This window comes from Humulus lupulus, chromosome 9 (genome assembly GCF_963169125.1).
Source record: "Humulus lupulus chromosome 9, drHumLupu1.1, whole genome shotgun sequence".
Classification (NCBI taxonomy): Eukaryota; Viridiplantae; Streptophyta; class Magnoliopsida; order Rosales; family Cannabaceae; genus Humulus; species Humulus lupulus.
In genome coordinates, this window is record NC_084801.1 from 15,504,515 (window position 1) to 15,576,603 (window position 72,089).

General features: G+C 40.0%; 1 protein-coding gene across 1 annotated transcript; it reads left to right on the plus strand.

Moving 5' to 3' along the window:
- The first annotated feature begins 34,757 nt into the window (after positions 1-34,757).
- Positions 34,758-36,289, plus strand: LOC133799461 (uncharacterized). The gene is made up of 4 exons (XM_062237476.1): positions 34,758-35,058; positions 35,215-35,529; positions 35,646-35,880; positions 36,031-36,289. Exons 1-4 carry the CDS (start codon positions 34,758-34,760, stop codon positions 36,287-36,289), a joined length of 1,110 nt encoding a protein of 369 aa, XP_062093460.1.
- Positions 36,290-72,089: the final 35,800 nt, after the last annotated feature.

The window sequence follows — 72,089 nt, forward strand, 5'->3', positions numbered from 1 at the left end:
ATGGAGATCTCATTCCTCACTATTGGAATGGAGAACACCTGCGCAAGTTCTATCAATAAACAATTCTTCTTAAAGAATTGACTTGTATTAATTTTAGTTTTTACAAGTTGTGAAAAAGGGTTGGTCATTTTATGTGACTAATCGCTTATAAGTGTAAAATCTTATTGATCACTCGTACAGACATGTTTTGTCCATTTATTACGAGAAATATAAGGGACTGTGTGCAGCTAGTCGTTCTTTCTAATTATTGTTTTTATTACAAGTATTTGCTCATTACGTGTGTTGTTTTGTTGTATTATCGTTTTAATTCCTTTGCTCCGAGCAGTAATGTTTGAACAGGCTTTGGTCAAAGCAAGTGACTAAGGACCTAAAGCTCCTCCATCACTTGGGGGGCATATAAGGCCTTTAGTAAGCAAAGCATATCGAAAGGTATGTAAACACATGAGCAAAATAAGTGAAAGCATGCTAAGGTATGTAGAGTATTTTTCAAAATTTTGTATTTTGTTAAATGAAAGCAAAGTACTATGTGGTTCGGTCATGTGAACAGATGTTATGATAAAATACAAATATTATAATATCTAGAGGAATTCCTTTACACCACGAGCAGTCGCTGCTCGAATGTAATTGTTTGTTAAAAGGAAAAAGTAACTGCCCGCATAGCAATAAAAATTATATTGTCCTTACATCATGACTTGTAGGTCGTGTATTTAAAAGATAAAAGAATAAAATAAAAATAACAGACTATGAGGCAGGAAGATCTTGAGGGGTGTCCTGGTGGACAATAGTTGTAGTTTCATTGTCCGCCCGTTCAACGCCAGTGGCCAAGGATATTTCAGGCGAGGCAGGTATCTTTGCTTACTCTTCTTCCACCAGGCGAGCAACGCATCGAGCTATCTCAGCATGCCTCATGCGCATGGGAAGATAGCTGAAGTTGGCCTCCTTGTTATGTTTCCAGAAGTCATAGAAACACTTAACCGTGGTGTTCTTGTACATCTCCAGATTATTGGCGTTGGCCTTTTCAAGTTCCTCGATCTGACCTTCTAGCGTTGCAACCTCTTGTCTGCTCGTAATCAGGTCCTCCTCAAGCTAATTAGTCCCGCGGTAGTTGATGCGGTTAGACTCCTTATACTGGTCTCTTCACTCAATGGCCTTGTCTAGAGCAGTCTGGGTAACGACCCACATTTGCTAATAAGGCTTAGGGCCTTGATTAGCGTGCCTGGAGGGAAATAAGTGAATTATTGTTATAATATGAGAATTTATGTGAATATGTAATTAGTGATGCATGTTTAGGTGAATTGAATATGTATGTGGGCCCCGTCTGGCTATTAGGGGCATGATTGTAATTTTAGCCCGTTGAGGGCATAAATGTGATAATTGTGATATACCTGCGATATATCAGTGTTGCATGATCTGAGATAGTCCTAGGGAGCGGTTAGCTAGGAAGTCACAATGGGGTTGAAAATCCGACTCGGGGCGAGTCGAGGGGTATTTTGGGTATTAGACATCTTATGGGGTTATCGGGATATGGAAGTAAATATTTGGAGATATATTCGAGGTTAGAATACCTAGGAGGGAGTATTGGAGAAATTTACCATTTTTTCCCCGGGGACGTTTTCGGCACCCCGAGCCTTCAGGTAACCTCATAGACTTAAGTTAAATAAAACAAAATATAGGAAACCCCGAAATTTCTCTAAACCGACCCTATCTCATCCTTCACCTCTCTTTTGAAGATTTTCTCTCCATTGGAAGCTTGGGAGAACTCTTGGTGAAATCAACCAAAGACTAAGAAGTGGAGCTGGGATTTTGGGAGCTAGTGGCTTGGAGATTAGGGAATTAATCAAGGGATCTAACTCAGTTCAAGGTAAGCTTTAATCTTAGTAAATTATACTGAATAGCTGTTGGTAATTTCAGAGTTTGCTTGTGAGTAAGTGGTGAATTGCTCTTGAGTGTTTGGTTGAGCTTTGAGGCTAGTTTCTATTAGGTTTTGATTCTAAGGCTGTGTTAGAACTTCTGTGATGAATGTTTGATTTGTTAGGCTGAATTTTATGGATAATTGGCTTGGTTTTAGGAGAGAAAATGGAGGAATTTTCTAGGTTCGAAGGGTTGGTTCACGACCCTGTTCTTGCTGAGTCGCAGCCCTTTAGAACAATGGTGTGGCCTGATAGAAGGGGCGCGCCGCAGCTCCCTATAGTAGGGTCACAACACGTGTTGGTAGAAAAGAGGCTGAGCCTCTGGTTGAGCTTAGGGTCGTGACATGGGATCTTAGGGCCACAACGTTAAGTGCATTTTTGGGTTTTTAAGAGGATTTAGACTCGGGAATTCAATAGTTAAGGCTTGGGATGGATTCTATCACCCGGATTGATAGAATTCAATGTTCCAGAGATTAGAATTATAACCCAAAGCTATTTAATGGATTAGAACTTGATGGGTGGAAATGTGTTGTGACTAGGGTTTCGGTAAGGCTCAAACTAGGGAACTATGCTTGGGACACAGGTAAGAAAACTACTGTTCCCATAGAGCTTATGTTGCAGGGCTCGACCCTATATGATTAAGTTGCAGGGCTCGATCCTATATAACTGTGTTGTAGGGCGTGGCCCTTTGATTGCATTTATATGTGTTTAAATATCTGTTTAGTTATATTATGTGTGTATATAAATGGTGGAATGGCGGTGGCCGGGAACGGTGAAGGCCGAGAACAGCAAGGGGCCAGGAGCAGCGTTTAGCACGCGGAGTGCGAGTTGCCAGGGCGAGACCCCAAGGGATACCTCGAATATCCTTACAGTATAGACCGTGTACCCAGGGCCTGGTAAAGCGCCTGGGACGGCATGGCCGTATGTGTATAGCCTGATGAAGGCTTGATTTTATGTTAAGTGTTTGATGTGCATATATTATCTGCTTGTGAGGGTTTTCTTCATGGGCTTCGGCTCACGGGTGCTCTATGGTGCAGGTAAAGGCAAGGGGAAAGTCGATCAGCCTTGAGTATGGTGAGCATGATGAGCGGCACGTACATGTCTGGTCTGCCTGGCTGCCACGGTCAGGGGTGCTTTTGGGGGATGATTGCACTAAACTTAAATTTTGTGGTTTAGTCGACTTTGGTTATATTTTGAGTTGTACATATTTGTAAACAATGTTTTTGGGATCCCAAATGTTAAACGTTTTATAATTTTTCAATGAAAGGTTTATTCTCAAGTTTATGAGTCTGATTACGATTTAATTACACTTTTGTCCTAAAAACCTCGATTAGCGAGTTAATTGCACATTTTAAACTCACTCAGTAACGCCTCTAAGGCAGTAGGGCATTACAACTTGGTATCAGAGCGAGCCAAGGTTTATGGTTTCTAGAGAATGATTGAACATGTATGCTCGCTGTTAGTTGCAAGCTCGACTTAGGGATAGTTGGTAATAATTCAATTGTATGTCTGATTATGTGCCTAAATTCCCTGTTTGCCTACTTTTTCCATATAGAGCATGATGAATGATTTAATGTATGCATGATGTCAGGGCATGGCCCATTGTGTGCTATATGCTATCTGTGTGTTATGTGGATTGTTGCTTATGGATGACTGATGTGATTGGGAGATGGTTTTGGATGTTGTTGTCATGCCTGAGGAGCGGCATCATTGATTGTAGGCATATTTGTTGAGATGCCTCGTAAATCATCTAGACTCTGTGGCAGTCGGGCCGAGGATGATAACCAGGGTCAGGACCCTCCACCTGCCCCACAGAATTGGCAACAGATGTTTGCCGAAATGGAAGCAAGACTACAACAGACAGAGGAAGAGCTTCACTAGTTGAGGTAGCAGGCCCCTCCACAGGTCACTGGGTTTCCAATTCAGCAGGTTATGGCGCCAGCGCCAGTCCAACCTGTTGTGGAGAACAAGTGGGAACCTCTGTATGAGAGGTTCAGAAAGCAGCATCCTCCCACCTTTGAGGGTGGACCAGACCCACTGCGGGCAGAGCAGTGGATGAATATGATTTCCTCTATTCTTGATTTTATGAGGGTTGAGGGGAGCGAGAGGGTAATTTATGCAAGCTACATGTTCAGAGAGGATGTCCGCATCTGGTGGGATGTAGTAGTTCAGAGGAGAAATGTGGCAGTTATGACCTGGGAAAAGTTCAGGAACATTTTCAACGGGAAGTATTATAGTGTTGTAGTCCAAGCTGCGAAGGTTGAAGAGTTTATCAACCTAACTCAGAACCGGTTGACCATGACAGAGTATGCTCTTAAATTTGACCGACTGGCGAAGTTTGCCCTAGATTTAGTGCCGACAGATGCGGCAAGAAGAGACAGGTTTGTACGGGGATTGAATGCGATGATCACCCGTGATGTGAAGATCACCTTGGATCCAGAGACTACTACCTACCCTCAGGTTGTAGATAAGGCCCTTACAGCTGAGGGGGCCGAGGACCAGATTTGGAGAGAGAGCGCTGTCAGGCGCAATGCCAGGAGGATAGTGCCTCCTTTTATTGGATCCAGTCGGGGTAGCGCCTCCAGTGATCAGAAGAGGAAGGCCCCAGATTCTGTTGTTCCTCCCAGTTCAGATAGGAGGGCACAGGGTGGTTTTAGTGGCCGTCAGGGTGGAAGTGACAACTGGAGGAGTTTCCTAGTGTGTCCTCGGTGCAGACGACAACATCAGGGTGAGTGCAGGATTAGGGCTTGCTTTGTTTGTGGGAGTGCCAATCATCTGAAGAAGGACTACCCACAAGCTAGGAAGGAGGAGCCAAAGTAGGGCGACAGTCTTGCTCCTGCCAGGGTGTTTACTTTAACTCAGACTGAGGTGGAGGCTAGCCCCTCGGTTGTGACAGGTCAGATCTCTAGTGTTGGTTCTTCTTATACTGCATTGTTTGATTCGAGAGCTACTAATTCGTTTGTCTGCTAGAGTGATAGATCAGCTGTGTAGACCTAGTGTTCTGTATGCTAGGGGTTTTCAGACTGTGTTGCTGACTGGGGAACTGGTAGTCTCTAGGAGGTGGATTAGAGCTTTACTAGTAGAGGTAGATGGTAGGGAATTGTTTGCTGTTCTGATTGAGCTTGTGATGGATGACTTCGATATGATCCTAGGGATGGATTGGCTATCAAAATATGGGGCGACAATCGACTGCAAGCGCAAGATGGTGACTTTTGAACCAGAAGGGGAGGTGCCCTTTGTATTTGTGGGAACAGCTAGTGGACCGCGAGTACCTATGATTTCAGTATTGAAGGCTAGGGACCTGATGTAGGGAGGTTGCATAGGATTTCTAGCGAGTGTTGTGGATACCTCTAAGATTGTGTCGATTGGGCCGGGGGAGACCAGATTGGTGTGCGAGTTTCCAATAGATCTGCCAAGGCTGCCGCCACAGCGGGAGATAGATTTTATTATAGAATTGGTACCAGGAGCAGAGCCAGTATCTAGGATACCTTACAGAATGGCTCCGGTGGAGTTGAAGATTCAGTTCCAGGAGTTACTGGATTTGGGGTTCATAAGACCGAGTTTCTCGCTATGGGGTGCTCCAGTGTTGTTTGTCAAGAAGAAGGATGGATCACTTAGGATGTGTATTGACTACAGGGAGCTAAACAAGTTGACCATTAAGAATAAGTACCCACTGCCTAGGATTGATGATTTGTTTGACCTACTGCAGGGAAACACAGTGTTTTCTAAGATAGATCTCTGGTTAGGCTATCATCAATTAAGGATCAAAGAGGAAGACATACCAAAGACTGCTTTTCGCACGAGGTATGGACATTATGAATTCCTTGTTATGTCCTTTGGATTAACCAATGCCCCAACAACTTTTATGGACATGATGAATAGGGTCTTCAATGATTATTTAGACGACATTCTGGTGTACTCTCAGTCGGAGACAGAGCATGAGCAGTATCTACGTTTGGCATTGTAGCGGTTAAGAGAGCATAAGTTATATGCTAAGTTTAGCAAGTGCGAGTTCTGGTTACCACAAGTTACATTTCTGGGCCATATCTTCAGTAAGGAGGGGATTCTGGTCGACCCAAATAAGATTGAGGCAGTGAGGGACTGGCCTAGACCGAGCAGTGTTGCTAAAACGAGGAGTTTTCTGGGATTGGCAGGGGATTATCAGCGGTTTGTTGAGGGGTTCTCCAGGATAGCTACGCCATTAACAGAATTAACAAAAAAGAAGACAAAGTATGTTTGGATACACAGATGTGAGAACAGTTTTAAAGAGTTGAAGCGGCGACTGATCACCGCGCCAGTGTTGAGTCTGCCAACGGACAATGAGAAGTTCGTGGTTTATTGTGATGCTTCTAGACAGGGTTTGGGGTGTGTGTTGATGCAAGCTGAGAAGGTGATAGCCTACGCATCGAGACAGTTATAGGAGTATGAGCAGAGATATCCCATGCATGATCTAGAATTAGCAGTGGTGGTGTTCGCACTTAAGATTTGGAGACATTATCTATATGGTGAGAAGTGCGAGATATACATCGACCATAAGAGTTTAACGTACTTCTTTACTCATAAGGATTTGAATATGCACCAGAGACGGTGGTTGGAGTTGGTTAAGGATTACGATTGTGATATCCTATACCATCCTAGGAAGGCTAATGTAGTTGCTGATGCATTGAGCCAGAAGGGTCCCTAGGTTAGCTGTTCAGTTCGAGATAGATATCTGATACGCTAGCGGAGGAGATGACTAGAGCGAGTATAGAGTTGGTGGTTGGTCGGCTAGCCAACATCACTCTTCAGTCCACGCACCTTGAGAGGACTAAGGAGGCACGGAATAATGATTCCCTGTTGAGGGGTTACAGGGAGAACGTCTTAGTCGGAGTGGCTAAGGACTTTTCTATCTCAGAGATGGGGTTACTGAATTATAAGGGTCGGATCTATGTTCCGATGAATTTAGACATCCAGTGAGAGATTTTAGATGAACTGCCTACCACTTCCTATTCCTTACATCCGGGTACGACGAATATGTATTAGGATTTGAGAGCTTTGTATTGGTGGTCGGGCATGAAGAGGGATATGGTGGATTATGTGGCCAAGTGCCTAACTTGTCAGCAAGTCAAGGCTGAACATCAGAGGCCAGTAGGGTTGCTGCAGACTCTAGGGATTCCAGAGTGGAAGTGGGAAGATATCGCCATGGACTTCGTGGTTGGTTTGCCGAAGACCGTGGGACAGCATGATTCCATGTGGGTGATTATGGATAGGTACACCAAGTCCGCCCACTTTTTACCAGTCAGGAAAACTTATACTGTGGAGCAGTATGCTGAGCTATATGTGAAGGAGATTGTTCGACTGCATGGGGCTCCGAGGTCGATAGTATCCAGCAGGGACCCTACATTCACTTCCATGTTCTGGGAAAGCCTGCAGAAGGCTATGGGCACACAGTTACGGTTTAGTACCGCTTATCATCCTCAGAAAGATGGTTAGATTGAGAGGACGATTCAGATATTGGAGGACATGCTACGAGCCTGTGTGCTAGAGTTTGGGGGATCTTGGAGTAAGTATCTTCCTTTGATTGAGTTCTCGTACAACAACAGTTATCAGGCGACTATCAGAGTGGCTCCGTATGAGATGCTTTATGGGAGAAAGTGCAGATCACCTGTCCATTGGGAAGAGACTGGTGAGAGGAGGCACTTAGGTCCTGAGATGGTTCAGAGGACCAATAAGGCGGTTGAGAAAATTAGAGCTCGAATGCTCGCCTCCCAGAGTTGCCAGAAGAGTTATTCAGATCTGAAACGCAGGAGCGTAGAAATTCGGGTTGGTGACATGTGTTCCTTAGGGTTTCACCTTTGAGGGGACTGAAACGATTTGGTATTCGGGGCAAGTTGAGCCCTAGATTTGTGGGCCCCTTTGAGATTCTAGAGCGGGTTGGAGAGGTAGCTTACAGGTTTGCGATGCCTCCAGCCTTATCAGGGGTTCATGACGTGTTTCATGTGTCCATGCTCCGGAAGTATGTGTCTAATTCGATGCATGTCTTGAGTTATGAAAATTTGGAGTTGGATCAGGATTTTTCTTATGAGAAGAAACCAATTCAGATTCTCGAACGAAAGGACAAAGTCTTGCAGAGCAAGACCATCGCCTTGGTAAAAGTGCTGTGGAAGAATAGCAAAGTTTAGGAGGCGACATGGGAATTAGAATCAGAGATGCGGGAGCGGTATCCCGAGTTATTCAAGTAATTTCGAGGATAAAATTTCTATAAGGCTTAGGGCCTTGATTAGCGTGCCTAGAGGGCAATAAGTGAATTATTGTTATAATATGAGAATTTATGTGAATATGAAATTAGTGAAGCATGTTTAGGTGAATTAAATATGCATGTGGGCCCTATCTGGCTATTAGGGGCATGATTGCAATTTTAGCCCATTGAGGGCATAAATGTGATAATTGTGATATACTTGGGATATATCTGTGTTGCACGATCTGAGACAGTCCTAGGGAGCAGTTAGCTAGGAAATCACAACGGGGTCAAAAATTCGACTCGGGGCGAGTCAAGGGGTATTTTGGGTATTAGTCATCTTATGGGGTTATCGGGTTACGGAAGTAAATATTTGGAGATATATTCGAGGTTAGAATGCGTAGGAGGGAGTATTGGAGAAATTTACCATTTTTTCCCTCGGGACGTTTTTGGCACCTCGAGCCTTGAGGTAACCTCTTAGACTTAAGTTAAATAAAACAAAATATAGGAAACCCCCAGATTTCTCTAAACCGACCCTATCTCTTCCTTCACCTCTCTTTTGAAGATTTTCTCTCCATTGGAAGCTTGGGAGAACTCTTGGTCAAATCAACCAAAGACTAAGAAGTGGAGCTGGGATTTTGGGAGCTAGTGGCTTGGAGCTTAGGGAATTAATCAAGGGATCTAACTCAGTTCAAGGTAAGCTTTAATCTTAGTAAATTGTACTGAATAGTTGTTGGTATTTTCAGAGTTTGCTTGTGAGTAAGTGGTGAATTACTCTTGAGTATTTGGTTGAGCTTTGAGGCTAGTTTCTATTAGGTTTTGATGCTAAGGCTGTGTTAGAACTTCTGTGATGAATGTTTGGATTGTTGGGCTGACTTTTATGGATAACTGGCTTGGTTTTAGGAGAGAAAATGGAGGAATTTTCTAGGTTTGAAGGGTTAGCTCGTGGCTCTGTTCTTGCTGAGCCACGACCCTTTAGAACAATGGTGCGGCCTAATAGAAGGGGCACGCCACGGCGCCCTATAGTAGGGTTGCAGCGCATGTTGGCAGAAAAGAGGCTAAGCCTCTGGTTGAGCTTAGGGTCGTGGCATGGGATCTTAGGGCCGCGGCGCTCAGTGCATTCTTGGGTTTTTAAGAGGTTTTAGACTCGAGAATTCAATAGTTAAGGCTCAGGATGGATTCTATAACCCAGATTGATAGAATTCAATGTTTCGGATATTAGAATTATAACCCAAAGCTATTTAATGGATTAGAACTTGATGGGTGGAAATTGTTAATGCGTTCTGACTAGGGTTTCGGCGAGGCTCGGACTAGGGAACTGTGCTCAGGACATCAGTGCTTGGAAAGCTTGGGACACAGGTAAGAAAACTTTTGTTCCCATAGAGCTTGAGTTGCAGGGCTCGGCCCTATATGATTAAGTTGCAGGGCTCGGTCCTATATAACCTTGTTGTAGGGCGTGGCCCTTTGATTGCATTTATATGTGTTTAAATATCTGTTTAGTTACATTATGTGTGTATATAAATGGTGGAGCGGCGATGGTTGGGAACGGCAAAGGTCGGGAACGGTGAAGGCTGAGAATATCAAGGGGCTAGGAGTAGCATTTAGCACGCGGAGTACGAGTTGACAGGGCGAGACCTCGAGGGATACCTGGGATATCCTTACGATATAGACCGTGTACCCAGGGCCTGGTAAAGCGCCTGGGACGGCATGGCCGTATGTGTATAGCCTGATGAAGTCTTGATTTTATGTTAAGTGTTTGATGTGCATATATTATCTTCTTGTGAGGGTTTTCTTGCTAGGCTTCTCCTCACAGGTGCTCTATGGTGCAGGTAAAGGAAAGGGGAAAGTTGATCATCCTTGAGTATGGTGAGCGTGACGAGCGGCGCGTACATGTCTGGTCTGCCTGGCTGCCACGGCCAGGGGTGCTTTTGGGGGATGATTGTACTAAACTTAAATTTTGTCATTTAGTCGACTCTGGTTATATTTTGAGTTGTACATATTTCTAAACAATGTTTTTGGGATCCCAAATGTTAAACATTTTACAACTTTTCAATGAAAGGTTTATTCTCAAGTTTATGACTCTGATTACGATTTAATTACACTTGTATCCTAAAAACCTCGATTAGCAAGATAATTGCCCATTTTAAACTCACTCAGTAACGCCTCTAAGGCAGTAGGGCATTACAGTCTGCTTCTCCCTTAACTCTGTAGCCAGCTTGTTTTTCTCCCCGAGCAATGCTGCATTTATCTTTTGAACCACCTCAAGCCGCTTGGCATGTTTTGCTTTGACAACCTTGAGCTCTTCAGCGTGTCATTGCTCGGATGCCTTAGACTGCTTGTTGATAACTCCCTAGCGGAGCCGGCCAGCAGTAACGGTCAGCATTGCCTGCAATCAGCACGAAAATTAAAATTGATTGTAATATATAAAAGGATTTAGTCTCCACAGAAAAAAACAGCTTACACTTGCGAGCTCGTTTAGTGCGCGGGTTAAGATCTGGTCGACGTCCATCGTCTTTGTCCCAGCCATCGCTTCTCAACATTGCTCGTGCCTCAGAATTTTTTCCATCCTGTCTTTGGTCGATCTTAGGGTGCGGCTCGATATGTCACCCCCTGTGGAAGCAAGGGTAGCCTGCTGAGTCTGGTCAGCTGGAGTCGGTAGGGATGGGGTCGACCCGACCGGAGCAGGCAGAGTTTGTTGCTCAAGGGGAGAAGGAGGCGGTGTTACATTTATTGAAGATCCGTCTGCCGGAGGGTCTGCAATACGGGTTTTCTTGGCTGGAGGCGCTTTACTGCTTTCCCCGTGATGCTGGCTGCTCGCTTTCTTTGTGCTCGCAGAAGCTTCGAGTGCACTGTACATATCGAACACGTTTTCAAATTCCATGTCTGCAAGAAACAAGTACATGAACAATGAGATAGTACAAACAACTGAGTGTGCTATGTCAGGAAATGAAACAAAGAAAATTCTAAGTAAAATACCTGAGCTATCATTACTTGTCGCTACATTATATACTCTACTAGTGTTACACTCACTCTCTGGCATGAAGAAGTCTGAATCTAAATTGGGAGTGTACTTAAAGTTGTCGTCCCCGTTAAACAATTAATAGGGAATTGGCAAACTATCTAAGAGTGATAGATCAGTACCGTTCTCATCTGAAGATTCGTCGAGAGGCTCAAGGGGTTCGGTGGATTTCTTTTTTCCCTTTCCCAGTGGGGCGAGGGGAGCAGAAACTCACGGGTGCTGGAGGGTTCCCTGATTGTCACTCCAGTTGTCCTCCTCCTTTGAGGTTGTGACACGTCTAGGTGCTGCTCAGGAATCTCCTCGGTGGTGGCACTTCTCGCTGTTGACTCCCTCACATCCTGGTGAGGTGCCAAAAGCCCGACCAGCCTCAACTTAGCCTTTGTGACCAGATGCTTCATGCTCTTCTCTACATCATTCAAGCTGGCCAAGAGTGCTGATCGGATTTCCATGTCTGGAGTGGGAGCCAGTCGTAGCCATGGACCTGAAATACACTAAATCTCTAGGGGAATGCAGGAAGAATTAAAGGAAAATAAACGACCAGGAGAGCTAAGAAATTACCTCCTTGAGTGAAGGCGAGGTTGTTGGCGACCATGTCGGTGGTTAGAAAGTACTCTAGATGGTACTTCCCCACATTGGAAATGAAGGTTGTATTGCTCAGGAAAGTGTGGGTCATTTCCTGGTGACAAAAATGGAAGAACCCTGTGTTCTATTTATTAGGGTTGGATTTTAGGTTGAACAGATAGCTGACCTCGTGTGGTGTGGGGACAGGCCATTTCGTATGGCTATAAAGGATATAGAGTGTACAAAGCATTCTATACCTGTTAGGGGTTATTTGGAAAGGAGCGACCCCGAATTAGTTGGCCACTCCTTGGAAGAAAGGACGGACAGGCAAGATCGCACCCGCCTCAATATGATACCTCGACCAGGCGCTGAAAGCGCCTCCAGGAAAATTCGCCCGTTGGTCTATGGTGGGTTGGACTAGGGTCACCCCAGGAAGTCCGTATTTTTTAATGTAATTTTCAATCATCTTAACCGTTACTCGGCTAGGAGGGGCAACGTACCATTCAACATCTGGTTGAATGGCGTTTCGGAGTTGGGATTGAATTCGGATTCCAGGGTCGGGGGTACTTCTTTCTCGACCACTGGTCGAGGGAATTTAAGCCTGAGGAGCAGGCTGATTTGAAGGATTGGAAGGTTTATTTTTCTAGGATTTAGACTTAACTCGACCTATATTTTGACGTGGGGACAATGAAATGTTTGGGGTATCTCAAGAAAAAGGAATTTCTATTATCAACAGCGATGGTTGCTCCTCGTCCTCAAGCAACTGGGCTAGCAAGTCGTCGTCGATAGGCCTCTCACCTCCCCATGGATCTTGCATGAAAAGTTGCGAACAGAAAAAGGGGGAGATGAGTACTTAAAGCCTAAAATCCTGTGTTGAGAATTGGAATAATGTTGCTCGCATATAGAAGTTAAGCTTTTATACGGCCAGCAGCATTTTAGCAAAAACACTAAGTTTTATACGAGCAGTTTGAGAAACATATTAAAAAGAGGAAGTAAAACGTTTTCGAAAAAAAAATTTCGACTCCGAAAGGGTGGGAAAAACCCAGTTTTTCAACTACCTTAAAAATGAAATTTTTACTTCGATTTTACACCCTAAATCTACAATCTCGACTACCAAACTGACTCCTAACTCCTATGAAATGTTATTTCACTACCCTATCAAACACCGATCAAAATGCCCATTTACCTCAAGACGATCTCGATCAAGAACATTCAAGAACTCAGATACGAAACAAATAAAAAATGATTTTGCATGGCAACTCAAACGAATAAAAGGTTCATAAAGCTTACTTGGATGAAAGGTGGAGAATGAACACAAACATTTTGAGCGTCTGAGCGAGAGTTCCTTAGATCAATAGCAACAGCTTTTGGGATTTTCTTGGTTTTGATAATTAAAGTTCTTCAAAGTTTTTTGAAGAAAAGAAGGTGAGTGAAAAGTAAAAATGTGATCTTGAGGTATTATTTATAGTGATTGTGACACCATAAAAGAGGTAATCATGGAATTACTTTTTTCAAAGTATGGGGAAGTGTAATAGCCGTCAGACAAGTTTTTCTGAAATTGAAAAGACTTGATTAGACATGATTAGTTACCTTTTTTGAGAAGGCACGGGCAGCTCTGACAGATTTGGTTGGGTATGCGAAGGGTCAGTTTCTTTATGTTGGTCGCAGTAAAGTAAACTTGGGGGGAAAATGTTTACCCAAAAATGGCTACTGATGACGTGGCAAGGATTTCTCACACGTGGTTAACATGTGGCAGAGTCGAAATAAGGCAGGTTGTGCGACTATCGACTAGCTACACATTGCTTCGTCAGACCTCACGATTAGATACAACCAGGCTGGTCGTATGATTAGGTTTATTTCCTTAAAAGAATGTAATCTTGTAATAATTACATTGATTATTTCCTCTTTATGACCTTAATACATAGATATTAAGGAAAGTTAAGGCCCTTTGGCCCAGGTAACCCCCCTTGAGCCTATAAATATGCATGAGATAGCTCAAGGAGAGGACTTTTGGCTTTTTTTATCTTTTTTCCTGAATACTGAGAGAAAGAGCATATAGTGTGATCATCCTTCAAATAGTTGTATTTCCCCTAAGGCTTGTGAAACTCAAGAACCCTAGTTCTTTGATCACGGCATTGGGATTCAATATTAATAATAACACTAAGTGGATGTAGGTCATTACCATTCATTGGGGCTGAACCACTATAAATTGTTTGTGTCTATTCTTTACCATTAGATTCTATTTTTTATTATCATCTCATTTCTTGTCGCATTTTTGACTCTGTCTCGTTGGCCAAATCGAGGGTCAACAGTTTTCTTGTTGAGCCTTGGCTCACGGGTGCTACGTGGTGTAGGTAAAGGCAAGGGAAAGTTGGGCCAACCATGAGTTGGAGAGCTTTGGGGGTGGAGTGTACATTGGCAGATGCTCGACCACCACAGCCGAGGGATTTACAGGGACTAAAGCCAAAATTTGTATTTTTCCATTTAGGCTGGCTTCAGTTATATTTACTTTTGAGGGTTGTAACCGCCTTGCCTTGTAAACATTATTTTTGGGATCCTGTGTATCAAACTATTATTTTAATGAAACTCAACCATTATATGATCAAAATCTTTTAACCCTAATTTTTCAGTTGACTCTAGAAACACGTTTATCTTCAAATGACTTAATTAGCAAGTCTTGCACTATTTTAAACACATAGTGTAACGGTCTTGGTTATCCAGGGCGTTACAACTTGGTATCAGAACGGTCTAGGTTTAAGGGTTCCTAAAGATTGACTGAGCATGTACACTCGTCACTAAAGACAAGCTCGACTCAAGGTTTGGTAACAATACATGTGATTACATGTTTGAGTGTTTAAATGAAATATAAATGTTTTATCTGCATGATTATTAGGAAGCATGAGATATACTGATAGGGCCTGGCCCTTGGCTCCTATGTCAATATGATAATGCATGCTTATTAACATTTCTATTATATTCAAATGGATGTTTGAATGCCTGCTTGCATTATAACTGTGTGATTTTGGTGGAGTTTCAGCATTGGACCATGGGATGATTATAAACCTGTTATCATTGCCGGATCAGCTGAGTCGTTGATAGCAGATAAACTTGGAGAAGTATGCCTCCAAGGTGATCAATTTGACTAGCTGACATCGGGGTTGAGGCTAGGGATGATGAGTAGGGCCAGAACCCTCCACCAGTTCCTAAGAACTTACAGCACTTGCTTATTGGCATGCAAGCTAGACTTCAGAGTCAGGAAGAAGAGATTCGCCTTCTGTGGCAGCAGACTCCGCTAGGGAGTTCTACACCTAACTTGCCACATGCTGTGGAACCAATTGTACAACTGCCTGAGATTGGAAATAGGTGGGAGCCGCTCTACAAAAGATTTAGGAAACAAAATCCTCCAACCTTTAAGGGAGAACCAGATCCACTTAGAACAGTAGATGAGTTTGATTACCTCCATCCTGTGGATGCCAAATATCTGCCAAGGAAAAAACGTCTGATCATTTACTGAAATAAAAGGCTAAGGGTAACCGAAGACATCAAGTACATGTTGGAGGCAGAAGGCTACTATGTGCCATCAAGAGGCCACACACCCGCAAGGCCCCTATGCCTCACGAGGTCATTCCACGCCCATGCGAGATGCCCACGCGAGTCCTATGCGAGATGCCTCTACCTCACGTGCATGCCTCCAAGTTGCACCCCTTGCCTCGCACCTTTGTGATGCCACCTCACCTCATGCCTCTGCGAGGCCATCTCGCCCCATGCCTCCATGAGGCCACCTTGCCTCGCACCTCCATGAGGCCACCTCACCTCATGCCTCCACGATGCCCACTTACCTTACATGACTACCTCGCACCTAAGGTCTTGCGATGCGCCCCTCGTGCTTGATGTCAAGCCTCACATATAGGCTCCAGCCGCCTGATCTACGTGGCACAGGCCTGAATAACTCCTCACGCAACACACGCCCCTCGTGCCTAAGATCTCATGAGGCACCCCTCACGCCTCCCATATGTATATCAACAAATGCTACAAGTAGTCCGATACTTTGCAAAATATAAAGTGGCTTAAGGCATAGGCACATCTTGGAAGGGTGAAAACATCTATAGGGCACGTGGAACACGTAAGGGTACAGAACATACGTATCCACCAAAAGAAGAGAAATCACGGATATGATGTCCATGCTAGAAAAGTAGTGGCAGTACTAGAATGGTACATAGTAAGGACTCCCCAAGCATGCCTATGACATTCGTACCTGAAAAGTAGTGGAGGTACGGCATGGTACCAAGGAAGGAGTACTTTTGCAGACCCTTGACACATACTTGAGCCGACCACCACTCCTCCAACACCACTACCACCTTCAGCTTGGATATGCAGCTCCTTGTCTCTTTGGGACCACAATGTACCAAGAGCCATTAGAGCTCATCTATAAATAGGGCCTCACTTCATCATTGAAGGGGGTTGGAAAATTCATTGTATACTCAGGCTATTATGAAATATACGAATTTTTACTCCAATAATGAAGTGCACTTATCTTTCCTCAAGTCTATTCTAAGTTCTTACTTAGTTATTCTCTTACTAAGCTTTGAGTTTTCTCACCTAACATAGTTGACGAGTTCTCACCATCAATAGGTTGGCATCGTCTGTGGGAAGAACAACTAACAAACAATAGTTCTTCCATTAATTTCAGTAAGAAAACATGCCAAGGCATTCAAAATGCCTACATGACTATAGAGACGCAAAGGTTCACCTAGAAGGAACCCAGCTAAGGGCATCCATTAGGGATCCTCCCTCGCCAATGAATGGAGTTGCGATGGATCTGCCAGAGACAATGGCAAAGAGGAAGAACTATCACCTCCTGCCATTCATCCTACACCGGACCCTGTAGCACATGCCACCACTCCAACGAAGGGTTGTATGAAAGGTGCGAACCCAATACAACCTTGGCGTGAACCCAAGATTCTACACCAACAGAGCAACTTGGTGTGAACCCCACCTATGGGAGGTGCGAACCCAAGACAACCTTCAAAAGAGCTTCACCCAACTTGAAGGATAAACTTAGCCATAGAGAGTTCAAGGTAAAATCCACACTCCATTCATCTCCCCTAATGGGCACAACCAAAGCAAGGGTTCAACCTAAGAACTCATGAGAGTATTTAAACAGATTGACGAGGGAATTATACACTGAAATGCAAAGCCTTCGAAGCAAGATTATCACTGCACCTGGGGGGCACAGAGATGATGAAGAATTAGACCATGAGTCGCCCTTCACAAGGGATATCTAGGTTGAAAAACTCCTCACCAGGTTCAAAGAGCCTCGCATGACTCCGTGCGACGGCACTACAGACCCAAAATATCACTTAGACACCTTCAATAATCTAATAAAGTTAAGGGGGGTCAACAACAGATCAAGGTTCCATTGCTTCATCGTTACACTCAAAGGAGTGGCGCATAAGTGGTTCAAGAGGATAAGGTTAGGTTCAATCAGGTCATGGCAGCAGTTCTCTGGCAAATTTCTTCAGTAACACCACGTGGTCTGTGACTATGTTATGCCGAGTACCAGCCTCGCTAACATAAAACAAGGCAAGAGTGAAAGCCTAGAGAGCTATATCCACAGATTCAATATGGAAGCAACTAAGATGGGAAGTACGACTAAAGCGGAGCTAAAGATGGCAATCATGGGCGGAGTTTGTCCTAGAAGTAAGTTATGGGATAACATGTTCAAGAGGGAGGTTACAAACTTAGATAACTTCTTCGAAAGAACCCAAAAATATATATGTGTGGAAGAGGGCCATAAGAAATTGCATGTTAAGGGAAGCAATCCTTCCTCCAATCACCCTTCTACCAATACATAATGCCCTTGATAACCAAGACCATTACACTGTGTGTTTTAAAATATTGCAAGACTTGCTAATCAAGTCGTTTGAACAGTAATGTGATCCTAAGGTCAATTACCAGGTTAAGTTTAAAAGATTTTGAACATAAACGGTTAATTTTCATTAAAATAGATGTTTGGTACATGGGATCCCAAAAACAGGGTTTAAGAGACAAATTTACATTTCTCAAAAGTTATATACAACTAGTGGCCACTCTAATGGAAAAATATAAAATTTAGGCTTTGATCTTGTACCTTCCCTCGATCATGGCGGACGAGCAGCTGCCAATGTACACCTCGCCCCTAGAGCTCTCCAACTCATGGTTGGTCTAGCTTACCCTTGCCTTTACCTGCAACACGTAGCACCCGTGAGCCAAGGCCCAGACAATAGTAATAGCATCCAATCAATCATAAGACATTCATTCAAAAGTTTAATAAATCGTATGCATCAAAATGACAATAGTAAACATGTACATTCAGATATATATATATCTCAACCAATATACAAGTGCTTAGGGTCGGTGCCCTTAGGTCGAGCCCTCTGTTTACTCAACTGACTCCGGCTCGCTTAGGTCGAGTCCTCTATTTATCTAGCTTACCTCAGCTCACAGTGGCCGAGTTGCGTCCTGTGCACAAATCATCAGCCCTGGCTCTCTTAGGTCATTCATTTCACGTTTCGCATAATAGTATAACAATTACACAACATGCATACTCATATACAAGGAATCTCAGTCCCAACACAGCCATACAAGGGTGTAGTTTTCTTACCTTGAATTCTGAGTGGAGGATACAGAACGGTCCTGAGCACGATCATCAATCCTAAGCCTTTGCGATAAACCTAGTCAGAGTGGCCAATGGGTAATCATCAATTTCTAATTCAAATAAATACTTAGGAGACAAAAACTAGCCTCCGGGACCTCAATTTCTACTAAACCAGGTAGTAGAAATCATCATGAGCCCTTAGGTTCGAACCCCCGAGCCATACCAATCTTAGAAACCATCCTAAGGAAAAATCCCCTAGGCAGGCCACAACCTAGCCCTAAGGGTCGTGGCGTGCCCCCAAGTCAGAGACTCAATCTTCAAGCATTAGGGGGAGGCAGTCCGTGACTTGCCCCCTAGGGCCACGGTGCGCTTTCAAGACAGGGAGCCACCCAGGGTCATCTGAGGATGCGGGCCGCGGCACCCCTAAGTTGGGTCGTGGTGCGCTGCCACGTACCCAGAATTTCTGGGTTTACTCCACCTCTTTCAATCCAAAAACCTCAAAGCTCAACCCAATAATGCTTCCCACTTCCAACAAAATTGCAAGAGCAAGTTCAAGACTTCTAATCATAAATTTTAAGCATATTATAACACAGATAACTCTACCAAAACTACCAACAATTCACCCCTAGAAACCTCAACCAAATAGTCCTATAAATCTGAATTCTTAACTGAAACTAAACAAAATCCTTACCACAAGTTGCTGCTAAACCCTCAGCTACAACCTTCACTCTTTGAGCTTAAGTCCCAGCCCTTTTTCTTCAGTAGCTCAAGCCTTTCTCCTTCAATTTCCTTCCAAAATTCCTAGTTTAGAGCCTAAGTTCTTATGTTGTCTTTCTTTCTTAGCTTCAAAGTACAAAGAGAGGGAGAGTGTGAGATCGTGAGTGAGAGGGAAAGGGAGAATGAGACAAAATTCCCTAAGGGTCCTGACCCTTCTCTACACATTTGAGTGTATCTTAAGCCCAAAGACCTTTTTTCCCTTTAAGTTTATTAACCCTCCAATAGTTTCTAAGGGTAGAATGGTCATTTTCCCTTAGTTCCTGTTAATTCCTCAAGTGTTCCTACTATTATCCAATTAACCCTATCATGTCCAATTAATTACCAAATACTTATTCAATATCTATAAATCCCCAAAATATCCTCTAAATTCCCAAAAATACCCTAGGCTTCCCCGAGTCGGGTATTAAACCCCATTGTGACTATTTCGATAATCTGCTCACTAGGACCGTCTCGAGCCATATATTGCAAATATATCAACATAATAATGTGTTCTCAAACATTTATAACATTTAATCACATTTATGCCTTCAATGGGCCAAAGTTACAAATATGTCCTTATAAGCTATAAGGGCCCACATGCATATCTAGTACTCATAAACATGCATATCACATATTCATATAATCATAATCAATCATGCATGCCACGTAATCATGCATTTAACCAATTAAAAATACATATACCAATTATGCCCTCTTGGCACGCTAATCAAGGCCCTAAGCCCTATTAACAATTTTGGCTCGTTACAACTATCCCCTCCTACTGAGAATTTCATCCTCGAAATTTACCTGAATAACTCAAGATACTAATCCTGCATCGATGACTCAAGCTCCCAGGTCGCTTCCTCGACCCTGCTATTCCTCCACAACACTTTCACTAGAGGAATCATCTTGTTTTGTAGAACCTTGTCTTTCCTGCCTAGGACCTGAACCGGTCGCTCCTTATATGAAAAATCTACCTGCAACTCCAAATCCTCATACTTCAACACGTGAGTCGTATCTGAGATATACTTCCAAAGCATAGAAATGTGGAATACGTCATGAACTCCTGATAACGACAGTGGCAGTGCGAACCAGTAGGCCACTAGCTGATCCTCTCTAGGATCTCAAATGTTCCTATGAACTTAGGGCTCAACTTTCCCTTTTTTCCAAAACTTCTCACCCCTCACAGTGGTGAGATTCGCATAAATACGTGGTCCCCTACCTGTAACTCCACTTCCCTAAGCTTAGGATCAGCGTAGATTTTCTGTCTATGAAGCGAAGCGAGCATTCGAGCTCGGATCTTCTCGATAGCCTCATTAGTCCTCTAAACCATCTCTGGTACTAAATACTTCCTCTCACCCATCTCATCCCAATGAATGGGCAATCTACATATCCTTCCATACAACATCTCAAATGAAGCTACTCCAATCGTTGATTGATAACTGTTGTTATAAGAAAACTCAATCAACGGGAGCTACTTACTCCAAGACCCTGTAAAGTCTATCACACATGCCCTAAGCATGTCTTCCAATACCTGAATTGTTTTCTCAGACTGTCCATCAGTCTTGAGGATGAAAGGTCGTACTGAACTTTAGCTAACTCCCCAAAGCCTTCTACAAACTACCCCAAAACTTGGAAATAAATATAGGATCTTGGTCTGGCACTATAGACTTGGGAACCCCATGGAGACGTACAATCTTTCTCATGTACAGCTCCGCGTACTGATCCTTAGTATAGGTCGTCTTCACTGGTAGAAAGTGAACCGACATTGTAAATCTGTCTACTATCACCCACACTAAGTTATGTAGCCCCCCTGTCCTAGCTAAACCTCCCACAAAACCCATAGTAATGTCTTCCCATTTCAACTTGGGAATACCCAAAGTCTGTAGCAACCCCGCTGGTCGCTGATGCTCAGCCTTCACCTGCTGACAGGTTAAACACTTGGCTACGTACTCCACTACATCTTTCTTCATTCCAAGCCACAAATATAACACCTGTAGATCCTGATACATCTTTGTGATGCCAGGATGGAGTGAGTACGGTGTAGTATGGATTCATCCAGTATCTCTCATCTAATACCCACACCTTTTGGGACACAAATTTGACACTTGTACCGTAGCAAACTAGTCTCTGAAATGGAATAATCCTTAGCTATCCCAACTAGGACATTCCCTCTAACCTCATGTAACTATGCATCATCTATCTGACCCTCTCTTATCCTCTCCAAGAGGGCAGACTGCAAGGTAATATTGGCCAACCGGCCCACAACCAATTCTATCATCGCTCTAGTCATCTCCTCCGCCAACTCTCTCGATATCTATGCAGAGCTAAACAATTGTCCCGGGGCCCTCTGATAACTCTACAAAATAGAGTTATTTTACCACTTTTTTTATGTTAATTGTTGCTTAGTCTTTGAGCTTTTAAGTAATTTTGAATTTATTAGTCTTATTGTAATTTTATAGATAATTTATTATAATATGTTGTAGTTTAATTATTTGAAATTAATGTTTTTAGATTAAAAGTTAAAAATGTGATCTTATTGAAATTAAATGTTATGTAAATTAAATTTTAATGGAATTAATATGGTATATTTTATTAGTAAAAATATTTAATTTTGTAGGAAGCATGTTGCATTAATTGAAAGAAAAGGACAGAAGTAAAAATAATAATAAAAGTTAACAAAAGTGGCATTTTTGAGAGAAAAGAAAGAGCAAAAGGAGGCCCAAGCTCCAGCCATTTCCCTGTAACGCCCTGGTTACCCGAGAACAGTTACGGTGAACGGTGAACCAGAAATTTGACCCGCTACCCGAGTCCTTTGGTTAAAAACGTGATCTAAGTGTTAATATCAGGTTAAGGAGAAAAACCAATAAAAAGGAAAGGGTACATTTCATTAAGTAAACAAACTGCTCATGAGCCTTTCAAAATGTTTACAAGTAGTTCGTAATACAAAAGAGTCGCTACAGTTCCAAATTTACAAACTCCGCCGGCCTAAGCGGCAAAAATAGGGTAGACCCCTAGTCCCTCTGAGAACTCCTCGACCGTGGCAGTCAAGCGGCCCTGTATGTACACAACATCGCCCAAGCTTCCCACTCAGGGCTGGTTAAGCTTTTCCTTCCCTTTACCTGCACCACATAGCACCCATGAGCCAAGGCCCAGCAAGAAGACACAATAAGACATGATATAATATCAACAACGATCACAATAACCCTTCAGGACTCTCAGTCCAAACAAATAGGTGACAATAGCCAAAAGCCACGATAATGAGCAACGCTCCCTCTAGCCATGTGACGATAGGGTCACCAGGGCTTAACAAATAAGAGATTCTTTCATATGTTTGATCAGGACAGGTGCATGGTGATTAGTCACCAACATAACCTTCCTCACGACTCTAGAGTCGAAGCTATGGACAACGTCCCTTAGCCACGTGACTAACGGTCACCGGGGTCGTATACCTTGGCTATAGACATCTAGTCGTAGTCCAAGTAAGCGCTTATAAGTTCTTCGACCTTAGGGCCGGTCCTGCATTAATGCCATAGGGCCATTCAATGCGTGTTCATCGACTTTAGAGTCGGTCCCTGACTAGTCAGTGTCTTAAACAGGTAATCAGCATTCATTAGCATTTAATATGCAATCCACGTTCACATATATCAACCAACATGCCTCAATATCAAACCATGCATGTCATATACCTGTACAGGGTGCAACTATATCCATACACTGTTTTCTTACCTCAGGTTCGAGCGAGAAGTACGATAAAGACGACTCCTGAGAACGATCGATCTTTTAGTTCCTTAGCGGTTACCTAATCACAACCAATTATAACCTCCATTAATGAGAATCCACAATAATAGGGTCTTAACCTAAGCACCACCCTCGGGACCTCGAAACATGCCCACACGGTGAGTAGATTCGATCCCGGGCCTTAAGGATTGAAACCCCAAGTCAAAAACCCTTAAAAACACTCAAAACGGGTTTTGGAAGGAACAGGGTAGCGCTACAGCGCTCAACCCCTAGTGCCACAGCGCTATACTCAGAACCGCCCAAGTGCCAGAAAGCCTCCTGAGGAGCGCTATAGCGCCCTAGGGTGGGCGCTGTAGCGCTACCTCCAGGGCCAAACTCCCCTGAATCGACCTTCTTCAACTCCTTCGATTCCAACTTGATTTCCAAGCTTCCAAAGCCTATTCTTGATGCCAAATAAACCCAAAAACCATCCTAACACACCCCAAACATCACAAGCATGGGAACCCTAGCCAAAACTCCCAACAAAACCATGAATTCACCCTAGAAATCTCAGTTGCAAAAGAAAACCAAAACAGGGCAAACCAGAGAAAACCATGGTTAGAAACTTACCCAAAGCTCGGCTTATGGTGGTCTTCAATTGTGGAACACACTCTTAAACTCCCAAGGCTTGCTTCCTAAGCTTGAATCCTCAAAATTGGTTCAAAAACCACAAAGAAAAATGAAGAAAAGAAGGTACGGGAGAACTCCTCTTGCATACTCTGTTTTTCCACTACTTTCTTCAACCATCAAGAGTTATATCTATCCTAGGGGTGAAATGTCCATTTTACCCCTAGGTCAATTAATAGTTTCTAAAGGCTCCCAAGGGCATATTTGGTACTTTCCTCCTAACTCGTTAATCATAATTAACGCTCTCCAATTCCCGCTATTCTCAATGTTCTCAACTACCAATAATTCACATCCCGTTACCCTTTATCTCCCGGTAACGCTCTAATCATCAAAATCACCTCGAGCCTCAACCCAAGTCCCGACACTTACACCTGTTGTGACTAAACCGCTAATCAATAACCTACGATCGTCTCAAGTCGAATATCTCGAACAAACCCACATCATAATGTGGTCTCAACACATATCATCGACATGCATACAATTAACATTATATTATAATATAATTCTCATAAACATGCATAAACACATTCAATGGCATAATTAAGCAATTATGGCCCTCCCGGCCTACTAACCCAGCCATTAACCATAATAGGGAATCCGGGGCATTACATTCCCTCTTCAGCCAGCCCTTCTCCCAACCACCGTGGGCCTGCCCAGCTCGGCCCATCACGCCACCTACAGTTGCTGCTCCCCCTGGCCTTTTGCCCCACCAACTTGGGCCCGCGCTTGGCACCAGGCCCACAAGCCTGCCTGCCCCTCCAGGCTTCAGCCAGCCTAGCTGCACCCTTAGCCCAGCTTCCAGCCACTAGAAGCCCAGCCCAAGCCCAACCAATACCAGCAGCCACCAACTGCCTTGACTTCTCCTTGAGCCCACCAATTGTCCCCTTGTCCCTTTGTCCAAAAATGCCAATTTTTTACCCAACTTTTCAACAAGTTTTACCCCAAAATCATCATCACCCCTAGAATTTACCTCTATATGCCATTTTTACTTTATTTAATTAATCTAATTAATTTAAGTTTATTATTTTAATACTTGCATTTTGGCTATAAATATGTAATTTCAAGACCATTTTAGGATGCCTAATTTTTGGGTAACCATCATCTTTTCTATCATTTTTCTCTACCAATCTGTCTTCCATTTTAGTGTTTTTCAAGAGCATTTTAAAGTATGTATTTTATTTATTTTGTAATTTCTATTCTAGTTATGCGCTTCTAATCTTTTTCATAAGATTATTAAGATCATGATGAAGCAACTTGTAACTAGATAATATTTATGTTGTATGTTAATTTCCCTTGTAATGCAACAAAGTTTATGGATTTTTCTTCTTCACATGTGTCTTTCATCTTTAATATCTCATATTTTGAATTGTTAGATAATATTGCACTTTGTTCTTCATTTTGCAAAACATAATATTCTTTGTGTAAGATGTGTCATTAAATTGTACACATCCAATGTTTAGAACAAAAATATTATGTTTTGCCTTATAATTAATGTTATTTGATTTTTTTTTATTTCATTAGTTTGATTCACATTAAATACTTTGAAATTATACTTTTTTTAAAGTAAAGAAAAATCCTATCTTTTTAGAAATAATTTGTGCTTAAAATTATAAATCCATTTGGAAAATGATAGTTTGACTTAACTATCACTAAAACTTGGGAATCAATATACTAATAAGTATTATTATACTTACATTTTGTGGATTCTAGTATCTTAATAATCTTTCTTTTACAACTTATTTTCAAAGCATAATTGATTTATTTTTATTCTCTTAAATAGCTTTATTTTAGATCTTTTATTTCATGTTCATGACATTAAATCTCATCAATCTTTGGAGCTAAGTTAGAATTTATTAATTTTGGTTTAAAATAGTTTTCTTTTTTAGTTTAGACAACTCCTTTGGGTTCAACATCCTTGGTTACACAATCACTATTATATATGAACGATTCGTGCGCTTACGATCATATTTAAAACGTACCCATTTTGGGTCCATCAAGTTTTTGGCGCCGTTGTCGGGGAGTTGTAAGAAAAGAAACGAACTTTTTCTCAAGGTTATTGAATTCTTCTACTAGTTATTTAAAGTTTTGCACTTAAAAAAAATATATATATACAAAAATATAAAAAATATACAATTATGTAAAAAACTTTAAAAAAAAAAAGATAAAAGGAAAATTTGGGACGGTTCTACCACCCATTAAAAAAAACTTATATATTTATATTTGTAGTTTTTTTTAGTTGACGGCACTTGTGCATTCTATCAATCTATCTTTTCAATTGTTATAGTTGATGGCACTTGTGTCTCCTAATTTTGTTGTAGTTTTTATTCCTTGTATTTATTAATTAGTTGACGACACTTGTGTCTCCTAACCTTTGTTGTAACTTTCTTTATTTATCTTGTTGTTATATTTTTATGCAATTTAGTAGTTTATGGTAATTTCGCCTCCTAGCTAGTTGATGGCAATTTTGACTCCTAGTCTTTTATCTTATGTTTTAATTGATGGCACTTGTGCCTCCTAATTTTTACCTTATTTTTGTTATGGTTGATGGCATGCTATGCCTCCCTACTCTTGCCTAATTTTTTATAGTCTTATTTAATTTTACCTTATTTTTCTTTGTCTTTTATCATATTATTGTGTAATTGTGAAAAATACTTGAAAAAAAAAATATCTAAATCTTGTCCTTTCACCATAAGCAATTTTTGCTTAAAGGAAATTTGAACAAAATTCCCAATCCGCCTCTACCAAATAACCTTGGGGAGTTGTTAGTAGTGTGCGAGTAAGTGGAATCAAATAGGCCTAGGGACAAGTAAACCATAAAAATTATATTGTTGTCAAATCTCTAAAAATTCTAAGTATGCTCTATGGTTGCAGTTTTAACTGATCGTCCACATCAGAAAATTGTTTGTTAGAGATCATCTTTATTGCCTTGTTTGTGAAAATTGTATGCATCATTGAGAACGTAACTCTAAAAATCTATTAGTAAAAAGACGCTTATCTTTGTTTGAAATTGAAAGTGTTAGTAAAAATCTGAGCATCATGGAACCAATTGCTAATATTAATAGAAATCATGTTGATGAAAATGTTGTGCCTGAAAAAACTTTGCTTGAATATTTTGCACCTATTTCATCTAATGCTCCTTCATGTATTGTTTTTTCTACCAGTTCTGCTACCTATTTTGAGCTTAAACCATCACTCATTCAATTGATGCCATCTTTTTATGGGTTAGATAGAGAGGATCCTTACATGCATGTCAAATATTTCTTAGAAATTTGCTCAACATTTAAATTTGAAAATTTTTCTAATGAGTCAGTTAAGCTAAAACTATTCCCTTTTTCATTAAAAGACAAATCAAAAGCTTGGTTAAATTCCCTTCCCACGGGGTCTATAACTACATGGGACCAACTTTACTTAGCTAGATAGTAGTAGTAGTAGTAGTAGTAGCTAGTAGTAGTAGCTTGTAGTATGTTAGTTTCCGTGGATTTTGGTTCAAGCCGGGACTTAGTTGGAAACTCTTAGCAATAGTTATATTTTATAAGTTTATCCTATAGTTTAGAAATATTAATTATAACAAAAGGGTTGATTAATATTGCTGCTCCTAGAAATATTGTTTATTATAACCTAAGGTTTAGATAGAATTAATAAGAGCGAGACACTTATCACAAGCATGCTTATTAAGGATTTAAGTATTTTTGATGAATAGTTTAATTAAAAGAAAGATCTAGAAGCTCTAGATCCTTCCAACAGCTGTTAGGATCATGTTTTACTCAGTCAAAGTTGTTTAATCAATTTAAAATATGTTGAAAAAGTGCAAATACGTGTTTGATATATCAACGTATGTCGATATATCACAGCTATAGGGGCCGATATATCGCCTACGGGAGATACGAAAAACACATCGACTTCGCACGAATGAAAGCACAAAGGCTCGGGGCAAAGGTCCAGGCAATATATCGTCCGTGGTAGGCGATATAGTGCCTCTGGGAGACATTTTTTTGAAACTTGAGGATTTAAATGTAAAAACAGCCCTTACCCACTTGGACTTGCTCTTGAACAGTTTTGACCTAGATCTAGGCATCTGTTGAACGAAAATTCAAATCTTTTTCATTTTATATTCATTTATTTATTCATTTTAAAAGGGCTTAGTTTCACTCCTTGAACTTTATAAATAGGACCTAGTACTCAGCCATTTCACTCATCATTCAAGAATTGTTTAGAGCCTCCAAGCTGCTAAGGTTACTATAGAGATCAACACTTGAGTTTTGGGTTAAAAGCTTTTCCAATCTAAGCTTTTCTAAACACTTGGGAAGTAAGATATAATGTTATTTCGGTATCAAGGAGTAGATCAAACTCATAGTTCATCCAAGGTATTCCTATCCTTAAGTTCAGTTCTTCATGGTTCTTTAGTTTTATTTTGTTTTCATTCATATCCTAACTCTTTGTTATGATTCTTGGTTAGGTGTTTAAGTTCTTTGTAACTTAAGGTTTTCGGTAAGTTTTCACTTTGATGGTTTAGTTCTCTTTTTCATCTATTTTTTCTTTAGAAACTCATGGTTTACTTTGATTTTAGGAGTATTCCAAATCCCATTCTTGTCTCCATATCCTAGTTTTTGGTAAGGAAAATAGGTTAGACTATATGTGTTTATATGTTTATGTTATGATATATTTTATGCTATGATATGATATATGTTTTGTAGTCTCTTGGGCATATGATTTGCTTAGATAGCAAGCCCCAAGAATTTTTATCAATATCGTGGTTTAGAGTTATGATTTACCCTACCTCGATTAGTAGACATAGAACCTAGATGGGTTATCATATACTATAGTTGTGATCTAACCTACCTCGATTAGTAGACTGAGGACCTAGATGGTTTTATCACATACCCCGTTAATGATTTAATGGCCATTAATATTGTAGTCCTATATGAAATACGATTTTTACGTCATATGTTTTATAGTATATGCTTTATGATATAGTATTATGTTTATGATATATGACATATAGGATTTTAGTATATTTTCCTTGTTGGGCATTAGGCTCATTCCTTTCTCTTTAGATGGTGCAAGAAAATGAACTTAGAAGGCGGGTCGGATTTGTGGCAGCTTGGCATGTGTATTGAGGATGGATAGATTGAATGGACTGCTGGAAGATCGAGGATGACGTCTTTTAATTTATGTTTTCATGTATTTCCGCACTTAGTATTTTAAACAATTTAAAGTTTATGTTTTATGTAAACAATGGGATCACACACCTTATTTTGTACTTCATATACTAATTGGGGTTTTTAAATAAAGTTATGTTATTCGTTATGTATGTGTTCCAAAATAGTAGCTATGTCTAGTAGTTTTTAATGTTCAGAGGTCTAGAATTAGTCGGGGCATTACAGGAAACCTTCCTTAGAAGATACTTTACAACAATTTATGCAATCCACTCCACAAATCCTACAAAATCAGTCTCAATCAATTACCAAACTCGAGACACAAGTAGGACAACTCGCTACTACTTTAGGTGATAGAGAAAAAGGAACATTCCCTAGTCAACCTATCCCATATCCAAAAGGTCAATATGAGATAGGAAAGTCTAGTCATAATAGATAAGTCAAATCAATTTTAACTCTTAGGTCCGGAAAGATCATTGTCAAACCCGATTACATACCCGAGGTTGAAAAAGAAAAACAAAAGAGTCAGCCTTCTAGTTCTAATGTCAATGACTCTTCAAACAAGGAAACTTTAATCCATCCTTTCATTCCAAAAGCCCCATTCCCACAAAGATTACTTCCAATTAAAAAAGGCGGCCAATATAATGACATCTTAGAAGTTTTTAAACAAGTTAGTATCAATATCCCCTTCTTAGATGCCATTAAACAAATCCCTGCCAACTCTAAATTTTTTAAGGATCTTTGTATTGTAAAAAGAAACACTAATGTTCCTAAAAAGACATTTTTAACTGAACAAGCTAGTTCCATTATTCAATATAAGAGTCTTGTTAAATATAAAGATCGTAGGTGTCCCACAATTTCATGCATTATTGGTGATCATTTTATTAACAAGGCTCTTGATTTGGGTGCTAGTGTGAATTTATTGCCTCATTCTGTCTATAAGAAACTTGGTCTTGGTGAACTAAAACCTACATCTATAACTCTTCAATTAGCCGATCGTTCCGTGAAATTTCCTAGAGGCATTATAGAGGATGTTTTAATCAAAGTTGATAAATTTTACATTCCTGTTGACTTCATTGTTCTTGATACTCAACCTATGGAAAATGTGCATGCTCAAATTCCTATCATTTTAGGTAGACTATTCTTAGCTACATCTAATGCAATCATTAATTGTCGTAATGGTATTTTGAAATTATCTTTTGGAAATATGACTGTTGAATTAAATGTTTTTAATGTTGCTAAATCTATTGAGTGTGAGGAAGTGCATGAAGTTAACATGATAGATAGTATATGTGAAGATGATGGAAATGACTTACTTGACTTTTGTAAAAAATACTTTGGTATGAACTTGCATGTTGACGATTCTAATGATGATGTGAATTCATTGCTAAAGTCTATACCCTTAAATGAAACCAAAGTTGAACCTTTTTCACCCTTAGATCACGTTCAATCAATTTCTGAGTCTCCAAAGTTAGACCTTAAACCATTGCCAGAAAATTTAAAATATGCTTTTCTAGGAGAGTCTGAAACCTTACCTGTTATCATAGCATTCACCTTAGATAAAGAACAAGAAGATAAATTGTTAGATGTCCTTAGAAAGCATAAAGAAGCCATAGGTTGGACCATTGGAGACATTAAAGGAATTAGCCCATCCAAATGTATGCATAGAATCCATCTAGTAGAGAATGCTAAAACCTCTCGAATATATCAAAGAAGGCTAAATCCAAATATGAAAGAAGTAGTTAGAGAAGAGGTCATAAAATTATTAGACGTAGGTATCATTTACTCTATTTCTGATAGTTAATGGGTTAGTCCAGTTCAAGATGTGCCTAGGAAGTCTGGGATCACATTTTTTGAAAACGAGAAAAATGAATTAATCCCTACTATAGTACAAACGGGGTGGAGAGTGTGCATAGACTACAGAAAGCTGAATAATGTTACTAGAAAAGACCATTTTCTATTACCCTTTATTGATCAAATGCTTGAACGTTTAGCTGGCCATGCATATTATTGCTTTCTTGATCGGTATTCGAGATACAACAAAATCCCCATTGCCCCAGAAGATCAAGAAAAGACTACATTTACATGCCCTTTCGGGACTTTTGCCTATCGTCGCATGCCTTTTGGATTAGGCAATGCACCTGCAACTTTTCAAAGGTGTATGATTTCAATTTTCTCTGACATGGTTGAAAGATTTCTTGAAGTGTTAATGGATGACTTTTCTACATTTGGTTCTTCCTTTGACAAATGTTTGCACCATCTTTCACTTGTTTTATTCGTTGCAAAGAGAAAAACCTTGTGCTTAATTGGAAAAAATGTCATTTTATGGTTAAAAAATGAATTGTTTTAGGTCATGTAATCTCATCTGAGGGAATAGAAGTTGATAAAGTCAATGTTAATCTTATTTCAAAACTCCCCCAACCTAAAACTGCGAAAGATATTAGATCATCCTTAGGCCATGCCAGTTTCTATAGAAGATTTATGAAAGACTTTAGCAAAATTTCTCAGCCTTTATGCCATTTACTTGGAAAAGAAAATACTTTTGTCTTTGATAATGATTGTCATGTTGCCTTTGATAAACTGAAAAATCTTTTGACTACTGCACCCATTATTCGACCTCCTGATTGGAAAATACATTTGAAATAATATGTGATGCTTCTGATTATGTTATAGGTGCTGTCTTAGGACAAAGACTTGAAAAAATACCTCATGTAATTTACTATGTTAGCAAAACTTTAAATGATACTTAATTAAATTATTCTACAACCGAGAAAGAATTGCTTGTAGTTTTTTTTTGCATTGGAGAAATTTAGATCTGATTTGTTATGATCTAAAATTATTATTTATTCTGATCATGCTGCATTAAAATATCTCTTATAAAAAAAAGATGCTAAGTCACGTTTGATCCATTGGATCTTGCTTTGACAAGAATTCAATTTAGAAATACGTGATAAAAAGGGGTCTGAAAATGTTGTTGCTGATCATTTATTTAGACTAGTTGTTGAAACTATACATGATTCCACTACTATCACTTAAACTTTTCATGATGAACAATTGATGCATGTTTCTTCTTTGCCTTGGTATGCTGATATTGTGAATTATTTGGTCACTAAAGAAATACCATCTCATTGGTCTAAGCATGATAAATCTAAATTTTATTCTGAGGTGAAATTTTTATTTGGAATGATCCTTACTTGTTTAAATACTGCCCTGATCAAATAATTAGAAGATGCATTCCAAATTGTGACTAATCTAAAATTATATCTTCTTGTCATGATCATGCATGTGGAGGACATTTTAGTGGTAAGAAAATAGCTTCTAAAGTTTTACAATGTGGTTTTTATTGGCCTACTATCTTTCGTGATACATATGTGTATTGTAAAGCTTGTGAACGTTGCCAAAAGTTAGGAAGTTTAACTAGACGAAACATGATGCCTTTGAATCCTATTCTTTTAATTGGCATATTTGATGTTTGGGGCATTGATTTTATGGGACCATTTCCTAACTCTTTTGGTAATCTTTATATTATGGTTGGAGTTGATTATGTGTCTAAATGGGATGAAGCTATTGCATGCCACACTAATGAACACAAAGTTGTGCTTTGATTTTTGAAAGAAAATATATTTGCCCGTTTTGGTTCACCACGTGCTATCATTAGTGATAACGGTACACACTTTTTTAATAATCCATTTGAACATTTGATGAAACAATATGGCATTACACATAAAGTCTCAACACCATATCACCCATAAACTAGTGGTCAAGTTGAAGTGTCTAATAGGGAAGTTAAGCACATTTTAGAAAAAACTGTGAATCCAACTAGGAAAGATTGGTCCTTAAGACTCACTGATGCATTATGGGTGTTTCGTACCACATACAAAATGCCCATTGGCATGTCACCCTACAGACTTGTGTATGGGAAGGCGTGCCACTTACTTGTTGAGTTAGAACATAGAGCATTTTGGGCAATTAAGCAGTTAAACTTTTCTTTAAACAAGGCATGTGAGAAAAGAAAACTTCAATTGAATGAGCTAGACGAAATTGGGAATGATGCATATGACTATTCAAAAAAATAAAAGGATCGTATGAAATTTTACCATGACAAAAATATTTTGAGAAAAGATTTTTCTGTAGGTCAAAAAGTCCTTTTATACAACTCTCGTTTGCATTTATTCCCGGGAAAGTTACGCTCTAGGTGGTCCAGTCCTTACATTGTTCGTGTTGATTTTCCACATGGAGCTATCGAAATTGAAAATTCTAACAATGGTGATATTTTTAAAGTTAATGGACAAAAATTAAAAACATTTTTAGAATTAAAAACCGATGAAGTGGATGAGATCCTCCTTGAAGACCTTGTTTACCAAGCTCTTTGATTCCTATTGATCTTGATAACTTGTGCTTTATTTGTTTTTTTTTTGTTTTATGTGTGATTTAATTTTTGTTTATTGTATCTTTTACTCTCGTAGTGATGCACCGTATCGAGGTTTGACTATTCTAAATTCTAACATCTTTTACTTTTCAAATTATAATTGTGTTTTAACACATTGAGGACAATGTTTAAATTAAGTTTGGGGGTATCGAGTTTATATGGTTATTATCATTAGGAGAATATGTTTTATTGTATTTATGTTTTGTGCTGTTTTTATTGTTTATGTTTGTATTAATTTTTGTTTTATTGTATTTTGTGTGGTTTGTTTGAAAAAAAAACTTTATTATTTTTTTTGTGTTGTCTTGAAAAAACATATATATGTTGTTTTGTTTAAAAAAAATACAGTTTTATTGTGTTTTGTTTAAAAATATATATATATAAAAAAATTTGGTGATATTTTTCATTTTCAATGATAAAAATCTTGATTGAGTTGAGTTTAATTCTCTTAAACATATGAATATTTTTTAAGTTTTGTCTTTAATTATTGGGTCAATTTTGCTTGTAACGAAAATTACATTTTTCATAACAACAACACTTTTATTTCCTATAAGTTTAAGTGAAAAATAATTTTTTTGAAAACCCCTTTTTAAAAGAGAAATTGACAAGTTATTAATTACATAAGCTAAACTTTTATTCATAATAATTTCTTAGAATTATTTTCATTGTGCAATTTTTGAGAAAATCATTTTTATATCACCAATAAAAAATTGTGTGTTTTAACTTTTCTCTTGCTTTAGGACTAGCAAATCTTTAAGTTTGGGGGTGTGATAACTCCTACAAAATAGAGTTATTTTACCACTTTTTATGTTAATTGTTTCTTAGTCTTTGTGTTTTTAAGTAACTTATTAAGTTTTTAAGTAATTTTGAATTTATTAGTCTTATTGTAATTTTATAGATTTTTATGTGTTTTTATAGATATTTTATTATAATATGTTGTAGTGTAATTATTTGAAATTAATGTTGTTAGATTAAAAGTTAAAAATGTGATTTTATTGAAATTAAATGTTATGTAAATTAAATTTTCAAGAGAAAGCCAAGGCTGCTGCTGAAGCTTTCACTACTCAGGAGCAAATGTACCATAGCTTCTTGGCTCAAAGAAGCAAAATTACTTGGTTAAGGAAGGGTGATATGAATACCTCTTATTTTCATGCATGCTTAAAAAAGCGTAAGGAAAATAATAGAATTGCTACCTACATAACCGAATAAGGTAGATTGATTGATAACTTTCCTGATGTGGTTTCTCATTTTCTGGATCACTTTAGAAGCTTTATGGGTAGTCCTAGTTCAGCTACTAAGAAGATAAATATGCAATGTGTGGAACTGGGAACCAAACTTTTGATTGACCAGAAACTTAATCTTTTGAAACCTTTCTCTCACAAGGAAATTCGAGATGCATTTTTTAGCATTCCCATCATTAAATCCCCATGCCCTGATGGGTTTGGCTCTACTTTTTTCAAGGCTTTATGGCTGGATATTGGTGGTGAAATATGTAGAGCAGTTGGACATTTCTTTGAGACAGGAATTTTTCCTGATGAGCTTCATAATACTACTCTTTCCTTGGTCCCTAAATCTGATAATCCTTCTCGGGCTATGGACTACAGGCCAATTGCGTGATGTTCTACCATTTACAAGTGTATTTCAAAGCTGTTATGTTCCCGTTTGGCCATGGTCCTTCCTGATCTGGTCCAACTGAATCAGGGTGCTTTTGTTCAAGGTAGATCAATTGCTCATAATGTCTTGATATTCCAAGATCTCATCAAGAATTATGAGAGAACATCTACCTCGCCTAGATGTGCCATTAAAATTGACTTAAGTAAAGCGTATGACACAGTCGACTGGTGGTTTCTTGAAGATCTCCTAAAGTCTTTGTGTTTTCCTATGAGATTTATAGGTTGGATTATGACATGCTTAAAAAACACATCTTATTCCTTGCTTATGAATGGAAGAGTTCAAGGCAGTTTCAAGGGTGAGAAGGGGCTGCGTCAAGGGGATCCTATGTCACCACTTTTTTTGTTCTAATCATGGAATATCTTACTTGGAGTCTTCAATTGGCAGCTCAAGATTCTACATTCAGGTTTCACCCTATGTGTAAGTCTCAAACTTCTTAGTTTATGCTTTGCAGATGAACTGATTTTATTTTGTAAAGGGTCTCTTTCTGCTGTTCGAGTGCTCAAAGTAGCTCTAGAGGAGTTTAGTTCTGGTACGGGGCTCCATATTAATACCATCAAATCTCACATCTTCTTTGGGGGAGTTTCTGCAGTAAATAGACAGATAATAGCTGCTGAGATTCAACTTACGGAAGGGACATTTCCTCTTAAATATCCCAGTGTTTCTATGAGACCAACTAAATGGAAGCATGAAGATTGTGATATTATTATCCAAAAAATCAAAATGCGGTTACATACTTGGGCTAGTCGGCATTTGTCCTTTGCTGGCCGTATCCAACTTATACATTCAGTTTTATTTGGACTGCGAAATTACTGGATGAGCATTTTTGTGCTTCCCCAAAGTATTATTAAGGAAGTTGAAAAACTTTGTCATGGCTTTCTCTAGGATTTAATGGTAATAGAAGCAAGATTCACATTGCTTCTTGGATGAAGGTCTATCTCCCTGAGGCTTATGGAGGTCTCAGGTTCATAAATGGTTCAGTTTGGAACCGAGCCATCTTAGCTAAGTATTTTTGGGCCATTTCTGAGAAGCATGATGTGATTTGGGTTAAATGGATTAATTTTATCTATTTGAAAGACTCCAATTTCTGGACTTACAAGCTGCCACCTGATACGAGCTGGTATTGGAGGAATTAATGTCATTTGAGGGGAAAATTCAGTCTTGATGAGGTGAAAGTGGCTGGTGCAACAGGGAAGTTTCAAGCCTCTAAACTCTATATTAGTACTCTTTGCCAACAACAGGTGCGCTATCATCATGCTATTTGGTGTAGGCTGTCTATCCTTAAGCATAGGTTTTTGCTTTGGCAAGTGGTAAACTCTCAGCTTCTTACTCGAGATAACATGCTCAGGTTCTGTGTGCCACTTGATTCTCTTTTATGTCCTGTGTGTGGTTTCTCTACTGAGAGTCACTCTCATCTGTTCTTTGAGTGTTGTCTTTCCAAAAAGGCTACTGATTTAATCTTTGCTTGGATGGGATTTAAAGCTTGGCCTAATGAGTTTGCTGGTTGGACGGTTTGGCTTACTAGCTGAAGACCAAGAATCATTTTTTCCATCATTAACATGATTTTGGCTGCTGTTACTATAGCCTTTGGAGGAACCAAAACAGATCTATATATGATGGGGTTACTTGGACTACTGATTGTCTAGCCACTGAGATTATGACTATAATTCAGTACAGGTTATTCATTGTAAAAAATAGCAAATTAACTTTACAGGAACAGAGATTTATAGACAAGATTACAATGTAATTAGATTGGGTGGGTTTTTTTTTCCGTCTCTGTTTGCACAAAATTGATGGGATTATTGCCTTGTTTAGTTGTATTTGTTGGTTGATTAATGAAGCTCATTTCATACTTGATAAAAAAAAATTAATTTTAATTAATATTTTCATGGAATATATGGTATATTTTATTAGTGAAAATATTTAATTTTAATTTAGTTTATGATTATTTTGTAGGAAGCATGTTGCATTATTTGAAAGAAAAGGAAAGAAGTAAAAAAAAAGTGAACAAAAATAGCATTTTTGAGAGAAAAGAAAGAGCAAAAAGGAGGCCCAAGCTCCAGCAATTTCCCTCTTCAGCCAGCCCTTCTCCCAGCCACCATGGGCCCACCCAGCCCGACCCATCACGCCACCTGCATCTACTACTCCCCAGCCCGCCTGGCCTCTTGCCCTAGCCACCTGGGCCCGCACCTGGCACCAGGCCCACAAGCCCGCCTACCCCTCCAGCCTTCAGCCAACCTAGTTGCACCCTCGGTCCAGCTTCCAGCCACCAGAAGCCCAGCCCGAGCCTAACCAATACCAGCAGCCACCAGCTGCCTTGCCTCCTCGAGCCCACCAATTGTCCCCTTGTCCCTTTGTCCAAAAGGGCCAATTTTTTACCCAACTTTTCTACAAGTTTTACCCCAAAATGACCATCACCCTAGAATTGACCTCTATATGCATTATTTACTTTATTTAATTAATCTAATCAATTAAATTAATTTAAGTTGATTATTTTAATACTCTCATTTTGGCTATAAATATGCAATTTCAAGACCATTTTAGGGTGCTTAATTTTTGTGTAACCATCATCGTTTCTACCATTTCTCTCTACCATTCTCTCTTCCATTTTAGTGTTTTTCAAGAGCATTTTCAAGTATGTATTTTATTTATTTTGTAATTTCTATTCTAGTTTTGTACTTCTAATCTTTTTCATAAGATTATTAAGATCATGATGAAGAAACTTATAACTAGATAATATTTATGTTGTATGTTAATTTCCCTTGTAATGCAACAAAGTTTATGGATTTTTCTTCTTCGTAAATGTCTTTCATCTTTAATATCTCATATTTTGGATTGTTAGATAATATTGTACTGTGTTCTTCATTTTGCAAAACATAATATTCTTTGTGTAAGATGTGTCATTAAATTGTACACATCCAATGCTTAGATCAAAAATATTATGTTTTGCCTTATAAATAATGTTATTTGATTTTTTTTTTGTAGTTTCATTACATTGATTCACATTAAATACTTTGACATTATACTTTTTTTTTAAAAAAAAAGTGAAGAAAAATCCTATCTTTTTAGAAATAATTTATGCGTAAAATTATAAATCTATTTGGAAAATGATAGTTAGACTTATTTTAACTATCATTAAAACTTGGGAATCAATAAACTAATAAGTATTATTAAACTTACATTTTGAGGATTCTAGTATCTTAATAATCTTTCTTTTACAACTTATTTTCAAATTATAATTGGTTTATTTTTATTCTCTTAAATAACTTCATTTTAAATCTTTTGTTTCATGTTCATGACATTAAATCTCATCAATCTTTGGAGCTAGGTTAGAATTTATTAATTTTGGTTTAAAATAGTTTTCTTTTTGATGTTAGACAACTTCTTTGGGTTCGACATCCTTGCTTACAAGATCACTATTCTACATGAACGATTCGTGCGATTATGATTTACATATTTAAAACGTACCCAGTTTGGGTCCATCACCCTCAGGCTCAACGCATCTGCCACCACATTGGCTTTCCCTGGGTGGTAAAGGATATCACAATCATAGTCCTTTACCAACTCTAGCCAAAGTCTCTGGCTCATAGTCAGGTCCTTCTGGGTGAAGAAATACTTCAAGCTCTTATGATCGGTGTATATCTCGCGCTTCTCCCCATACAAGTATTGTCGCTAAACTTTCAGTGCAAATACCACCGCTGCCAATTCTAGATCATGGATAGGGTACCGATTCTCATACTCCTTCATCTATCGTGATGCATAAGCAATAATCTTCTGATTCTGCATTAACACACATCCAAATCTCAACCTCGATGCATCACAGTATACTACAAACGTCCCTCCCTTCGAAGGAAGACTCAACACCGGAGCATTAATCAGTTGTCGCTTCAATTCCTGGAAGTTGTCCTCACATTTGTCTGACCAAACGAACTTCAAATTCTTCCGTGTCAATTCTATCATCGGTGCAACAATCTTTGAGAACCCTTCCACAAACTGTCTGTAATAACCTACTAATCCAAGGAAGCTCCTAACCTCTGAGGTGTTCCCTGGCCTCGGCCAATCTCTCACTGCCTCCACCTTAGTTGGATCCACCTTGATCCCATCTTCACGAACAATGTGTCCAAGGAATGTCACTTCTGGTAGCTAGAACTCAAACTTCTTAAACTTAGCATACAACAGATGCTCCCTCAATCTCTATAAGAAATGTTGGAGATGTTGTTCATGCTCTATCTTTGAACTGGAGTAAACTAAGATGTTGTCGATGAAGACAATCGCAAATTGATCCAAGAAGTCCTTGAACATCTTGTTCATCAAGTCCATGAATGCTACCGGGGCATTGGTCAAACCAAACGACATGACCATGAACTCATAATGCCCATAACTCGTACAGAAGGTTGTCTTCAATATATCCTCGTCCTTGATCCTCAGCTGGTGATAACCAGATCGAAGATCAATCTTCGAGAATATCATCTTTCCCTACAGCTGATCGAACAAGTCATCAATCCTTGGTAAGGGGTATTTATTCTTATTGGTCAACTTGTTCAACCCCCTGTAGTCTATACACATTCTCAGAGTCCCATCCTTCTTCTTCACAAACAAAACCGGGGCAACGCATGGCAAAAAGCTAGGCTTGATAAACCCTAAATCAAAAAATCTCTTTCAATTCTGCCGGAGCCATCTTATATGGTGCCCTTGACACTGGCTTTGTTCCAGGCACTAACTCAATGAAGAACTGAATCTCCCTATGCAGCAGCAATCCTGGTAAATCCTTAGGAAACACATCCAAGAACTCGTGTACCAACTGGTCTCTCCCGGCCCTGCTGGCATAACCTTGGTGGTATCGAACACACTGGCTAGAAAACCTATACAACCTCCCTGCAACAGGTTCCTAGCCCTCAATGTTGATGTCCTGGGTATGCGGGGTCCATGCACAGCACCCACAAAAATAAAGGGATCCTCTCCCTCAGGCTCAAAATTCACCATCTTCTTCCTACAATCAATGGTAGCCCCATATCAGACTAGCCATTCCATCCCTAAAATCATATCAAAGTCATCCATACCCAACTCGATCAAATCAACTGATAGTTCCCTACTATCTACCATCAGAGGGAGAGCTCTAATAAACCTTCTAGAAACTACTAGTTCTCCTGTAGGTAGTATAGTCCCAAACCCCACAGTATAATACTCACTAGGTCTACGTAATCTATCAATCACTTTACTATAAACAAATGAATGTGTAGCACAAGAGTCAATCAATATAATATAAGAAGAGCCAGTGCTAGAAACCTGACCTGTACTACCGAGGGACTAGCCTCAGCCTCTGCCTGCGTCAAGGTGAACACTCGAGCTGGAGTCAAGTTGTCCACCTTCCCTGATTCCTCTTTCTTCGCTGTTGGGCAGTATTTCTTGAGGTGTCCCACCACCCCGCACACATAGTAGGCCTTTGCCCGACATTCGCCTGGATTGCACCTTCTGCACCTCATACACTCTGGGTAACTTCTCCATGCTCACCACCTCTCTTGTAGCCTCTCTGAGCACCCTGACCCCTCCTATCAGGACCAGTGGTGATCACAGTGTCAGGGGTCTTCCTCTTCAAATCATTGGGGCCTCCGCCCCTACCAGACCATGTATATGGAGGCAGTGCCCTACGAACCTCCTGTCTCACAGCATTCTCCCTCCAAATCTTATTCTCTGCCTCTTCAGTAGTAAGATTCTCAACAACCCAGGCATAAGTCGTACCCCCAGGTACTATTGTGATTCTCACATCTCGGGCGGGCTATCATAGCATTAAGCCCTCGAATGATACTGTCCTATCTTGCTGCATCTGTAGGCACTAAATTTGGTGCAAACTTCACAAGCCTGTCAAACTTCAGGGCATACTCAGCAACTGTCATGTTGCCCTACACCAAACCCACAAAGTCATTCACCTTTGCTGCCCTGACGACAACGTTGTAGTATTTCTGGCTAAACAAATCTCTGAACCTATCCCAACTCAGATTGGAAACATCCCTGGTCTGTGATGCCACCTCCCATCAAATACGAGAATTCTCTAAGCATATAGGTGGCACAGGCCACCCTGTCATTGCCTTCCACCCTCATAAAATCCAGAATAGAAGTGATCATACTCATCCACTGTCTGGCCTTTAGTTGATCTGGTCCTCCCTTAAAGGTTAGAGGATGTTGTCTCCTGAATCGCTCATACAATGGCTCCCACCTATTTCCAGCCTCAAGTGACTATACAACGGATGCCACAGCAGGTGGAAAAATAGGCGCAGCACTCATTGACGGAGCCTGCTATCTCAAAAGGCGGATCTGCTCTTCTTGACTCTGTAACTGAGCTTGCATATCTGCAAGTATCTGCTGCCAGTTCTCAGGGACTGGTGGAGGGTTCTAGCCTTGATCATCATCTCTAGCCTCAAATCCTACGCCGGCTAGTCGTATAGATCGCCTTTGACGCATAGCTATTCAAGTTTATCTGGAATCAACGACTCGGCGGTCTGGTACTGATGACAGGTTGACAATCTTTCCATAGTCCACCATTAAAACTCAATCAACCCAAGCAATCAAGATGCAAACAATCATTCAAATATTCATTCACATGCAGCAACAATGCTAATAAGCACGCCTCATAATAGTCACACAGTAGTCAAGGGCCAGGCCCTATCAATATCTCATGCTGCCTATTAATCATGCAACAAAGCATTTATATTTCATTCAGACATTTAAGCATATAATCACAAATACAATTACCAAACCATGAGTCGAGCTTGTCTTTAGCGGGGAGTGTACATGTCCAGCTAGTCTTCAAGAACCCTTGAACTTGGACCGCTCTGATACTAAGTTGTAACGCCCTGGATAACAAAGACCGTTACAATGTGTGTTTTAAAATAGTGCAAGACTTGCTAATCAAGTTGTTTGAACATTAATGTGATCCTAAGGTCAATAACCAGGTTAGGTTTAAAATATTTTGAACATAAACCGTTAATTTTCATTAAAATAGATGTTTGGTACAGGGGATCCCCATAACAGGGTTTAAGAGAAAAATTTACATTTCTCAAAAGTTATATACAACTAGTAGCCCCTCTAATGGAAAAATACAAAATTTAGGCTCTGTCCTTGTGTTTTCTCTCGGCCGTGGTGGACGAGCAGCTGACAATGTACACCTCGCCCCCAGAGCTCTCCAACTCATGGTTGGTCCAGCTTCCCTTTGCCTTTACCTACACCACGTAGCACCCGTGAGACAAGGCCCAGCAAGAAAACCATAACAGCAAATACATAATCAGTAATAACATCCAATCAGTCATAAAATAGTCATTCAAAAATTCATTAAATTGTAAGCATCATACTGATAATAGTAAACATGTACATTCAGAAATATATCTCAACCAATATACAAGTGCTCAGGGTCAACGCCCTTAGGTTGAGCCCTTTGTTTACTCAACTGACTCCGACTCTCTTAGGTTGATTCCTTTGTTTATCTAGCTGACCATGGCTCACAGTGGCTGAGCCACATCCTGTGAGAAAATCATTAGCCCTCAGTGGGAACACAAAGGATAGGCATCCCAAACCATTCTTTGACGCATCACAGTATACCACAAATTTTCCGCCCTCAGTGGGAACACAAAGGATAGGCGCGGAAATCAACTTATCCTTCATGGTCTGAAAACTCTCTTCACATTTTTCTGTCCATGCGAACTTCTGATGTTTCCGGGTTAAGTTGGTCAACGGGGTAGCGATCTTCGAGAAACCCTCAACAAACTTTCTATAATAACCTGCCAACCCTAAGAAACTCCGAACTTCTGAGGCATTCTTTGGCTGGGGCCAGTCTCTAATGGCCTCGATCTTTGATGGGTCTACTGCAATCCCATCCTTGGAGACTATGTGCCCTAAGAAGGTTACCTGTTCCAGCCAAAATTCGCATTTAGAGAACTTGGCGTACAACCGATGTTCCCGCAATCTGTTTAGAGTCAATCTCAAGTGCTCTTCGTGCTCCTCCTTGGTCTTTGAGTAAATGAGGATATCATCAATGAACACTACTACGAACTTGTCCAAGAAATCCTTAAATACCCTATTCATCATATCCATAAAGGCTGCTGGGGCGTTGGTGAGTCCAAAGGACATCACTAAGAATTCGTAGTGTCCATAGCGAGTTCTGAAGGCCGTTTTCAGTATGTCTCCCTCTTTCACCTTCAACTGATGGTACCCAGACCGTAGATCAATCTTCGAGAACACTGAAGCCCCTTGTAGCTGATCAAAAAGGTCGTCTATCCTAGGCAAAGGATACTTATTCTTAATGGTGACCTTATTGAGCTCTCGATAATCAATGCACATCCTCATACTCCCGTCCTTCTTCTTCACAAATAGGACTGGTGCTCCCCATGGCGAATGGCTAGGTCTTATGAACCCTTTGTCCAACAACTCCTGTAGTTGGTTCTTAAGTTCCTTTAACTCTACTGGCGCCATTCGATAGGGTGCCTTAGATATCGGTGCAGTTTCAGGTGCAAGCTCGATTACAAACTCGATCTCTCTGTCTGGGGGTAGTCCTGGTAATTCCTCGGGAAACACCTCCGGGAACTCACAAACAATGTGAACATTTTCTGGCTTTAGTTCTGACTCCTTGGTCTTATCCACTACACTGGCAAGGAATGCCGAACATCCATGTTGCATCATATTCCGCGCTTCCAGTGCAGATATTATGGGTGTTTGAAGGCCTGCTACTTCACCTTTAAAGGAGAAAACCTCTCCTTCCTTTGGCCTGAACTCTACGATCTTCTTTCGACAGTCTATCGTAGCCCCATGCTTGGATAACCAATCCATGCCGAGTATGACATCATAATCCAGTATACTCAGTTCTATGAGATCTGCTGGGCACTCTCTACCTTCTACTGTTACAGGTGTTGACGGTAACCACTTATTTGACAACATCATATCTCCCGATGGCAACAATGTACTAAAGTTATGTGCAAACATCTTACAAGGCATATTCAGTCTATCAATCACATTCATGGAAACATAGGAATGAGTTGCTCCAGAATCAATTAAGACTCTACACATTGTACCAGATATAGGGAGCTGACCTGTAACCACGGTGTTGCTATTGGCCGCTTCGTTCTGAGTTAAGGCGAAGACTCTTCCTGGCACCAGATTGTTATTGTTATTCTGTCCCGCCTTCCATTGTGGGCAATTCTTCCGCAAGTGTCCTGCCTGGCCACACTTGAAGCATTTGTTGGTACCGGCCTGACACTCTCCTGGGTGTTTCCTTGTGCATTTAGGGCAGGTAGGATGCTCAACTCGGTTACCCTGTTGGTTCCCACGGTTCCGGTCATTGAAGCGGTTATTGCGGTTGCTATGGTTCTGAGAGTTGTGGTTGCTGCTGTTCGGGACTGGAGGTCTAGACCTTTTATCAACCCCACTATTCTGCCCTTCGATAGCCTTTCTCTTGTTGTTCTCATGGAAGTTCTTGTTGCGGTGGCTCTCTCTTCTAGCGGCATTATCCTTCCATATTCGATCCTCCAAATATTCAGCCTCAAGAGCTCTATCCAATACTTCTGCATAACTGGCCACCTCAGCGCTGGTCATCCTAACATCCCTTGCTATCATCGGTTGGAGTCCCTTTACAAACCTCTGAACTCACATTGCATCAGTCGGCACCACTTCAGGGGCAAACTTGGCCAATCGATCGAACTTCTGTGCATAGTCGGTGACCGAAAGGCTCCCTTGAACCAGAGTTATAAATTCATCAACCTTAGTTGCTAGCACCGCTGTATTGTAATACTTCTTACTGAATGTCTGGACAAACTGCGCCCAAGTCATGGTATTTGGATCATGGGTCTGTTTAGTCACGTCCCACCAAATACGTGCATCCATCTTAAGTAGATAAGCTGCGCAGGAAACCCTTTGGCGATCATCTAACTCCATATGATCAAAAATAGCCTCAACAGACCTTAGCCAATCTTTTGCCACCATTGGATCAGCTTTCCCTTCAAACGTCGGTGGGGCTTGTTTCCTGAAGCATTCATATACTGGTTCAAACCCATAGGCTACAGGTTGTGGTGCAGGTGGTGGTACTGGCGGCTGCGGTTGTGCCACTGGTACTTGAGGTATAGGGTGCGTTTGAGATGTCTGTGGTGCTTGTCTAGCTTGCGCTAGATCCTCATCTCTTAGTCTCAACTCTTCTCTTAACCTTGCCACCTCTGCAGCCAGGTCCACAGTTGGCGCTGCTGGAGCTCCAGGTTGAACAATTGGCACTTCAACATCAGGGATGGCCGTAGTTTCAGACCTTGTGTGCTCCTCTTCTACTCAACGTATCTATCTAGTTAACAACATCACCTCACAAGATGATGTTGTGGAGTAAACTCCCTAACCTATGTCTATCTTAACAATCGTGTCGCAAAGCATATGTGTCCTTTGATCTCCATCCTCGCAGTCAGACGCGGTATAGCACGCAGTACTTCTTCCACGTCATATATCGACTCTAAACGCTCCTTTATTTCGCCATCATCCGTCATTACTAATACCAGCTCCTGATGATCAAGCTCGTAACTTACCAGAAAGTCGCGAATCATAAACTCCATGGTGCTAAACTCCATGTCCTCTACCATAACGTTATTCCATGATTGATTTAACTGTAAAAGAGCCTCTGGGTACATTGACAATGCCTCACTCATTACCCAGTATTGTTCTATGGGCCAAAGCAAGGCTCCTCTCTTATTCATCATTCTTTGTATACGTTCGCAAACCTCCTTCGTCGTCTTTAAGACCGCTACCTTCCAATTGTAGTAGTCTTCGTCAAGCTCAACTTTAGGAATTGCATGGATCTCCTTAATCAATTGTTCCTTTGTTGTTCTTAACACAGGAGGCATATTTACTACAGCAATTAACAATAGAAAAAGAATTAAATAAAATAGAAACAAGCAATAACACATAAGCAAATACTTACGACGCGGTGAAGTAAGATTTTCCCATCTTTAGTGTGGATGGGGGGGGGGGGGGAGGGTCCTTGGAAAACATGGACGACCGTCTCTGATACCATTTGTAAATAACGCCCTAGACTAATACTTACAAAACATTCGCATAACATAATTTATAAAAGAATACCATCCATTATTAAAGTCTCAGGGGGACTTATTTAAAATCATGCAAGTTGGCGCCATAAGTTTAAAATAAAACATAGGTTTTTATGCAAAGTTCAAAGAAAACCAAATAATTTAAATAACAGAGTCCCGCTGATAATTTAGGAAAGTCTCTTAAAAACAAAACATAATTTAAATGGCGTTCTACGTTGATCGTTTTATCGTCCATAAGATTGCCCCACGCCATACACCCCATGATGAAAGAACTCCTCACGTCACCACGCGTGCCATAGAGAAAACCTATTTGCTACCTGGAAGGAAAGTAAGGGGGTGAGCTAAAAGCCCAGTAAGGAAGTACAAGCAAATAAGCAAGTAAGAAAAATAACAAACAACCAAACACTAACGTTCATCTAAAACATCATGGTATATCATAACATAATCGTAACATTTCATCATATCATAACATAAATATGACATATCATCATATCATAACATAAATGTAACATTTCATCATATCATAACATAAATGTGACATATCATCATACCATAACATAAATGTGACATATCATCATATCATAACATACAGCATACATGATGAGCATGGAACGCCAGTTGTCCATGTCACCCTATGAGGTAAACAGGAGATCACTGGTCCTTGAATAACCTCGGCGCGTCCGCCCTAGGAGTCACGTCTCAATGTCCTTAGTAACTCGTTCGATGTATCTAACATCGAAATATGTTTGATGTATCTAACATCGTATTCTGTTTGATGTATCTAACATCCATACACATATCACATTCAACATATCATCACATTATGGCATTCATAATTTCATAACAGTTCATTCATATAACAACCTTACCATTCATAGCATAAAATCATAGAATCTATCTAACTTCCTTACCTCAGGTCCAAGCTAAGAATTTCACAATCTTTCAACGAGCCTATATCATAATCAAAATAACGTTTCTTAGGTTCATAAAATTACTATTTTGCCCTTCCATACAACTCATGTGTGCATGGGCCATGCACTCATGATAACAGTTACACTAAACATGCAATTATCGCCAAAAGAATAATGCTCGTTCTACCCATTTTACTAACATGATTGTTTTATAAAAATCACATAGTTGAATAATAATCATGATTTTGGACGTAAAAGTTGATTTGCATGTAACATGCATACGTGGGAACGTTGCGTAATAAAGACATTTTCAAAAACGATAATTCTACATTTCTTTTATTATTTTAAAATCAATAGACATATTACACGCTTTATTTTTCTTAAAATTTCTAAGTTGATTAAATTTCTCAAAACAATATTTTATTTTATAAAGTTATTTTATTTTAGCTTAAAAAAATAAAATATGTGACAATTTCATCCATTAATTTCTAATTAACAAGAATCAACCAAAAAGCTTGGATTTAATTAAAATGCCTATTTTTAATATGTCCCTTTAGAAAAAATAAATTTTATCATTGTGATACTTAAATGAGGTGAGAAAATATATTTTAAGTGTGGAAAAATACATTTTGATTTAATTTATTTAAGACTTAGTTTTTAAGTAGCAAAAATCCATATGTGACAATTTAATAACAATTTTTAACCTTTTTAAAACAAACTTTCAGCCACCATTTATTTTATTCAAAAATCACAAATAAATAGAGTCCAAATATTTTTCTCAATCAAAATAAATGAAAAATCATTACTTATCAAAATATGCATTCATACCATTAAAAATATCATTTTTCAATATTACCATAACTTAGGAAAAATAATTTATTCCAAAAACTCACCAAATTCATTTTAGTAAAACTTACTTCAATATTTTATTACAAAAATTCCAGCAACTATTTTTATCATTAAAATCACCATATTCAATTTTATAAACTCATATTTTCTCAAAATTCAATAAAAATTCTGTAGGAAATTATTTGAGTAAAATATCATAACATGAGACTTAAAATCCTCTTTTTAATTTCATAAAAATTAACATATTCATCAAGAACATTATTTATGCATGCAACTTATCTTCTTATCAACTTTTACCCAATTATTTACAAAAAAACAGCAAGCTTAATTCCTCATAAAACTCAACTTTTGTCTCAAAAATTACATAAAACCATACATGTTTAAAATCTCATTATACTCTTATAATATGCATGATTCTAATATTACTAACATATTCACATGAATCCTTTTAAAAACCATTTGTTGCAATTCCATGAAAACCAACAAAACACTATCAATAACAATAACATATAGTAATTTATAAGCACCATATTCACATATGCCTTATATTAACCTAACATGTTTCTATCATTATTTTCATGCATCTTATAATTTAATCATTCAAAATATAACATGCATCTATCAAAATTTCATGGATCAAAATATCAAGATTGCCAATTATCCTCTTACCCATATAACATAGGTCCTAAAACATGGATCTAATATATTGTAGATCACACAACATCACACAAAATATCAAGAACACCCCTAGGTAAGCCTAGGCCGAAATCACCACACATGCACTCATAGATTATCACCATTTTTATGCATAGAAAAATCAACATCACAACCCTTTTTTTTTAACACAAATCATACTCTCACAATATACAAATCCTATACACCAATCCTACCAAAATCAACCATTAGCATCATTAACAAAACCTCATAGACAACCCACCAAAAACAATATAAGGGCTAAGAAAAGACCATTACCTCTCTTGATTGTAAAATCAAGAACACAAAAGATCAATACCCAAACTCCACACCCTTGTTAAAGCCTAGGGTTTTTATTGGAAAACCACCATGAGGAGATGAAAGAACCCAAACACACACAAGAAAATAAAACAAGTCAATGACATATATCAAATAAAAGAGATTATACAAATAAGAATAACAAGAGGACATACTCTAAGAGGGGTTCCTCTTCACCTTCTCCTTCCTTCTTCCTTTCTTTCTTTCTTCCTCTCTCTCTCTCTCTCTCTCTACACGCCACTCTCTCTCTCTCTCTAGGTCACGGCAGCCACCCAAGAGCAATGGCTCTTCTCTCCTTTCATATCCCTTTTATCAAAAATCCTCCCATAAAGTCTCCCCTAACACAATAAGGTAAGTTTCCATTTCCCATTTATTTTCTCTTAATTTAAAAAGATATAAAGGAATAAAAATGATCATGCCTATCCCCAAAATAATTATTATCTTCAATTTTTTATTTTTTATCACTTTAAGGAAATCATTCCTTTCCCACTAGGTCACACGCCCAAGCCCTCTTCTTCCCTTTCTTTTTTTTCTTTTTTTTTTTATAAATTAACTCAAATAAAATCTAAAATAGGGAAACATAAAATGTGTAGAAAATCTACACATGTGCACCATGCTACCATGCACTAGCACACACTAAATCACTAGGGTGCATTACTATCTATCATGCACCTTAGTGCATTCCACCATAGCTCACATAATCACCTCAATTGTCACACTTAATTAAAATGTAACACTAATAACATGTTACACAATTATTCACTTATTAAATTAATTAACCAAACAATTCTAACAATTAAATAATAAAAATCAAATAAAACAAATAATCAACCAAATAAAATAACAACACTTAAATAAAACAATTCATCACACTTAACATTTAAATCAAATAAATCACAAAAATTTTAATAATCTAAAAAAAAAAATTTGGTGCACTACATTCATATAACAATATCACAGTTACACAACACATATACTTAGATACAGGGAATCTCAGACCCAACACAGCCACACAAGGGTGCAGTTTTCTTACCTTGAATTCCGAGCGGAGGATACTGAACGGTCTCGAGCATGATCCTCAGTCCGAAGCCTTGGCGATAAACCTAGTCACAGTGTCCAATGAGTAATCATCAATTTATAATCCAAGTAAATACTTAGGAGACAAAAACTAGCCTACGGGACCTCGATTTCTACTAAACCGGGTAGTAGAAATCGTTCCGAGCGCCTAGGTTCGAACCCCCGAGACTACGCGGCATGCCCCCAAGTCAGAGACCCAATCTTCATGCATTAGGGGGAGGCAGGTCGCGACTTTCCCCCTAGGGCCGCAGCGCGCCTTCAAGACAAAGAGCCACCCAGGGCCATCTGGGCATGCGGGCCTCGGCGCCCCTGAGCTGGGTCGCGGCACGCCCCTACGTACCCAGAATTTCTGGGTTAACTCCACCTTTTTCCAGCCAAAAACCTCAAAGCTCAACTCAATAATGCTTGCCACTTCCAACAAAATTGCAAGAGTAAGTTCAAGACTTCTAACCGTAATGTTTAAGCATATTATAACACATAAAAATCTACCAAAACTACCAACAATTCACCCCTATAAACCTCAACCAAATAGTCCTATAAACGTGAATTCTTAACTGAAACTAAAAAAAAATCCTTACCTCAAATAGTTGCTAAACCCTCAGCTACAACCTTCAATCTTTGAGCTTAAGTCTCAGCCCTTTTTCTTTAGCAGCTCAAGCCTTTATCCTTCAATTTCCTTCCAAAATTCCTAGTTCAGAACCTAAGTTCTTATGTTCTCTTTCTTCCTTAGCTTCAAAGTATAAAGAGAGGGAGAGGGAAAAAGAGAATGTGACAAAATTCCCTAAGGCTCCTCACCCTTCTCTACACATCTGAGTATATCTTAAGCCCAAAGACCTTTTCGCCATTTAAGTTTATTAACCCTCCAATAGTTTCTAAGGGTAGAATGGTCATTTTCCCCCGGTTCCTGCTAATTCCTCAAGTGTTCCTACTATTATCCAATTAATCCTGTCATGTACAATTAATTACCAACTACTTATTCAATATCTATACATCCCCAAAATATCCTCTAAATTCCCAAAAATACCCTTAGGCTCCCTCGAGCGGGTATTAAACCCCACTGTGACTATTTCGCTAATCTGCTCACTAGGACCGTCTCGAGCCATATACTACAAATATATCCACATAATAATGTGGTCTTAAACATTTATCTCATTTAATCACATTTATGCCCTCAATGGACCAAAGTTACAAATATGCCCTCATAAGCTATAAATGGCCCACATGCATATCTAATACTCGTAAACATACATATCACTTATTAATATAATCATATCAATCATGCATGGCACGTAATCACTCATTTAACCAATTAAACATACATATACCAATTATGCCTTCCTGGCACGCTAATCAAGGCCCTAAGCCCTATTAGCAATTTTGGGTCATTACACAATACGTATGAAGATTCAGCGTAGAAGAGATCATTGTGATTGAGGAGCTGTTGGTCAAGTTAAAGATTGGAAGTGGTCTACAAGAAGGCTTCAAGGAAGAACCTAGCAGGATTTATCAAGGATAACCTTTGATAAGACTCCCTTTATCTAAGTCGCTTAGGAACCAAAGAAGTCATCGTAATTGGCCCCCATAAAGATCCAAAGAGGTCGCCAAGCTAACTCCAGAGAACTGGAATTGTCAAAGCATATTAGAGAAAACGAAAAACAAAGTGCTTGGCAAGACAGATCCCACAAACCACTTAGGATATATTAGACTCGACCTCAACAGGCACCTAGCCATGTGCAAAATAGGTTCCTAGCCTCGCGAGCCTCAATAAGCACCTAGCCATGTACAAAATAGGTGCCTAGCCTCGCGAGCCTCAATAGGCACCTAGCCATGTGCAAAATAGGTGCCTAGCCTCGTGAGCCACAACAGCCACCTAAACATGTACAAAATAGGCGCCTAGCCTTGCGAGCCTCAATAAGCATCTGACCAAGTGCAAAACAGGTGTCTGTCCTTGTGAGATATCTATAAAAGTACTTATAATATATATATGTGTGTGTGAGTGGTGAACCTTATAAGAAAACATTTGAATCTATAAGGACTATCTACCCCTATAGAATCTAAGAAACTCAAAAGGTCCCTCAAAAGTGACCTCTTCACAAACACACCCACCCTACAAAGGGGCCACGTCGCAGAAGACAAAAGGGGAGCCCAAAGAGATCCCTAAGTCTAGATCGACTGAGTCGCCTTACCAAGGGAAAAAGGGACTTGAAAATAGGTGCTTTCGAGGTTTCACAAGTACCATCTCCCCATAAGGGTCTCAACCTAAGGGGAGATCAACTCAAGGACCAAAAAGGGTATCAAAGAAGACGCTTGTGAAAAGGGTCTCAAAGAAGACGCTTGTAAAAAGGGTTTCGAAGAAGACCCCTATGAAAAGGGTTTCGAAGAAGATGCTTGCAAATATAGTACTATGCATAATGACGAGAAGGACGTTTCTCGCACAAAATAAAACGCGCACACAAAAATATATAAAAGGATAGCAAGAACCCAAAGGGTCAACATATCCTTACAAGTAGTCAAGGTGCACCAACAAACAAGAATCACACACAGTAGAGAGGTCCCAAAGGGAACCCTTTCAAAATAAATCTATTGGCACTATGACCATGAGGACTTGCAGAAGTTCCTCACAAAAAATAAAATAAAAAAAGAATAGCTTCTCACAGTCATAGACCAAGGAAAACAAGGCTTCTCAAAGTCCTATACTAAAGAAAAAAAGTGGGCTTCTTAAAGTCTCACACCAATGAGAGAAAGAGAAAGGGATTTACAATTTCCTTATACTTGTGTGAATATTAAATTATCTTGGGAACTAGTACATCTGAAAGAGTTGCGAGATAAGAGGTCCTTGTGTCATAGGCTCTTGGAAAAATGTGACCGCAATGCGAGGCTACAATTCAATAGCCCTCAGATGGAATGATCTCGCAATGTGAGATACCCTTGCTATGTGATGCCACCATTCAGTAGCCTTCAAATGGAATGCACCTGCTATGCGAGATGCTCCCGCAATACGAGGCTGCAATGCAATGCCCTTGCGTATTCACCTCCTAGGTTAGATGTGCTCGCATCGCGAGGATGCAATGCAAGTCAACTTATGGATATCTCGATGCTCCCGCAATGTGATGCCCTTGTATATTAACCTCCAAGCTTATATGTGCCCAAATCGTGAGGTCACAATGCAAGTCAACTTGTGGATATCTCTTTAGTAACATCCACCTCACAAAACGAGAGGCAACTCAACTCATACTTCACCAAGTGTGAATGATGAAAATCCTCCCTCAACCTTGGCTACCAATTGAGTTCGCTTCCTACCTTAGACATTCCTTATAGCATCACCAAGTAAAGATGTCCAAAATGAATAGCTCAAGTCGACAAAGGCACGAGACACCTCACACCTTGCGAGAAGGTCTCGCATAGCAAGGGTACCCTCCCTCGACAAGGTTGCCTTTGGCCTTCTAACTCAATTGGGCTCAACTCCTTCATTGGAAATCTATATAAATGCTACCTTGCAGACATAAATGAAGTCGCCGAGATACAAAACAAGGCTAAAGGACCTCACACAACGAGAGGGCCCTCGCATAGCGAGACCAACTATAGCCTACTGCTTCCAAACATTCTTGTCTAAGTGTTTAATGTGCCCCTAAGCCTCATATAAGCCTTATCCTTGAAAGGAAGGTCGATGAAGGTCTCAAGATGTCAATAGATGAAGAACGAAGAGAAGGAGGCAAGCCTCACCATGTGAGAGGGTCTTGCTATGCGAGACCATCTCGCATAGCGAAGTCTTCATCACCGAATAGTGTTGAATGACTTCCTTCACTGCCTTATATGCCTCCAAGCATAATGCAAGTATCACATTCATGAAAAAAGTGACAAGCAAAAGCCTTCACGTGTTGACAGATGAAGGTTGAAGACTCGAAGGCACGAAGGAAGGTCTCCCCCCCTGAATGACTTTGTTTGTGGCCTCGCATGTCCATGCTTAGTTCTTTTCACCCAGCACTTGATCATATCCTCCAGAGCGTGTTCTCGAGTGCCATAAGCTTCATCGATGCATAGTAATCTCGAAAGGCCTCACGAGACAATAACACCATTCCATGATGCTCGACAACTCCCCCATGGAGGTAATGCACGCCTAAATATTGATTAGATGTCTTTCCACTCATGTGACCATGACAGCCCAGAGTATGCTACCATTTTCACTATCATCACGAACTTCGTTGACGAGTTCTCACCGTCAACAACTTGGCTTACAAGAAGGCACATAGAACTACCACCAGAACATAGTAAGTGTAGAATCATAATAAGTCTACAAGGATGCCTAAAGACCTCCTTATAGACTAGGGGCAAGTGTGGATGCCAAAAATCCACCAAGGAAAAAGGTTCGGTCCCTTACTGAAATAAATGTCTAAGGTTCACTGAAGGCATCAAGTACATGTTGGAGGCAGAAGGCTACTATGTACAACCAAGAGGCCACACACCCGCGAGGCCCCCATGCCTCACGAGGTCATTCCACGCCCATGTGAGTCCCATGCGAGATGCCCCTGCATTGCGTGCATGCCTCCAAGTTGCACCCCCTCGCCTTGCCCCTCCATGATGCCACTACACCCTGTGCCTCCGCGAGGCCATCTCACCCCATGCCTCCATGAGGCCACCTCACCTCATGCCTCCACGAGGCCATCTCGCCTCGTGCCTCCGTGAGGCCACATCGCCTCGCGCCTCTGCGAGACCCACTTACCTTACACGACTGCCTCACGCCTAAGGTCTTGCGAGGCGCCCCTCGCACCTGATGTCAGGCCTTGCATAGAGGCTCCAGCTGCTTGGATCTGCGTGGTACACACCTTACCAACGCCTCGCGCAACACACACCCCTCGCACCCAAGATCTCGTGAGGCACCCCTCGCGCCTCCCATATGTATATCCACAAAGGCAACAAGTAGTCTAATACTTAGCAAAATATAAAGTGGCTTGAGGCATAGGCACATCATGGAAAGGTAAAAACATCTATGGGCACGTGGAACACATAAGGGTACGAAACATACGTATCAACCAAAAGAAGACAAAGCACGGATATGGTGTCCATGCTACACAAGTGGTGGCAGTACTAGAATGGTACATAGTAAGGACTTCCTAAGCACGCCTATGAAGTTCGTACCTGACAAGTAGTGGAGGTACAACATGATACCAAGGCAGGAGTACTTTAGCAGACCCTTGACACATACTGGAGTCGACCACCACTCCTCCAACACCACTACCACCTGCAGCCTGGATATGCAGCTCCTTGTCTCTTTGGGACCACAATGTATCAAGAGCCATTAGAGCTCACCTATAAATAGGTCCTTATTTCATCATTGAAGGGAGTTGGAAAATTCATTGTATACTCAGGCTATTAAGAAATATACGAAATTGTACTCCATTGTTAATATGCAGTTATCTTTCCTCAAGTCTACTCTAAGTTCTTACTTAGTTATTCTCTTACTAAGCTTTGAGTTTTCTGACCTAACATAGTTGACGAGTTCTCACCATCAACACATCCTAGACTTCATGAGGGTGGAAGGTAACGACATGGTGGCCTGTGCCACCTATATGCTTTGAGATGATGCCCGCATATGGTGGAAGGTAATGTCATAGACTCGGGATGTTTCTGCCATGAGTTGGGATGGGTTTAGAGGCTTATTCAATCAGAAATACTATAGTATAGCCATTAGGGCAGCAAAGGTGAATGAGTTCACTGGGTTGGTACAGGGCAGCATGACAGTTACTGAGTATGCCCTGACTTTTGACAGGCTAGTGAAATTTCCACCTGATATAGTGCCTACCAATGCAACTAGGCAGGATAGGTTTGTTCAAGGGATTAATTCTATAATAGTGCTTGGGGAGACAACTTATGCCTAGGCGATTGAGAAGGCCCCCACTGCTGAGGAGGCAGAGAACAAGATTTGGAGGGAGAACGTTGCGAGACAGGATGTTCACAGGGTGGTGCCTCCACTTACAGGGTCTGGTAGGGGTGGAGGCCCCAATGATAAGAAGAGGAAGACCCCTAACACCTCGACAACTGTTAGTCCTAATAGGAGGGGTCGGGGTGCCCAGGGAGGCAGTGAGTCATGGAGGAGCTACCTGGAGTGTGCTAGATGCAGGAAGCACCATCTAGGCGAATGCTTGGCAAAGGCCTGTTACTTTTTCGGGGTGGTTGGACACCTTAAGAAGGATTTCCTGACTTTGAAGAAAGAGGAACCAGGGAAGGTAGACAACTTGACTTCAGCTCGAGTGTTCGCCTTGATACAGGTCAACTTTCTAGCACTAGCTCTTCATATACTGTTTTGATTGAATCTACTGCTACATATTCATTTGTTTCTAGTAAAGTGATTGATAGATTGTGTAGATCTAGTGAGTATTATATTGCTGGGTTTGGGACTATACTGCCTACAGGGGAGCTAGTAGTTTCTAGGAGATGGATTAGAGCACTGCCAGTGATGGTGGACAGTAGGGAACTATCAGTAGATTTGATTGACTTGGGTATGGATGATTTTGAGGATGGAATGGCTGGTTATGTATGGGGCCACTATAGATTATAGGAAGAAGATGGTGACTTTTGAGATAGAGGGTGAGGACCCCTTTATTTTTGTGGGTGCTATGCACGGACCCCACATTCCTATGATATCAGTGTTGAGGGCTAGGAACCTATTACAAGGTGGTTGTATAGGTTTTCTAGCCAGTGTGGTGGATACCACTAGAGTTATGCCAGTGGGGCCAAGAGAGACTAGATTGGTATGCGAGCTTTTAGATGTATTTCCTGAGGATTTACTAGGATTGTCGCCGCACAGGGAGATTCAGTTTGTCATTGAGTTAGCACCAAGTACAGAACCAATGTCAAGGGCACCATACAGGATGGCTCCAGCAGAGCTAAAGTAGTTGAAGATACAGTTGTAGGAGCTACTAGATTTGGGGTTTATCAGACCTAGCTTCTCGCCATGGGGTGCTCCGATTTTATTTGTGAAGAAGAAGGATGGGACTCTAAGTATGTGTATAGACTACGGGGAGTTGAACAAGTTGACTATCAAGAACAAGTACCCTCTACCGAGGATAGATGACTTGTTCGATCAGCTGCAAGGTAAGATGGTATTCTCGAAGATTGATCTTCGATCTAGTTATCACCAGCTGAGGATCAATGACTAGGATATTTCGAAGACAGCCTTCTGTATGAGGTACAGGAATTATGAGTTCCTGGTCATGTCGTTTGGATTTACCAATGCCCCGGCAGCATTTATGGATCTGATGAACAGGGTGTTCAAGGATTTCTTAGATCAGTTTGTGATTGTCTTCATCGACGACATTCTGGTTTACTCTTGTTCACAGGTACTATGTGGTGTAGGTAAAGGCAAGGGAAAGTTGGGCCAGCCATGAGTTGAAATGCTTTGGGGGTGGGGTGTACAATGGCAGCTGCTCGACCACCACGGCCGAGGGATTTACAGGGGCTAGAGCCAAAATTTGTATTTTGACATTTAGGCTGGGTGGAGTTATATTTACTTTTGAGGATTGTAACTGATAACTCTACAAAATAGAGTTATTTTACCACTTTTTATGTGCTAATTGTTGCTTAATTCTTAAGGTTTTAATTGATTTATTAAGTTTTTAAGTAATTTTGTATTTATTAGTCTTATTGTAATTTTCTAGAATTTTATATATTTTTATTAATATTTATTGTTTTATGTTGTAATTTAATTATTTAAAATTAGTATTGTTAGTTTAAATGTTAAAAATATGAATTTATTGGAATTAAATGTTATGTAAATTAAATTTTAATTAATATTTTCATGGAAGTTATATGGTATATTTTATTAATGAAAATATTAAATTTTAATTTAGTTTAGATTATTTTGTAGGAAACAATGTTGTTTTTGGGCTCTTGAAAAGCAAGGAAAATGATGAAAAAAGTGACATTTTTGTGAAAAATAACAAAGGAATGTGGCATTTCTGAAATAGCCAATGCCCAGCCCAGCTCTTGCTCCAGCCCGCCTGGCCTCCTGCTCATCAGCAACTAGGCCCGAGCCCAGCCTCCTGCTGCCATCATGGGTCGAATCCCCCAGCCAGCTCCAATCAGGCCCGACGCCTGATGCATCAAGCTGCTCCCAACGAACCACACGGATCCAGCACTTGTCAGCCACTTAAATCACCCCAGTCGAAGTCAACAAGACCACCCGCCTACCTCCTGAGTCCTGAAGCATTTCCACCAGCCATCCTAATGCACACAGCCCACACGCCTCTGCCCAAACCAGGCTCACTGCCCCCTTGCACCCCAAGTGCCACAAAGCTGCCATTTTTATTTTTGAGCCCAACAAAGCAATTTGTCCCCTTGTCCCATTTGTTAAAAATACAATATTTTTACTCCACTTTCTACACATTTTACCCCAAAACATTATTATTACACCATATAATTTACCCTTATTTTCCATATTATAATTAATTAAATTAATTTAATCAATTTAATTAATTTAAATTGATTATTTTAATACCTCATTTTGGCTATAAATATGGAGTTTTGAAGACCATTTAGGGTGTCCATTTTTGGGGGGAGGTTACAACACTACACACTTACCACATTTCAAAACCTCTCTATTCTCTTCATCTTCTTCTTCTTTTTGGTTATTTTCTATGTATTTTTAGAGGAAAATTTTGGGGGTTTCTCCTCCAAATTTTCCTATTTATGTTTGTAATTTTTAGTTTGTATTTGCTATTGTAGTAATGAGTTTCTAATCTTTTTAAGATTATTAAGGTGATGATGGAACAATTTGTAACTAGATAGTATTTATTTTGTATGTTGATTTCCCATTTTGTGCAACAAAGTTTATGGAATTTTCTTCTTCAAATATATTCTTTCATCTTAAATATCATGTATTTTGGATTGTTAGCACATATTTACACTTTGTTCTTCATTAGTGCAAAAACATAATATTATTTGTGTAAGATGTGTCATTAAATTGTACACATCCATGCTTAGAACAAAAATATTATGTTTTTCCTTATAAATAATGTTCATTGATTTATTTGTTATTTCATTAGATTAATTTACACTAAATGCTTTGAAATTATAATTTTGAAAAATGAAGAAAAATCTTATCTTTTTAGAAGTAATTTGTGCTTAAAATTATAAATCTATTTGGAAAATGATAGTTTGATTTAGTTTAACTATCACTAAAACTTGGGAATCAATGTACTTATAAATATTATTGATCTTATATTTTGTGGATTCTAATCCTTAATAATCTTATTTTACCTTCTTGGTTTACAATTATTAATTTAGTTATATATATTGTCTTTAATATCTTTATTATTATCTTTTATTTTATTTTTATTGTTACAAATTCTCATCAATCTTTGGAGCTAGGTTAGAATTTATTAATTTTGGTTTAAAATAGTTCTCTTTTCGATTTTAGACAACTCCTTTGGGTTCGACATCCTTGCTTACACGATCACTATTCTATATGAACGATTCATGCGCTTGCGATTTATAAATATTTAAAACATACCCGTTTTGGGTCCATCAGTAACCGCCTTATAAATATTATTTTTGGGATCCGTGTATCAAACTATTATTTTAATGAAAGCCAACCATTATACGATCAAAATCTTTTTATCCCTAACCTGACAGTTGACTCTAGAAACACGCTTATGTTCAAATGACTTAATTAGCAAGTCTTGCACTATTTTAAACACACTGTGTAACGATCTTGGTTATCCAGGGCATTACATATTTCAACTCCAAAGTGAAGGATAGGAAGTTTGGGGTCGGAAACCTAGTGTTGCAAAAAGTCTTCTTAGCCACCCGAGACCTTGGTGTTGGAGTGTTGGGCCCTAATTGGGAAAGCCCATACCAAGTCGAGAGCATCCTTTGTCCATGGACACACAAACTGAACTGAATAAATGGGGAGTTAATGCCCCACACCTGGAATGCCAAGCATCTTCGCTGGTATTATCGATAGTATGAGTAACGTATTTTCTAAATTTTGTAATCAGTTTTTAGCATTTGAGCACAATTAATGGAAACCGTGTATGAAAAACACGGTAGATTGAATTCATAAAATTATATTGTAGTTCTTTTAATTTGTTAAACTTTAATGTTAACTTTACTACTCGAACAGCATGACCTAGGAAACTAAGCTAGTCATGTGCGAAGTAAGCCTAGTGTCACGGCATGCAAGAGCAGAACAACAAAGGGAAATTAGTGAGACCTAGCATTGGAAAACCATAAAATATCCAACTTATGGGTGAACATGAGTTATCTCCTAAGGACTACGCACCTAAGGAGAAATTATCTATTCTCAACTTCCGAAGAGTGATCGGAGCCCCGAGTTACCTATACTCAGGCGCAAACCTCAAGTTTCCAAGAACTTGATCACAAGGCCTGGCCTAAAGGGGCGGAGAACTCGATCGACCCATCTCCTGAGGACATACAACCCGAGGATCAGAAACGGGTTTCTGATTTCCAAAACCTGAGTAATCTGTACTCAGAAGGCGAAACTATAATCATGACTAATGAAAATGACCTAGTGAAACCTCTCAAGGACTACACGCCCAAGGAGTAAAACTTTTCCTTCAAACCCTAAGTAAATTTTACCTCCTAAGACCTGAGTTGTTGGGACTCGAGGACGTAAGGAGACATCGAGTGCTTCCACTTAACAGCACACTAAAGTTACTTCTGAGGACTACGAGCCCGTGTAGCAACACTGAGTGCTTAGAATCATCAAAATACTAGGTGAGTCGACAAGACTCGAGTTACCAGGACTTGAGCACAAGTACCTAGTTGAACTCACTGGGGATATTAAGACCTAATTCTCGAAGACTACAGTCCACACGTGTTGGACATGATAATGTTTAAAATTCTTGTGACATCAGATTACGTTGAATTAAAATTAAAATCTTTCCAACTTTAAGAACAAATTGCACAATTACTAAACGCTAAAAAATGTGTTGAGTGACAATGCAATGAAGACATATAAGTAGTGCTAGCAAAAGCCATCAAGTAAAAATATTTACAACTGTGCTCGGGGGCTCGAGAATGAACTTGTTTGTACCCCAAAAACTACAAGGGCCTACTCGCTTGGGGGAACCTCCAAGATGAGCTCGATCACGAGAGCACAACCTGCCTTAGCTGCAAACCGAGCCTAAGCAGCTGCAGCCTCATCCTCTTGAAGACGCTCCTCGAACAACATCCTCATGTTAGGGTTACCTGTGAAGGCCAAGTCCATCTCTCTATTGCTTTGCCAAGCAACATAGAGGGTGTCTTCCGCCAACACATCAAGCTCCTTCTGCAGCTCCTGGACTTGAAGTTTCAAGCCCTCAACCTCCGTGGAAGCAATTTAGCCCTCAAAACCGCATGTGCGGCTTTCTCCCAGGCTCGAGTAGTCTTCCCAGCATGCTTGGTCGCCTCCTTGGGCAAGATAGGTCTTCTCCTGTGTCCCCTTGAGGTCCTCCTTGACCTTATGGACATCATCCTCAGTGGCCTTAGAGCGACTCGTGGCTTCCTCCACTAACCTCAAGGAAGTGTCCTCGAGTTTCTGGAGTCTCGACTGCTCTGTCACCAGACAGGTTTCTAGATCAGAGGCACAAGCCTTCTCATCCCTTAGTGCCTTTTGGATCCTCGAGTGCTCCTTCAGTGAAACAAAAGCCCCCCTTAGCTCCATAAGTTCGAAGGACATCATCATGATGAAGTCCCAAAGCCTCTGACAAGGAGCTACAGCCTACACAAAAAAACAAATTTATCTTCAAGATAACACTTAGCTATAAAAAGAAAAGTTTTGAAAATGCAGAGTAATGCTTACCTGCAATGTGGAGTAGCGGCAGGTTGTGAGGAGGGATATCTCATTGCCTCCTCCACAATGGGTGTAACTACGAGAAGGAATGTCGAAGAGGGATCTCGTCAATCCCTGAAGGAGCTCCGCTTCCAGAGGAGGTGTTGTTTCTCCAAGCCTCCTCACGAAGAGAGGCTTCAACTCTTCACGATTGGGAGCTGGCATTGGGATCTTCAACCTATCCTCATGAAGGACCTTTGTGAGGACTTTGAATTCCTCATTTCCCTCCTCCAGGTGAGCATTGAAGTACTCAACCACCCGTTGGTGCCTTTCCAAATCTTCCCCTTCAAAGTGCTTAGGGAAGATGATAAGGCAAGGTATTCTAGTTGGAGGACTGCTAGGCACCTCAGAGGATGGGGGGTCATTTCCCATCCTTGAATACCCCTCATCATGGACCAGGGACCCCCCACAAAGGTCTATGAACTTACTAGTCACCACTGATCTCATGGGGGAGACCAATGGAGTAACTGCTAGAGCTGCGGGGACCACCGGAGCTGGAGGAACTGCTGCCAGAGTTTGAGGCACCATGAATGGTACAGTCACGACTTGGAATTGAGAGGGTCTTGAAACCCTTTGGTATTTGGCCTGAATAGAGTTGGACAAATCCATGTGGCCTGTAAAATGACGAAAAAATGGTTAGTCTCCAGATGGAAATAAACAAAAATAGAATAAAAACGCATTCAAAATATTTTAAGTATGCATGGAAACTACTCGAGAGCCCCACTGTTGGATGGCTCTTCTAGGTGAAGAATGGAATGGGAAAAATCTCCTATGAGTCTACCCATCTCCAGGGTGGTGTTCGTCTTGTATTGGCAGAACCACCTCACGTGCATGGACGTCACGTCATCGAGTGGTACGAAACCTTGGAGTAGACCATTCTCTTTGGGTTGTGGAGGAAGACATTAATTAGGTCTTGGTAGTCTTGGATCTCCTCAGCAGTCTAATGATGTTTTGAGATTTTCCCACACTCGAGAAGTGATGGCGAGACCCACACATGTTCTGGACTAACTCCCTCTCATACATGCGTAGCATGATATAGGATAATAGGGGATTTACCATGATTTGTAGACAAGGATTCTATCCCAGCCTGGAGCTCCTCCTCGAGCTCCTGGTCCTCCTGGGCCTCAACAACGGCCTGGATGGTGAGCATGGTCTCCACGTGCCCCTCCCACATCCATTGGTTGAATTGGAGGTGGGCTTTAACAGCTACGTACTCTGTGTGGAGCAAGGCCTCCTCGAAGGACTTCTTGGAATTCTTAAACTAGGAGAGGTCCATCGAGCCCAGGTGTTAGTCTACTAGAAGAAGGCTGTACTGGCGTAAGTTCTCCTTTATCATGAGGAGGCTTAGATTCATCTCTTCTTCGGGAAGAACTCTCATCTTCTGAAGTTGGTCGTCGTAGGCCACGACAAACTGTGTGCGACGGTAGGGACCTACAAAAGGAAATTCCTAATAACAACCTTTATGCGAAAGACAACCAAATGAAGGGTTTAAAGATTAGAACACTTACCAACCCTGGCAAAATCTAGGAGTAGATTCGGGTTGGTCTGCATCAGAAAGCCACTTGTATCGCCCTAGATAACCAAGATCGTTACATTGTGTATTTATAATTGTGAAAGACTTGCTAATCAAGTCATTTAGTTGAAAATGTGACTCTAAATTCATGATCGAGCTAGGGTTAAAAGATTTTGGTCATAAACAAATAATTTTCATTTAAATAAACGTTTATTACATGGGATCCCAAAAACAAGGTATAAAGGACAAATTTACAACTTTCAAAAGTTGAATACAAGCACAGGCCACTCAAATGGCAAAATACACATTTTAGGTTCTATTGTCCCTATATTATCCCTTGGCCGTAGCGGACGAGCAGCTGATTATGTACATTCTAGCCCTAGAGCTCTCCAACTCAGGATTGGTCCACCTTACCCTTGCCTTTACCTGCACCATGTAGCACCCGTGAGCCAAGGCCCAGCAAGAAAACCATATAGCATAGCATAAACAACACAGACAATCATATGACCCATAAGGCAGTTAATCAGGTATTCAGCATATTATGACAAACACATAATCAGTGCTAGCAATCAACAAATCACAAACCATTTAAACCAGTATTCCACAAGTTGTAGGCAACAACTTAACAATAGTAAACACACCATAGTTATCATACAATATCCAGGGTCAACACCCTTAGGCCGCACCCTCTATTTAACCCACTGACTCCGGCTCACTTAAGCCGAGCTTAGTGATTATTTAGCTAACCTCAACTCTCAGTGGATGAGTCGCATCCATGTGCAAATGTCAATTCTGACACTCTTAGGCTGTTTATTTCATGCTCACATGGCATGTCATATTCATAGAGCATTGTATTCGAATATAGGGAACCCTAGTCCTAACATAGCCACATAAATGGGTGCAGTTTTCTTACCTTTAACTCCAAGCGGAGAATGTGAAATGGTTCCGAGCACGATCCTTAGCCCCGAGCCTTGGCGATAAACCTAGTCACAAGAGCCAATGGTATCCATTACTAAACTGGGTAATATAAATTGTCCCGAGCGCCTAGGTACGAATCCCCTAGCCCTAACAATCATTGAAATATTTCCAAGGCTAAAATCCTCAGGCGGGTCGCGACTGGGCTTAGTGGGTCACGACTTGGCCTAGCAAGTCGCGACACGCCCCCAAGTTAGAAAGTAACCCAGGCTAGAAAGGCCATACGCTTTGCGGCACCCCCCAGGCTAGGTCGCGACATGCCTCTTCGCCCTAGAGAAAACCTGGGTAATCTCTTCTTTTTGCTAGCCAAGAACACTAAGCCATCAACCCAGAATTTTCCCAACTTATCCATTCAATTCAACTCCAATTTAGCTACGAATGCATAACTAAATTACACATTTTAATCACCCAAAAGCTTAGCTATAATACCAGAATCAATATCCCAATTCACTAGCCATAATTACCCCATAATCTCAGTCGAACACATCATCAATTTTCATACCCAAGAACATATAATTTGTCTAAACCAATCCATCAAAATTAAGAGACTAAGGTCAAAGTTCTTACCTCAATTTGGGAGCTCAATTTCCAGCTGAATCCTCACACCAACTCAGCTCAAAACTCTGACTTTTTCTCTAATTTCCAACCCCAATTCCAGCTTAATTCCCCTTCAATTACTTCAAAGACTTTTGGGCTCCTTTTGGATTCTTAGCTTCGACGTCCACAAGGGAGAGTGAGAGAGGGAAGAATCGTGAGAGATGAGAGAGAGAAAGAGAGAGCTGAGAGCCTTTTTCCTTCTTTCCTTCCATGGATTATTCCCTATCCTTATATTTTGTTCTAACATAATGCTGAGTAAATCCTTAGACCTAGGGAATGACTATTTTGCCCTCCCAAATAAAAATAACCCTTTACTCAATCTAAGGATATATTAGTCATTTGTTCCCAATTCCCGCTAATTCCTCATGTGTTCCAAACATCTACCGATTTATCCTATCATTCAACTAATTACCAATTATTTTTCCCAATGTCTAGTAAGCCCCAATATATTTTCTAAGTTCCCGAAAATACCCCTAGGTTCCCCCCAAGCCGGGTATAAATAAGTGACTATTTCGCCAATATGCTCACTAAGACTGTCTCGAGCCATATACTGCAAATATATCCACATAATAATGTGGTCTCAACAATTTATCACATATAATTGCATTTATGACCTCAACGTGCCAAAATTACAAATATGCCCTTATAAGCTAAACAGGGCCAACATGCATATTCTATACTCATAAAAATGCATTTCACATATCCATATAATCATGCATGCCACAAAATTCATGCATTTAATCATTAAATCACACAAAAACCAATTATTCCCTCCCAGGACACTAATCAAGGCCCTTAAGCCTTGTTAGTGATTTTGGGTCGTTGTAATAATCCCCTCCTACTGAGAATTTTGTCCTCAAAATTTACATGAATAACTTGAGATAGTGAGCCTGCATTGCTGACTCAAGCTCCCAGGTCACTTCCTCAACCCTAAATTCCTCCATAATACTTTAACTAGAGGAATCGTCTTGTTCCATAGAACCTTATCTTTCCTGTCTAAGATCTGAACAGGTCACTCGTCATAAGACAAATATGTCTGCAATTCTAAGTCCTCATACTTCAACACATGAGTTGTATCTAAGATGTACTTCCGAAGCATAGAAACATGGAATATGTCATGAACTCCTGACAACAATGGTGGCAATGCTAACTTGTAAGCCACCTGCCCGATCCTCTCCATGATCTCAAAGGGTCCAATGAATCTAGGGCTCAGCTTTCCCTTCTTTCCAAATCTTCTTACCCCTCGTAGTCCTCTACCTGGAACTCCTCGTCCCTATGCTTAAGATCAGCGTAGCTTTTCTATCTGCTATATGAAGAAAGCATTCGAGCTCGAATCTTCTTGATAGCCTTAGTCTTCTGCACCATGTCCGGTCCCAAATACCTCCTCTCGCCCATCTCCTCCCACATAACATCTCATATGGAGCTACTCCAATAGTTAATTGATAATTTTTGTTATATGAAAACTCATTCGACGGGAGATACTTACTCCAAGACCCCTCAAAGTCTATCATGCATGCTCTAAGCATATCCTCCAACACCTGAATCGTCCTCTCAGACTGTCCATCAGTCTGAGGATGAAAGGTCGTGCTGAACTTCAACTGAGTCCCCATAGCCTTTTGCAATCCACCCCAAAACATGGAGGTAAAGATAGGATCCCGTTCTGACACTATAGACTTAGGAACCCCGTAGAGACGTACAATCTCCCTCACATACAACTCCGCATACTGATCCACAGTATAAGTCATCTTCACTGGCAGAAAGTGAGCTGACTTGATGTATCTATCCACTATCACCCAGACCGAGTCATGAAGCCCCGCTGTCTTGGGTAATCCTCCCACAAAATCCATCGTAATATCTTCCCATTTCCACTCGAGAATACCCAAAGGCTGTAGCGACCCCGCTGATCGCTGATGCTCAGCTTTCACCTACTGACAGGTCAAACACCTGGCCACATACTCTACCACATCATTCTTTATCCCAGATTACCAATACAACGTCTGTAGATCCTGATACATCTTTGTGGTGCTTGGATGAAGTGATTATGGCGTAGTATGGGATTCATCCAGTATCTCGCATCTAATCCCCATATCAGTCGGAACACAGATCCGACCCTGATACCGTAGCAAACAAACCTCAGAAATGCAAACAATCATATGACCCATAAGGCAGTTAATCAGGTATTCAGCATATTATGACAAACACACAATCAGTGCTAGCAATCAACAAATCACAAACCATTTAAACCAGTATTCCACAAGTTGTAGGCAACAACTTAACAATAGTAAACACACCATAGTTATCATACAATATCCAGGGTCAACACCCTTAGGCCGCACCCTCTATTTAACCCACTGACTCTGACTCACTTAAGCCGAGCTTAGTGATTATTTAGCTAACCTCAGCTCTAAGTGGACGAGCCGCATCCGTGCGCAAATATCATTTCCGACACTCTTAGGCCGTTTATTTCATGCTCACATGGCATGTCATATTCATAGAGCATTGTATTCGAATATAGGGAACCCTAGTCCTAACATAGCCACATAAATGGGTGCAGTTTTCTTACCTTAACTCCGAGTGGAGAATGTGAAATGGTTCCGAGCACGATCCTTAGCCCCGAGCCTTGGCGATAAACCTAGTCACAAGGGCCAATGGTATCCATTACTAAACTGGGTAATATAAATTGTCCCGAGCGCCTAGGTACGAATCCCCTAGCCCTAACAATCATTGAAAAATTTCTAAGGATAAAATCCTCAAGTAGGTCGCGACTGGGCTTAGTTGGTCGCGACTTGACCTAGAAAGTCATGACGCGCCCCCAAGTCATAGAGCAACCCAGGCCATAAGGGCCATACGCGTTGCAGCGCCCCCAAGGCTAGGTCGCGACGTGCCCTTTCGACCTAGAGAAAACGTGGGTTTTCTCTTCTTTTTGCTAGCCAAGAACACTAAGCCATCAACCCAAAATTTCCCAACTTATCAATTCAATTCAACTCCAATTCAGAACTAAACTACACATTTTAATCACCCAAAAGCTTAGCTATAATACCAGAATCAATATCCCAATTCACTAGCCATAATTACCCCATAATCTCAGTCTAACACATCATCAATTTTCATACCCAAGAACCTATAATTCACCTAAACCAATCCATCAAAATTAAGAGACTAAGGTCAAAGTTCTTACATCAATTTGGGAGCTTAATTTCCAGCTGAATCCTCACATCAACTCAGCTCAAAACTCTGACTTTTCCTCTGATTTCCATCTGCAATTCCAGCTTCATTCCCCTTCAATTACTTCAAAGATCACTGCCCCAAAGCCTTGTCTAGGCTCCTTTTGGATTCTTAGCTTTAAATTCCACAAGGGAGAGTGAGAGATGAGAGAAAGAGAGAGAGCTGAGAGCTGAGAGCCTTTTTCCTTCTTTATTTCCTTGGATTATTCCCTATCCTTCTATTTTGTTCTAACATAATGCTGAGTAAATCCTTAGACATAGGGAATGACTATTTTGCCCTCCCAAATAAAACTAATCCTTTACTCAATCTAAGGATATATTAGTCATTTGTTCCCAATTCCCGCTAATTCCTCAAGTGTTCCTAACAACTACCAATTTATCCTGTCATTCAACTAATTATCAATTATTTTTCCCAATGTCTAATAATCCCCAATAGATTTTCTATGTTCCCAAAAATACCCCTAGGTTCCCCTCGAGCCAGGTATAAATCCCTGTCGCAACTATTTCGCCAATCCACTCACTAGGACCGTTTCGAGCCATATACTGCAAATATATCCACATAATAATTTGGCCTCAAAAATTTATCATATATAATCATATTTATGCCCTCAACGGGCCAAAATTACAAATATACCCTTGTAAGCTAAACAGGGCCCACGTGCATATTTAATACTCATAAACATGCATTTCACATATCCATATAGTCATATAATCATGCATTCCACAAAAATTATGCATTTAATCATTAAATCACACAAAAACAAATTATGCCCTCTCGACACGCTAATCAAGACCTTGAAGCCTTGTTAGTGATTTTGGGTCATTACACCACTTGTCCAAAAGAAGTAGTTTTTGTAGTCCCACGCCTGTCTCTCATTATGGCATAGAGTATTGTAGGACATGCCCAGGTACGTATACTTCATTAAAGTATAGGACCCATAAAGCTTCCCCTTCTTAGGAAGGGCCCGAATGTTGTAAATGTACATAATTTTGGTTGGAGAAAGGACGGGCCAGTTCTACCTCCTATACAAGAAGTATAGCAAGGCTAGCACTCGATATCCATACCGGGATAGCTGAAGGGGGCTATGCCGATGAACTTTAGGAACTCAACATAATACTAGTGTAGGGGTAGGGATGTTCCTACCTTAAGATGAGACGCACTCCAGGCCCCGAGGTCGTGGATTCTATCGTGCACCCTTTCATTCTCTTGGGATAGGCACGTCAAGATGTCCCAACCCCCCCCCCCACTCCATAGTGGTTGAGTATTTTGTTGAGTGCTCCCCGATGTCTCAGATTTCTGGGGAGATGCTCTGCTTCAAAGTCGTCCACTTCTTATTTGTTGGACCCATACACGAGACCCATCTTTACCTCCTCCTCCGACGCGCCAATCTACAGAGGCCTATCCACCCTTGGAGGTTCTTCCCTCACCAAGAGGTCTCTACTCTGATCTGAGGTCGCCTGCCTCCCCTCGTAGGGAAGTTGTTCAGCTTCTCGGTCCATCTCCAATATTTCATGGTCAAAGCCATAGAATCCTTGGTGGTGGAGGTGTTGTAGCTCTTTGGACATGTGAAACAACAAAACCAAGTAGTTAGTGCATTTACCATAAGAAAGATAGGCCAAAACAAGAACCCCTAAGACATCTATTCAAGGGGTGGAGGAGAAAAGGAATTCTAAAGGACTGGAGTGTCCTCGGAACCAAAGAATCGGTATTGGAGAACACCACCGAAGTTCATGAACCTCGCCAGAATGTCCAAGGATCAAAATTGAGTTAATATCTAACTCACCAAAATATACACATTAAAATCTAGTGCATACTGAGGGCAATAAAATTATTAAAATTATAATATTAGTTATCATCTAATGATGGCCATGATCTCAAAGTCATAATCGTTTAAAAAGCAATCACCAAACCCTCATTATTATTAGTACTGACCCAAGTCATACTATATTCACTACAACAAAAACCCCTTTCCACAACACTTAATTATAAGATTATTGAAAAAGTATTATAATAAAATAAAGTAACCGGGGAAAGTAAAAAAAAAATCAATCTAAAACGCGGCAAATGAAAAAAAAGCAGCGGCAATGAAATGTTGTGTTATATTTTATTTCCTCTTAAGCACTATCTTTTCATCTTTCTTTATCTTTTTCTTCCTGCTTTCTCTCTATTTTGGCAAACCTAGGCTGAATTTTTTTGTAAAGATAGAAGATTGAAAGCCACCACCTCTCTCGGACATGAACCTTTCGCGAGGCTCGACGAACAAAAGGAGCTCCTCGGCCACCACATTTGTTAAGCCCTTTTCAATCTCTTGGATGACATGAAGTCGTGGGCAAGGTTATTTTATTTTAGAGTTTTTATTTTTCTCTATTTCCTTCTCACCTCTATTTGACTCTTTCTCTCTCTTTTCTGAAGGTCCAGAAGGTGTATAGGTTTTGGGATTATCATCAATGAAGGAGAGAACTTGTACTTAAGATCATTAAAAGAGCTTGTTGATTTTGTGAATGAGCGGGTTCCACCTGAAGGAATCCTAGAGTTTGTGAAGCGGCTGCTTAATGGAGGGAATCAGTCATTCTTTCTTCATAATCTCCAACCACCAACACCATCTCTCTTTGTTGTCATCTTGAACCACAACCAACCACTGAGGAAAAATTTGCTCCAAAACAAGAAATGAATAAGAAGGAGAGTATAAAACTCAGAAATGTTCGGATATGACATGGTGCTGCTTATGAACACTGATGCTGAAGATGTAGAAACAGCTCTAAAGTTGGCCAGGAAATGGGGTTACGAGAAGAAGAAAATTCCGAAAGATAAGGTAAAGTTCAGGGAGATTATATTTAACACATACAAGGTCATCTCTCTATGTCTTAGTTATTTTAATTGCTGCTTAAACTGAAGAGATTTACAAATTGAGGCACTAAGTTCAGCTCAAAATATTTACTGGCCTTTGTAAGCAATGATTGGGTTAAGCTATTTGTCAATGCCCTTGCTAATGTATTTTTCAAGGATAAGAAGAATGCTTTGTAACTACTGCTCATCTTAGCTGTTGTGTGGAGCATAGTTTTCACTTTGCATTGTTCTTTTCTTTTCTTACAAAGTCTTGAATGTGATGATGTCAATGATATATATAATATTCAATATGCAACAAATATGGGTATAAAGTAATTAAATATGCTTTGTAGTTATTTTTGGTTAGCTTACACTAAAAATGGGTAGTTATCAACTTATCCCATATTTTTTCACAGCCAAATCTTTAGCAGCTGAATTGTGTGGACTGAGTAGCACAGTGGGCTGGACTTCTCTCAGTTATGCAAGGTTCGGATCCAGTTGCTGTAGTTTATAAGTACTGCCTTGTATCAGTATCTAACATATTAACTTCAACATGCCAAAATGAGATTAGTTGTCTCCATTTTAAGCGTTCAAGTCTAGCTGATATGAGACGCATGGTTGCAAAGTTTTTCAATTGTAAGCTTATTTTATATTTATACTGTTGATACATTCAAGTAACTAGCCTTTTTTTTCCAGGCCTTCAAATATGTCAGTTTCCTGTTCAGATACATGTTATGGTAAGATATATTATACAGTTTATTATTTTGATCACCATTTAGTATATGCTTGTTGCTTAAAAAGCCAACCTTGTATCTGGCTGTGTAGTTAAGAAGTGCTATTTTGGGTTACAATTCTAGTGATCTTATTTTCAATATGTTTTAGATGTATTACACTTTCTGTTTTTGAATATCAACTTTTACATCTCTTAATAAATTAATAATTCTTTGGTTGTTGCTAGATCTTGTGGCTTTGATAGTTTGAGCCAAAGAACTCTTAAGTAGCTTTGGATGTATGTTATATACACAGGAAGTATGCAAGTATATGTTTATAGGTTGGCTAATCTTCCATTCTTTTATATGCAGAATAAATACAAGGGACATGACTACTTTTTTGCTTTTCTTGTAACAGTGGGATGTTCGATTTTTATTTTATATCCGGTAATGACTACATCCTTAGTCTCAGATCAAGGTCTGATTTTATTACTTGAACCAAGCACAACCAGATAGTCAATCCAATTATTGGTACTTTTTTTTTTCCTAATTTGTATTTAAAACAAATTCTTTGCTAATAAAGATTGTATACAGGAATGGTGTAACCAGAAAGGGAATACAACCTTTGAAATATGTCTTCATGTAAGTATTCAAATGATTTAGATTTCTCTGTTTTTTAAACTTCTTTTTTTGGGTCCTTTTTTCGGTTGCAGTTTTCATGTGCTACCGCTATTGTATG

Excerpts from the sequence above, each read along its gene's own strand:
- LOC133799461 (XM_062237476.1), top strand. The coding sequence starts at position 34,758 with ATGGTCCTTCCTGATCTGGTCCAACTGAATCAGGGTGCTTTTGTTCAA. Across the intron at positions 35,059-35,214 it reads AGTTCAAGGCAGTTTCAAGG|ATGAACTGATTTTATTTTGT; the intron begins GTGAGAAGGGGC and ends TATGCTTTGCAG. Across the intron at positions 35,881-36,030 it reads CTGCCACCTGATACGAGCTG|GCTGTCTATCCTTAAGCATA; the intron begins GTATTGGAGGAA and ends TATTTGGTGTAG.